The sequence below is a fragment of the Musa acuminata genome, chromosome BXJ2-7 (genome assembly GCF_036884655.1).
Source record: "Musa acuminata AAA Group cultivar baxijiao chromosome BXJ2-7, Cavendish_Baxijiao_AAA, whole genome shotgun sequence".
In the NCBI taxonomy this organism is placed as follows: Eukaryota; Viridiplantae; Streptophyta; class Magnoliopsida; order Zingiberales; family Musaceae; genus Musa; species Musa acuminata.
Genome location: NC_088344.1, coordinates 31,474,134 through 31,546,222, shown reverse-complemented (window position 1 = coordinate 31,546,222; position 72,089 = coordinate 31,474,134). Strand labels below are relative to the sequence as shown.

The window sequence follows — 72,089 nt, the reverse complement described above, 5'->3', positions numbered from 1 at the left end:
CTCAAGTGGTATAACATGATAAAGCAGTCTCCACACACACTCAGAAGAAAGTCTGCAGACTTGCGAACCACAACCTCATCACCTGGAGCAAGTGACAGCAACTCCATAGTCTCCACTTTTTATGTGGAAAAAAAACGAAAGCTGGCAGATGGCAAGAGCATGTCCCCTTGTGTTGGAATTTATAAGGAATTCCAACACAAGGGACTATGGATTCCCATGGCAACAGCATGTTCACTTTGTCGAGGCTATGCTCCTCCTTGTCATCCATCAATCGTTTGTCAAAGGGAATGCATTAGCACTTAAGAAAGAGTGTTGCGGCTGCTAGGCAAGGCTGTCGCATCAGCCTTCCCAAAATAAAGATGATTGTGAGCAGAAGTGTTAAGTTGTGTGGGGATGAAGCTGAACTCCACAACCTTCAGCCTCATACAAAGAGTAGCATTATTAAAGACTGCAGAATCCATATCTAGCTTAAGCCCTCCTGCGCTGTAAAAATTTAGGGTTTCAAGTTGCTATTCCTTCCGCTATTACAGTATTGTGTGCTTTAATTGCAGCATAGTCAACTGCTCTGACCGATCTGTTGGTAGGTGACTAACAAGTTAAGAGTATTCCAGATATTAAAAATATTTATTTTATTAAAAATTCTAGAAATAAAATATTCTTTTTGACAAAAGTTCAAAAAAAAAACTTCTTTCCAAAATCTATCCAATTATGCTTAAATGAAGAAAAATTGTGCAAAAACAACTGTTGGCGGATTTTTATTAATATATATTAGAAGAAAATTATTGGAATTCATATCTATGATGGGACCTCCAAATATTAAACACTGCTTATGGAATGTTCCGAACCCCACGGACATGATGGGACGTCTCCTGCCACAATCTATTTCATGGAGAGCTTTTCCATCAGTCGGCGGATGAGTCTGTCCTCGTGTTTCAAGCCTTCCGGCGAACATGTGGCTGTGCTTATTCCCTTCTCTGTGGTGGATGATCAGCTCCACGACTTCAATACGGGAAGTCATCTGGAACTGCAGCCTCACATGAGACGCATGAGCACCTAAGAAAGTGAGTCACAGCTGCTAGGCAGGGCTGTCGCAACAGCGTTCCAAAAGGAAGAGTACCTCGTGAGTTCTCTCCAAACAAATGCAAGATGGTGAGGAGAAATGTTAAAGTTGTTAGGGATGAAGCTGAACTTAAAACAACCTTCAGCTTCGTACAAAGGATAGCAATGTTAAAGACAACGCCATCTAGGAATCAGGGAGTGTATATATAGCTGTTTACGCAGTCGACCATGTTAGCAGAAGCATATTTAGGGCTTCAAGAATTGCTAATCCTTCCATTATTACATCATCTTATGCTTTAATTGTATACAATCAATTTCTCTCATCTATCGGCACTCTTTTTTTTTCAAACAAAAATATCATTCGGTATCGAAAATAAGAATAAACATATTATAAGAGTTTCAAGACATAATGAATTTAAAAGAAGAGGACCTGTGAGGATGGGGGAATAAGAAAATGATAAAAACAGAATATTATGATGTAATTAAAAAAAATTAATAAAAAATAAAATAATATTAAACAAAAGATATGATTAAGAACACTCATAAAATATTCCTATGTGCACACATCTTTGTTTCATAAACCATAGTCATATTTATATGACCTAATGATAACTATTTTGTTAGGATCAAGTTGGCACTAAGACGGGGGGGGGGGGGGGGGGGGGGCGGTTGTGGGGTGGGAGGGTGGGTAATTGATTCGATTCGAAACTTTCGACTTAATAAAAACGTATCGAAAAAGATATTGAAAGTGTGCTTGATTTAGAATATGAGTGATAAACAATTAAGGTAGAAAACAATAGTAATTAAGAGCAATAAGAAAGTGCACACCAATTTTATAGTGGTTCGGTTGTCGCAACCTATGTCCACTCCTGATTCCTCCTCCATTGAGGCCACCGTCATCCACTAATGGTCTTCCTTTAATTGGTGAATATCAACCACCCTCTTACAACTCTTTCTCCTTTTTATAGGTTTAGAAGACAACCTTTTTCAAACCTCACACCTCTCTTAGATTGATAACAAAGCTAAAGAAGGAAGAGGACACTTGGCACTTTTACAATACTTTCACACCCCAAAACGTCAAGACTTTTGTTCACACTTTCATGCTCTTTCTGTTAGAATTAATACAACACTAAGAGGAGTGGGGGGGGGGGGGGGGGGGGGGGGGGGGGGATGGTGAATTAATGCTTACGTAAAAATGTTGGTTTGAAAAACTCGTTCGATGAAAACCGATATTGAAAATATGTTTAAACTTGAAAGCATTTGTAAGCATAGTAAATAAGTGAGCAAGTAAATCAATTAGCAATTATAAATGAAAAGCATAAAGAAAATTGCAAACCAATTTATAGTGGTTCGATCGTCATGACCTACGTTCACTCCTAATTCATCTTCCGTCGAGGTTACCGGTATCCACTAACGGTTTTCCTTCAATGGGCAAAGACCAACTATCCTCTTACAACTTTTTCTCCTTTTCATGGGTCTAGGAGACAACCCTTACAAGCCTCGTACCTCTCTTGAATGATCACAATATTAGAAATGGAGGAGGAGGACACTTGGCACTTTTATAATACTTTCACACCTTAGAAATCTTTCCCCTTTCTGCTTAATTCTTGTTTCTCCATGTAGGAATAGTTGGGGTATTTATAGACCCTAAATGACTTCAAAAATGAAGCCAAAAAAGGTCTTATCCCATGTTTCCTAGGTCCTGGCAGTACCATCGCCTGTGTTGGGCGGTACCACCGCCTGCAGCACTAACACTAGGTGGTACCACTGCTTAGTCTATTGATACTACTGCCTGACACAGTTTGGGTGACTGTGTCTGGGCAGTACCACCACCCAGTTTGGTGATATCACCGTTTGACACAGTCTTAAAGATTGTGTTTGGGCGGTACCACTACTAGTCTGATGGTACCACTGTTAGACTTTGCTACAAGACACTGAATGAGCCTTTCTCTTGGCCTAAAACAGCCCTGATTCAGCCCCAATTGGCCCCTAATCAAGTTGACATGGTTATACCTAAAACCAACACAATTAGACCTCTAAATTACTTCGATCTAGATAAATTATTACAAGTAAGAATGCTAAGTTGTTCGGCATGTCATTGGTTCATCTAGTGCTTCGTCCGAACCTTCGGTACATTAACCTCTCTTGTGACGTATTGCCCAATTGGCATGTTAACCTCGCAACACTTGATTTCATTGGTGCAATGTCCAATCCTTCTAGCTCAATACTCAAACTTATGGCATGAAGCCTTCTACCGACACGTCGACCTTCCTCCGGTCTGACATCCAATCTTCTCACATGTTCCATTCCAGCCCAACTTGATTCTTCCTGCTTTAATCAAATTATCTCTCCATGATCGAAGCTAGTCCTACATCAGTCAAAATACATATTAGATTATAACTTTATCAATTGGTTTCATCATAAAAATTCGTGATTCAACACTTTCATGCAGAAAGGACAAGGGTATCTATAGGCCCTAATGACTTCAAAAATTGAGCTAAAAAGTGTCTCATCCCGGATTTCTAGGGTACTAGCGGTACCACCGCCTAGTCTAGGTGGTATGACCACCTAACAAAGCCTTAGAGACTGGGCTCAAGCGGTACCACCACTTGACGACATTAACTATCGGTGGTACCATCGCCCAAACCACTTGAGAGGCTGAGCCTCATGTAGTACCACCACCCAATCTAAGTGGTACCACTGTCCAGTCTGGGCAGTGCCACCGTCTGACATGGCTCCAAGTGGCTGAATGGGCCATCCAACCGGCCTAATTCAGCCCTGTTAAGGGCCTAGTTGGCTCATATTTGAGTTTGTAGGATTTCTCCCAAAACTAACTCAATTTTAAGTCCTAACTACGATAGTTAAGGCTAAAACAATTAAAATACAAACAACCTAATTTGTTTAGCATGTCAATTGTTCAGTCGAACTTTTGGTGAACTTCCGACGAACTTCTAGTAAACTTCTGGCAAGTTTTCACTGCATCATCTGATCCTTCGGTGTATCTCCCAATTCATCCGACCTGGTGCCCAATCATTGATTCCAACCCAACTTTGATGCTTCTTTAATCATTTTGTCTTTTTCATGATCGTAGTTAGTCCTGCATCATTTATCTCAACACATGGATTAGATCATTAATTCACCAATTGATTTCATCATCAAAATCTGAGATTTAATATATTTTACCTCATCATCTCACCCATGATTAGTTTAGGTATAAAACTATCCTCATCATAATAACTTTTTAGATTATCGACCACTTAGGTAGAACTATTTGAAACATAGTCAGAACTATTTAAAATATGACAACTAGTGAGATAACTACATATGAATCAATTCTCAACACTCTCCCTTGATTCATAATAATAGACACTGATTTGAGATATGAAATAAACATGCTTCTGAAATATAAGTGATGGTGAGAATTTCTGCAACTTGTTCATTTGTGCTACAATACTTCACTATTACGACTACTTACTACAAAATCCCGGATGAAATGATAATCTCTATATGCTTCATTCTTTCATGAAAGGTTCGATTCTTTGTTATTACAATTGTGGCTTTGTTGTCACAAAATATTTTAGTTGCATCTTTTTATTCTTGATGAAGTTCTCTAAGAAGCCTTCTAAGCCATATTTCTTAATAAGCTGCTGATGTTACAGCTATATATTCTGCTTCCGATGATGATAGTGTAGTTGTTACTTGCTTCTTTGAACTCTAAGATATGGCTGATGATCTGAGGCTAAAAATATTATCTAAAGTACTTTATTTTTCATCCAAAGCTCCTGCCCAATCATTATCATTGAAACCAAATAATTTAAATTTAAAATTATGATAATACCAAATGCCATAATCTATAATTTTAGCAATATAATGTAGAATTTTTTAATAGCTTTGAGATGATGTTTGCTTATATTATACATAAACCTAGATACTACATCAATAGAAAAGGTAATATCTAGTTGAGTATGAGTTAGATAAATCAAACATCCAACCAAACTTCTATAGTATCTTGCATTTATTAAATATGTATCATCTTTAAGTTCTAATTTCTCATTTATATTCATGGGAGTTACTGTAGCTTTCAATTAATCACGTTAGACTTTTTGAATATAACCATTGCATATTTTCTTTGTGAAATAAAAGAAATTATTTGATCCTCACTTCACCTTCAACCTAAGAAAATAGTGCAATAAACCTAGATTTGACATTTCAAACTTATTTATCATGTATTTTTTAAATTCTACCATACAAGAGTTAGATGAACCCATATATGTAATATCATTAACATAAAGGCAAAATATGAGAATATTATATTTACCCTCCTTCTTTAGACAAAGAGTATGTTCATTATTGCTCCTCTTAAACTAATTTTGATGAAAATAATAATCAATTATGTTGTACAATGCCCTTGGAGCTTGTTTATGCCAATAAAGAGTTTTCTTTAGCTTATACATCTTTTTTTTATATCCTTTAACTAAAATACCTTTAGGTTGAGTAACAAAAATCTTTTCTTATAAATCTTCATTTTAAAACATAGATTTTATATCAAATTAATAAATAGGTCAACTCAATAAGCATCTAAATCCAAGATAATTCTCATGGTTTCGAATCTAACAATTGGAATATCATCAAAATTAATACCTTATTGCTGTGAATATCCTTTTGCTAGAAGCAAAGCCTTGGGCTTTTGGATACTTCTATCTAGATTTTACTTTATTTTGAACACCCATTTTAATTCAATAGCATTCTTTTCTTTTAGTAGATTCGTTAGCTCCTAGGTTTCATTCTTTTTAATTGATTTAATTTTTTCCTTCATTGCCTTTCGTCATTCCTCTTTTTCAATTACTTCCTCAAAACTTATAGAATCTGAAATAAATAAAACAAATATTGAATCATAAATTTCTATCAATGGTCTAATTTTTCCTTGAGGGGTTTTATCTAAGGAATCATTTTATGAATCTGAATTGCTATTGGGTGAGGCTAACGATAAATTTATTGGAGCAAGCTCTGTCACTTGATTATATGGAGTGTCTAGTTTTGTTGGAGTTTGAATTTATTTTTCACCTTCAATGGTCTCCTAATTTTAACTTGCCCTTTCAGCAAACATAATATTTTTATTAATAATAACTTTACCATTAATAGGATTATACAATTGATATGCTTTTGATTGTAAGGAATAACCAATTAAGATATATTTTTAAAATTTTCATCAAGCTTATGATGGTTTTGTGAATTTGCTAAAGCATAAGCAATACAACTAAAAATTCTTAGATGACTTAAACTTGGCTTCATACCATACCAAGCTTCAAAGGGAGTTCGATTCATAATAGTCTTTATTGGTGAAATATTTAACAAATAAATAACTACTTTTACCTAAAACTGATTTAGAATATGCTTTCTTTTAAGAAAACTTATTATTATTTTCATGATAGTTTGATTCTTATATTCAGCTACACCATTTTTTTTCTGGTATATATGATGCTATAAATTCCCTACAAATATCATTTTCTTCAAAATAAATTAAACTCATGATAAATATGATTAGAGATGTTACTAATAGGTGTTTGTTTGCAGGTTGCAAATTTACCATCGATGCCTACTTCTTCTTTTGTGGAAGTTGCAGTTAGAGAGGGACTACGCAGGACATCATTCTAATTATTAATTGCAAGGCTATGAACTGGTAGAATAATAATTCATTAATCAAGTTGAACTGAAATATATTATAGAAAAAACAACAGAACAGGTTCACTTTGAATGAGCAAAATTTACTGGCCCTTTGGCATTTTCCTTTCTTCAATAAAGTCTAGAATTTTTCTTTCTTCAACAAATTAAATAGGGTTGCACTTATATGTGATCCTTTTTCAACTATAAAATATTATAATCAAGTTGATGGATTTGGTATTCAACTTCTCAATTAGTCTAACTACAAGATCTAGAAATCTTGTTTGGAGTCCTATCTCCTAGGAGAAGATCTATAGGATATGGTTGGTAGCAATACAACAACAACACTAGATATTGTGAATAGAGATGCCATGAAGAGATTGAGGACTTTAAATACAAAGACTGAATTTATGTTAAAAAGATCTATTTCTCATGATATGTTTAAACATATTATTCATTGCAAATCAGTTTCAGAGATTTAGATCACTCTTGATACATTGCTCAATAAAACAAATATGGCTGAAGTTTAGTATTTGTAGAATGATTTGACAAATACTATCTAAAGTGATCTCTCAATTTCTCAAAAAAATTTTAAGATTAAAAATTTATGTTCAAAGATATCACTCTTAGATGTAGATGAGTCTATTTTTGATACACGAATGAAACATTATATTATTCATGGTCTTCAAAAAAAAAATATTATTAATGCTACCTGCCAGGTTGGCATTGTGTTTCATCGCATTTTGATTGAATTGGTAAGGTGACTCCAGAGGGGTTTCGCTTATAGCTGTCGACGGGAAAGACCCATTATGGGTTGGTAAAAACTCAACAATGATGACTAATATGATTAGAGATGTTACTGATAGGTGTTTGTTTGCAGGTTGCAAATTTACCATCGATGCCTACTTCTTCTTTTGTGGAAGTTGCAGTTAGAGAGGGACTACGCAGGACATCATTCTACTTATTAATTGCAAGGCTTTGAACTGGTAGAATAATAATTCATTAATCAAGTTGAACTGAAATCTATTATAGAAAAAACAACAAACGAGCTCACTTTGATCGACATGCCCTGATCATGATGTCACTGCATGTCGTAGCATAGCAAGGCAGGGTGCTACTTTTGATCGACAACTACAATGATGTCACTATGATGGCATGTACTGGCCATGGTCGATATTGATGGGACGTTGGAGCCCCAAGGGGCATCTGTCGACATGGACATATGTGGCCAATGAGTCTCATGTAGTGATGATAGTCATGCACGAGGGAAAGGAACATCGATGAGGGATTGGTTGTGAACTATAGCTATATTGCATCGTCGAAAAGTGTTGGCCGCTGGTAAAGAGCGAATGACCATGCACATGGGCATCGCGAAGGGAATGTATAATGACAATGTGTAGGTGATCGACAGTCGCGCACTGCAATAGCTACAGGCGACGGACATGCCATGCATTATGGTGGCCACGTACCTTGAGCGATTATGGTTTCATCCATTAAAATTACAGTTTAACCTTTATAAATTCTTTTAATTTCAGCCTTAACAGCTTTGCCCTTTAAAATCAGATATTTTCACGACATATTCTGAAAAATTATAGTTTTGTCTTTCGAATCAAATATTTGTTACTTATATCCTAAATTATAAAATTGACTAATTTGACCTTCTTTAATCAAATTTGATTTTGACCATATTTTAACTACTTGACTAAAATTAGATTTGATCAATCTCATTTTGATCGAATTTAGAAAAAAATCAAATTTTGATTAATTTTTAACTTTAGTTAATTTTAATTTTGATTGCTGATATTTAATTTAATTTTGAGAACTATCCATTTAAATAGGATTGATTGGTCTAATTTAAGGTATCAGAAGTAAAAACTATAAATTATAATTTTTTATATTTTTTAATATAATTTATTCATAAAAGTTTTACTTGTTAAAAAATATAACAAGTGCTAATATAAAATTTTATTTACTACCCGTCCCACTTAATTTAAACCTATATAAAGATTATGATTTCAGTTCTGTTTGACTCCAAAAGAAAGATGGTACAATGACATCAGCCTAATATTTGTACTATAAAGAACAACAATTATATGTCATTAATTTTTATCCTTGAAAGACAACGAGGAATAATTACAAACCTGTCTCTATTCATCACTAGATTGGATCAAATGAAGTTTATCTAACCTTAACCTGTTTATTAAAAAGCTCCCACAAGTAAGATAGTAGTCAATTGGATCTTGATACCTTTATCTGGAATGAGAATGTATGTCCGATCACATCAATCTAATTTCTGAAGAAGAAAATAAAAAATATTAAAAACCTTCCCATCATCCACATTGCCTGCATGATTCATTTAATCTATGTCCACGTCAGTTGGATCAGATCTACATGGATGAATGTGATTCATGGTAGAAAAATAAACCATAATAACGTTACAAATATAATTTATCGTATCAATTTAGAAATATAACTAAAGCATGAGCCAATTGTATCATGTGTATTATATAGGGATGAATTAAAAAATAATATAATAATTTCATAAGTCTATAAAATATTGTTCTTGAAGGTCGAGCTAAACAAAATTGGACTTTGAAAATATTTTTTGTTACTTTAATACCATTTTAGAAAACGTAACAAATACTAATATAATATTTTATTTACTACACATCTAATTTAATTTAAATCTCATATATAAAGACTATGATTTTAGTTTTTTTTACTCCAAATAAAAATGATGTACAATGGCATCAATCTAATATTCTGTACTACAAAGCAAAACAATTATATTACTTCCCCATCATTAATTTTTTCTATGATTGTATCAGCTGCATCACGTAGATCTATATGTTAATTGAAAGTGATTCATTGTACTATTGTCCTTTGGATTGGTTGGAGACGTGTTGAGATTGTCAAGAAGGATATTAGCCAATCACATCAATCGAGTCTCCTTTCTCTAGTGATCACATCAGTCTAATTTCTAAAAAAAAAATAAAAAATATTATAAACCATCCCATCATCCACATTGCTTGCATAATTCAATTAGTCTATATCCACATCAGCTGGATCAGCTCCACATAGCTGAGTGTGACTCATTGGACGTGTTGTCCAATCTTGTCGTAGAAAAACGAATCATAATAACCTTATAAATATAATTTATGACAGCAATTTAGAAATGAAACTATAACATAGGCCACTTGTATCATGTGTATTATATAGGGATAAATTTAAAAGTAATATAATAAATTTATAGGATTATAAAATATTTTGCTAGAAAGTCGAGCTAAATATAATTGGAGTTAGATAACATTTTTTTGTTTATATATGATCAGAATATTGAAAAATATATTCGACTTTATTATTGAGAAGTTGTAGGTCTCTATTTTTTACAAGTCTCTCTCCTTCCCTTTCGCATTCCAACTCTTTCTCAAAGTGATTAATTGTACATGGGGCAGCAAGATTAGTAGTTTAGGTTCCAAGATACAAAAAGCTTTCTTTGTAAAAATTGTAAAATATAATTTGTATATTTTCACACCCGAAATACAAAGGACTCTTCTTATAATAATTAGGAACACATGTTATATATCATTATATGCATGCATGCATGCATATACATAGCCGTATACGTGAATATAAGTATATACATGACAAAAATATCAAAATCTAAGGTAACATATATTTTGGCCATATAATGATAACATGATCAAATCGGATAAGATTAACAAGTATCAAAGATATATTATCCTTGGTATAACCAAAATAGTTGGTCTATCCATGAACATGAACTTGGTACATTGATGTTTAATTGGTTATCCTTTCAAGTAATGGCAGGGAAATACAGTCGACTTAAGGCACTCTTGGTTCAGTTCCTTTCATGCGTTTTCAACCAAGTTTTGAAGCTTCTCGCATGCCACAGGCATGCTTGTTCCATACTCTTTCATATAGCTTTCCACCATGGAGGCAACATTCTCCGTAGATTGCTCACGCGGCAAATTTCATGAAACAAGATAAAAAATAGCAAGTCGTTTGACTTGTATTGATTCTTTTTTTTTTTATGACTATGTAAACTTAAACATTGGATATTTTTACAAGCATTGCAGGTTCGCCAATCTCACATGTGTAACGAATGAAGAATACTAAACTATCGTCGATGAGAAGCGGAAGATGAGATGTTTAAGAGTTCTTACGGGTGAAATGTCTTATTATTCCTCGTAAGTTCGTCATTATGTTTGTACTAGATTTAGAGAGATGAATTTTAGTTAGTTCAATAAATTTTGATCCTACAACCGAATGGGTTAACCCATTGAAAATGGTTTTCAAATGACCCTTCGTAGATTACCAAGGAAACCTGGAGATCAGTGTCTTCCTTAATTTTTCATGTGATGCTAATTACGTATCATTTTTTCCATTCCTTATTCTATTGATGAAGCAGAGCTGAGGGTTACTCGTTCTCTAAATAATTGGGAACTAATCATACATGGTTAGAACAGGATCAATAGGGAAGTTTCATTGTTTATCTTGCAAATCTTGCTTGCTCTACCGTGGACTCCAAGAATTCATGGTTCTTTTGTATAGTTTCATAATTTTTAAAAAAAATGTTTTTATGGTATTCATGTGAGAGAATGTAAGTTAAAGTTGCTCTCTCTCTCTCTCTCTCTCTCTCTCTCTCTCTCTCTCTCTCTCTCTCTCTCTCTCTCTACGTAAAGAAGCAAGCGGAAGAATGATATAGGATACAGGCATAGATCCAATCGATGAATTTGGATAGAAAATTTATTTTCCAAAGGATAAGAAAGATGCTTCCAAGGAGATTGAGTCAAAATCTTTCCTCCCAGTTAAATTTTAGGAGAATGGGAGGAATCTTTCTTTATTGAGAATGGTTTACGAAGGCTGATATGATTAGTAGAGAAAATACTTGGACATTAGGACAAGTATGCCATTAGAGAGGACAGACGTGTTAATAGCAGTCCAAAAGTTGGTGTACCAACAAGAAGCAAAAGAAGAGAGAATCTGTGTTTGACTTCATGCAAGTCATGGTTAATGATCCGGTGAATGGAGTTCCTCTCCTCCTTGAGGTTGAATGTTTTATGGTGGACAGAATTCCTCATCTCCTTGAGGTTGAATATTTTACGAAAATATTTGGAGTTGAGTAACGAAGTTCTGTTAAGAATTATGCCCTTATTACATAGTAAAGTGACTTTAGACCCTTCATGAGAGAGGAAAAGAGAGGCATCCTCGGCTTCAAGAGTAGTGATCTCTTGGGAGTTAGATTTTATAACGTTTTCCGCCTTGTTGTAATAATGATGTCAGCTATAGTTGCTCCACGATTATTTTGACACATGACAAAAAATTTTAATCTGACAGCACATGTTCTGATCAAAATATTATGGTTTGGCGACTAAAAAATAGAGTCATAACATTTTTTTGATGTCGGCGCTAAAATATTTCCATTCTTTGATCATCAAAACTATGTCTTTGATACGTGTAGATATAGTATTGCCAAGTTGGATTGAGTAAATGGTGCCAACAAAGTCCAAATTTTGTCTGTAAGACAAGGTAAAAACACAATTATCAGGACAAAACATACAAATCCAGCTACTGAAGGAAATGAACATGTTACCAGGGGAGACATAATATCCTTGTTGTCTCAGCAGTCCAAATCGGAGAGCAGGGTCGTAAAGACCATGGTCGTCAATATGGGCATCATAGATATGGTTTAACGCTTCACTTATTTCCTTCTCGAAGCAATAATCCAATCCAAGAAGCTGGATTGAATCGACCAAATTCATAGTTTGCAAGATGTCAGTAGGATCCTTGGACATGCTTCTTATCTGCTCCTTCAGTTCCGCAACTCTCTCTTTTATCGTTGTCTCACACTCCTCCTGCAATAGGCGAGAAAAGGGAGATTTTTCATGGTACTGAAACCGCAGGAAACCCCAACTATGTCGATGAAGGACCAGTTTAAGCATGAGTGCCATTTAGCTGGAGCTAAATTATCAACACCCCTCTTTCCAGGTGACCATCTTGCTGAAAACTGGAAACATCTTTGGCAAATAGGATGGCCGGGTTACATACCGATGTTGGAGTAACGGACTGACCATGTTGGATAAAGTAGTCGCCCCAAACGTTCGGACGATAGCTTACAGACTTGCGAACCATCAGCTCATCATCTGGAACAAGTGATTGCAGACTCAGACTCCCCATTCTTATTTTATGTCAAGACTAATTAAACATGCGAGGTGGCGGAGAGCCTGCTGCCTTGTGTTGGAATTTATGAGGGCACAACATCTTCGTCGGTCGAGGAGGAAGACAAATATGAGCCACGACTCTCCTCCACTTTGTGGAGATTACCTATTAAACCAAATTTCACACGACGCGAAAGAGTAAAGATATTATCATCATATATCTCTGCTCACAGTTCATACTATCAAAATTGAAGTCGGCTGTATCTGTTCTAACAAAAATAAATAGCAACTTCGTGGTTTTAGGGAAGCGACGCAAGGATTACAAATGTGTCAATTTGGTTTCCATAGCCACCGACGAAAGATATGAAGAAACGTTAGCGTTACAAATGCCAATTGGCTTTCATCTGTTGGGCTGATGGCCCATATTCAGCCCATGTGGGCTTTATCAGCCCACAGCCCACACCTCCTCTTAACCTAACCCTAATTAAGATTAGGGGGTGTGGTGGCTGCGTTTTAGAGGCAATTAAAGCTATAAAAAGGCAGCAACGAGGCAGATCTTTGCAGCCACGAGATTCCAAAGAGAAGAAGGAGAACAAGGCAGAAAAGGAAGAGAAAGAAAGGGAAGAAGACAAGGACAACGCAGAGAGACTATTCTCAATCATCTAGCAGTGTTCTCATCTCAGGTTAGATCAAATCTACAGTAGGCTCTTACTGTGATTACTTGGGAGTTTTAGATATTGTGGGCAGTGACGTGATCCTTGTATCCCAGTTATTCTCTTGTGGTTGTTGTTAGGGTTTTGGGTAAGAGATTGAGATTTGTACATTCATTGTTCTCATAGTGGATTATCTCTAATTTGTCCCGTGGTTTTTACCCTTCACATTGAAGGGGTTTTCCACGTATATCTTGGTGTTCTGTTTGATTGTGTTTCCATTTTATTCCGCTGCGTATTTTGGTCTTCTAGTATTTGTTCCTATACAAAGATTATTCCTGTTTATATCCCCATCAATTGGTATCAGAGCAGGGTTTTGGTGATTTAATTTTTGTATTTGAACATGGAGGCCAGTAATATTTCTCGCATGATTAGTTTGAATGGAAACAATTGGATGATATGGAAACCAAAAATGGAAGATCTCTTGTATTGCAAAGATTTGTATGGACCTTTGCAATGGGATAGTGCAAAACCTACAACTATGACAGATGATGAGTGGAAGAGGTTAGATTGAAAAACAATTGGGTTTATTAGACAATGGCTTGATGATAGTGTCTTTCACCATGTTTCTACTGAAATTTCTGCATATTCTCTTTGGAAAAAATTAGAAAGTCTCTATAAAAGAAAAACAGCTGGCAACAAAGCTTTTCTGATCAGAAAACTTATGAACCTAAAATATAGAGAGGGTGCTTCTATTGCTGAGCATTTGAATAAAATACAGAGTATTACTAACTAGTTATCCTCTATGAAAATGTCTCTTGATGATGAGTTGCAGGCATTGTTACTTCTCAGTTCATTACCAGAAAGTTGGGAGACACTGGTGGTTTCCCTTAGTAATTCTGCGCCAGATGGTATTGTCACTATGAGTCAAGTAACAAGCAGTTTATTGAATGAGGAGTTGAGAAGAAAAAGTTCGGCAACATCTCAGAATGATTCACAAGCACTTATCTCAGAGAACAGAGGAAGGTTAAAGTCCAGAAGCAGTTCACGTATGGGTATGAGCAAGTCAAGATCAAGAAAAGATATTGTTTGCTATAACTGTGGTGAGAAAGGACATTACAAGAACCAATGTAAGCAACCTAAGAAGAACAAGAAAAAGGGAAAAGAAGTGGAGTCTACAGAGTCAAAGGATAATACTACAGCTACAGTGCAGGGTGGTGATTATTTGATTTTGTCTCCTTCTGATGATATTTTTTCTTGTGTGTGTCAGGATCTTGAGTGGGTGATTGACACAGGTGCTTCTTATCATGCTACACCTCGGAGAGAGTGTTTTGCTACATACAGGTCTAGAAAATTTGGTGTTGTCAAGATGGGCAACTATGGCACAGCATACATCATTGGCATGGGTGATATCCATTTAAAGACCAACCTTGGCTGCAAGTTGGTCCTTAAGGATGTGAGGCATGTGGTTGACTTGAGGCTGAATTTAATTTCAGTTAGAAGACTAGATGATGAAGAGTATGAAAGCAGATTTCACAGAGGGCAATGGAAGCTCAGTAAGGGTTCTCTTGTTATAGCTAGTGGAAAGAAATATCATACTTTGTACAGGTTGCAGGCTAAAGCTTATGGTGAGCAGTTAAATGCTACAAAGAAAGACTTCAGTATGGAGTTATGGCATAGGCGATTGGGACACATGAGCGAGAAGGGGCTGCAAGCTCTTTCCAAGAGAGAGGTATTACCAGATCTCAGAGGTATACATCTGAACCCTTGTATTGATTGTTTGGCTGGTAAACAACATAGAGTTTCATTTGCTAGTGCTGCTTTGTCTAGAAAAATGCATGCCTTAGACCGTGTTTATACAGATGTATGTGGTCCTTTGAGGACAAAAACTCCTGGTGGATCTGTTGATGTTCTTGGTATAAGTGGTGCACTTTATTTTGTCACTTTTATAGATGATTTTTCCAGAAAAGTTTGGGCTTATGCTTTGAAGACCAAAGATCAGGTTATTAATGTCTTCAAAGAGTTTCATGCCAGGGTTGAAAGGGAGACAGAAAGGAAATTGAAATGCATAAGATCAGATAATGGTGGTGAGTATACGGGATTGTTTAATGACTATTGCAGGTCACATGGGATCCAACATGAGATGACAGTTCCTGGTACACCTCAATATAATGCAATTGCAGAGAGGATGAACCGCACCATCATGGAAAAGATCAGATGTATGCTTTCACATGCCAAGCTACCCAAAAGGTTTTGGGATGAGGCTTTGAGGACTGTAGTTGATGTGATCAACTTATCACCATGTACAGCCCTAGATGGTGATGTTGCAGAGCATGTATGGTCAGAGAAAGATATTTCCTACAGGCATTTGAGAGTATTTGGTTGTCGTGCATTTGCACATGTTCCAGATAATGAGAGGTCCAAGCTGGATGGTAAGTCTAAAGAATGTATTTTTCTTGGTTACTCACATGATCAGTTTGGTTACAGGCTTTGGGATCCAGAAAAGCAGAAGGTGTTCAGGAGCAGAGATGTGGTCTTCTTTGAGGATCAAACCTTTGAGGATTTGAAGAAGAAGGCACCAGCCAAGACTTCTGTAGAAGGATTAGCAGATTGTGACCCAGTTATTCCTCCAGTATATCAGGGTGATGGGGGAGATGTGCAGGAAAATAGTGTAGAGCCTGATGTTGATTTACCTGCAGGACATGTTGAGCAAGAAGAAGTATGAGAGCAAGTTCCCGCAGAACCTCAGTTGAGAAGATCTTCTAGACAACGTCAACCTTCTAGAAGATACTCTACAGATGAGTATGTGATGCTTACTGATGCAGGTGAACCAGAGAGTTACCAAGAAGCAATTGAGAGTGAGCAGAAAGAGAAGTGGTTAGTTGCTATGCAGGAAGAGATGGATGCTCTTCAGAAGAACCACACTTATGATTTGGTGCTGCTGCCAAATGGAATGAAGGCCTTGAAGAACAAGTGGGTTTTTAGGTTGAAGACTCAAGAATATTGTTCTCAACCAAAATACAAAGCTAGATTGGTTGTGAAAGACTTTGGTCAAAAGAAAGGAATTGACTTTGAAGAGATATTTTCTCCTGTTGTTAAAATGTCTTCTATTCGTGTTGCTCTTGGTATTGCTGCTAGCCAGGACTTGGAGGTTGAGCAGTTAGATGTGAAGACAGCTTTCCTTCATGGTGATTTGGAGGAGGAAATTTATATGGAGCAACCAAAAGGCTTCAAAGTCAAAGGTAAAGATAATTTTGTCTGCAAGTTGAAGAAGAGCTTGTATGGGCTAAAGCAAGCTCCAAGACAGTGGTATAGAAAGTTTGATTCATTTATGACAGAAAATGGATACAAAAGAACGGTTTCAGATCATTGTGTGTACATCAAATGGTTTGGTGAGGATTTTATTATTCTCTTAATTTATGTTGATGACATGCTTATTCTTGGGAAAGATATGTCTAAAATTGACAGGTTGAAGAAGGAATTGAGTGAGTCTTTTGCAATGAAGGACATGGGGCCAGCAAAGCAAATACTAGGCATGCAGATTTCTCGTGACAGGAAAAACAAGAAGATTTGGTTGTCATAGGAGAAATACATCGAGAAGGTATTGGAAAGATTCAGTATGAGCAATGCTAAGTCAGTTGGTTCTCCTTTTGTAGGTCACTTCAAGTTGTGCTCAAAACAGAGTCCGTCAAGTGATGAGGAGGAGAAAATGCAAAAGGTTCCTTATGCTTCAGCAGTTGGAAGTTTAATGTATGCAATGGTATGTACGAGGCCGGACATCACATTTGCAGTGGGTGTTACTAGCAGATTTCTTGCAAATCCAGGCAAAGATCACTGGGCAGTAGTGAAGTGGATTTTTAGATATCTCAGAGGGAGCTCTAAGGTTTGTTTAAGCTTTGGAGGTGGACCACTTGTGTTAACAGGTTACACAGATGCAGATATGGCAAGAGATATAGATACGAGGAAGTCTACTTCAGGTTATATACTTACTTTTGCAGGGGGAGCTGTGTCATGGCAATCCATGTTACAAAGGTGTATTGCTCTCTCCACCACAGAAGCAGAATATATTACTGCTACAGAGGTATGCAAAGAAATGTTATGGATGAAAGAATTCTTACAAGAATTAGGGCTGAAACAGGAAAATTATGTAGTGCATTGTGACAGCCAGAGTGCCATCCATTTGTGTAAGAACCCAATGTTTCATTCCAAGTCAAAGCATATAGATGTCAGATACCACTGGATTTGAAATGTATTTGAAGAGAAGCAGTTGCAGCTTCAGAAAATTCATACAGATGACAACGGAGCAGACATGTTGACGAAGACCTTACCAAAAGAAAGATAGGAGATATGCCGACAGTTGGCCGGTATGGCTTCACATTGAGGAGTCATGGGACAGCCTCCCTTATGGGCTGAAGGGGGAGGTTGTTGTGCTAATGGCCCATATTCAGCCCATGTGGGCTTTATCAGCCCACAGCCCACACCTCCTCTTAACCTAACCCTAATTAAGATTAGGGGGGTGTGGTGGCTGCGTTTTAGAGGCAGATTAAAGCTATAAAAAGGCAGCAACGAGGCAGATCTTTGCAGCCACGAGATTCCAAAGAGAAGAAGGAGAACAAGGCAGAAATTGAAGAGAAAGAAAGGGAAGAAGACAAGGACAACGCAGAGAGACTGTTCTCAATCATCTAGCAGTGTTCTCATCTCAGGTTAGATCAAATCTACAGTAGGCTCTTGCTGTGATTACTTGGGAGTTTTAGATATTGTGGGCAGTGACGTGATCCTTGTATCCCAGTTATTCTCTTGTGGTTGTTGCTAGGGTTTTGGGCAAGAGATTGAGATTTGTACATTCATTATTCTCATAGTGGATTATCTCTAATTTGCCCCGTGGTTTTTACCCTTCACATTGAAGGGGTTTTCCACGTATATCTTGGTGTTCTGTTTGATTGTGTTTCCATTTTATTCCGCTACGTATTTTGGTCTTCTAGTATTTGTTCCTATACAAAGGTTATTCCTGTTTATATCCCCATCATCATCATCATCGACGTAAGATATGAAGAGACGTAAGGATAAAAAATGTGTAGGTCTTTTTGTGTTTTGTTGCCTCGATCATCTTTTCTCATGTTGGCATTGATGTTATATAGGAGACGCATGTTACAAAAGATATGAAGAGACGTAAGCGTTACAAATGCCAATTGGTTTCCATGCATGGGCGCCATCGACATAAGATATGAAGAGACGCAAGGATTCCAAATGTGCAAGTCTTTTTGTGTTTTATTGCCTCTTGTGTCGCTCTCCGTTATTCATGTGTTTTATCTGCCACATCAATTGTTCCATATTCGGTTTGAGTGACTCATTGGCAACAAATCCGAATTGTGATGCCATGGTCCATTTGATGAGACTAGCACAAATCCGGCTTCGCCTGTGGCAGTAACTATGGGCATTTCAAAGGTTTAAGTTGGATGACAAAAGACTTGTACGCTCCTCAAGTCCTAATGTGGATTCGAATGTATGCTTCCTGATCAATCTGTACAAAGATGAAGATTAAGGTTGGATGGATTTCTCGACCTGATTGATGCTTTTGACACTCAAACCATTTACCTATAAGTATGGAGTAATCCTAGTGAATAGTCATTGACTTTGATTTCTTCTGATATGGAGGGCTTTTTATAATGGGTTTAACCCATGCTGAGCTGTCACACGTCGGAGTATGTATTGGAACAAATATTATCCCTATCACATAGCATGACCACAAGACGAGTGATTTGAACCATAAGATGCAGCTTTAGCGACTCTTAAATAGATAATGATATTTTGAATAATATTATTAGCAATCCTAGATACTTTCTGGGTCGATTATGGTTCTTCCAAGGGTATGCACATTCGGGATTGAGATAGGGATATTCTTTCTAGATATACTAGGTCTTGTGATTGATAACCTTTCTTATGAAATATACACTTCAAGCTCAACGGAGGCCAATATCTTTCCATCATTAATAGTATAGGAGATAAAATGGTTAGAACTAAATATGCTATGATTTATTCTTGGAATATTCAAAATTATTAAGGCAAAGCTAGAATCGAGTTTGTTTCTTCTTGCTCTTGAACATTTAAGAGGAGAGTGTTGAACTTGATAGGAAGAAGGGATAGAGTTATCTAATAGAGGAAAAGTAGGATAAGCTTCAATCTTCTATATTTCTCTCAAAAAAGCTCTTTACAAAAACTATATATATTTCATGACCTAACATATGGGGTTTATATAGTCCCAAAAATACATTACATTAATTATATTCAAAATGAATCATTCTCTTTCAAGAAACCTCTTAAGTACCAATAACTAATTTGACTTATCCTTCCATAGACATTTAATCTATTTTTTCTTCTTGATGTAATGAATCTTCCTCATGATGCAATGAACCTTTCTTTTGATAAAATTAATAACTTTATGATACTTGAACAAGTTTAATTTTAATATTCTCTCCCCTTAAACTTGTTCCATCTAACATGTCAAGTTTCTTTCAAAGTTGTTGAAATATTTCAAATTTGAGAGGTTTTATAAGCATATCGGTCACATGTTCACTTGTCATGATGTAGCTCCACTTCTTTGTTTTTGATATGATCTCTTATAAAATGAAATCTATATGCTTCGATCTTTCATGATAGACTGGATTCTTAGTTAAAGCAATAGCTGATTTGTTATCAATGTAAATCCTGGTTGACTTCTCCTATGGCATATGAAATTCTTGGAGTAATCTTCTTAGCTAGATTGCATGTCAAACACTAGAAGAAGTTTCTATATATTCTGCTTCACAACTTGATAGAGCAACGATTTATTGCTTTTTTGAAGACCAAGTGAATGTAGCTTCACCAAACTAAAATACAAATCTAGTTGTACTTTTTCGATCATCATAGCTTTTGGCCCAATCACTGTCACTATATCCAATGAGCTATAACCTTTTAAATGATGAATAGAACATTACATACTCAATTGTTTCTTTAATATATCACAAAATTCTTTTAACGACATTTAAATGAGATGTCTTAGGAACTTTCATATATCTACTTATTAAACCAACTCCAAAAAGTATATTAGGTCGAGTGCATATCAAATACTATAAACATCTAACTAGACTTTTATAATAAGTTGGATTATTGTATTTACCTTTACCTTCCTTGATTAACTTGGTGTCATATTCAATAGGTGTATCTGTAGGATGACAATCTTCCATAGAAAACTTCTTTAGAACCTCCTTTGCATAATTTTCTTGTGAGATAAAAATTTCTCTATTGTCTTGTATAACTTTAATACTGAAGAAATAAGTCATTAAGCTCAAGTTGATCATCTCAAACTCCTTTCTCATAGAGTACTTGAAGTCTTTAATCATGGAGCTACTATTGCCTATAAATATTAAATCATCTATATACAGACATAGAAACAAGTTATCTCTAGTAGAGTTAGATTTCGTATATAGAGCATGTTCACATGGACATTTAAAAAAATCATTTTGAATAAAATAAGTATCTATTTGAGAATTTCATGCTTGTGGGGCTTGTTTAAGCCCGTAAATGGCTCTCTTTAACGTGTATACTTTGTCTTCTTATTCATAAATAATAAAACTAGGGGGTCATTGAAAATATACCTCTTCTTCAAGAACTTCATTATGAAATACTGATTTGATATTTGTAAAATTTTTTATTTCATTTGAGCTACTAGAGAGATAAGTAATCTTACTATCTCCAATTGAGCAACTGGTGCAAATAAATCTTCATAGTCAACCCTATATTGTTGTTTGCATCCCTTTGCAACTAATCATGCCTTGTATTTCTTCATCTCTCCTTTTGCATTTCTTTTTGTTTTGAAGATCCACTTAACATCAATAGCCTGGTAGTCTTCTGAAAGTGTAGTAAGCTCCTATGTATTATTTTTTTTAATGGCACGAATCTCCTCATCCATAGCTTATCGCCATTTTTCTTCTCTATAAGCTTCTTCGAAGGTTAATGGATCATATCCTATAAAAAAATAAAATAAAGATAGTTCATCATTGTTAGTATCAATCATTCGAGTCACATCATATAGCTCCTGAATTGGTCTTATCCTTCTTATAATCGGACTTCTTGAATCATGTGACCTAGCTGATCTAGGTGATGATTCCGGCAAAGCCACTTTAGTGCTTGCTTGTATTATATCATCCTCTTCTGAAGTTATAGCTTTCTTATGTTACTCATCACTTTTCTAGTTCTAAATCTGTTATTTATCAAACTCAATATCTCTTGACATCACAACTTTATTTTGTTGGGAAATCTTGGAGACAAAATCACATGTGCAACAAAAGAATAAGAAAACAAAATCCCCAATTTCCCAAAAAGATGTTCGTCGTCGTGCGAAGAATGGCGTGTAAAATCCACGAAACTTAAAACTGCGTATAGAGTATATTATATTACCTAGGGAGATCGTATATCCTTGTGTCCTTGCAGATCTTTAGGAGAGGGTGAAGAAGGTCAAGCATCCTCCTCTCTAGTAGTGAGCCATATAGCAGGGCTGCGACGATACTTCTCAAAACTCTAGGCCTACTTTGAGGTGGAGAGGGGGAGGAGAATAGGAGAGGCAAGCAAAGGCTCAAGCCTTTGAGGCTCTGAATCCCTCCTATTTATAGAGGCCCGTTGTCAAAACCTAATGGATCCTCCCCTAGTGGGTATTAGATCTGCATCCAATTACCCAAGCCTTTTAGATTAGTGGATCTCTATCCAATAATTTATCATGGGCTCTTATTGGATCTCATCCATGGGATCTAATAATTCAGGGGCTTATTGGTATCCAATAAGACAAGGGCTCTAGCGGATATCTTATATCCGAACCTCTACTCATCGTAATGCCTGCCATATGTGTATGACCCTCTAGGCCCAATATCGAGCTAGCCGTGAGTCATATCTGTCAGAACTCCTTCTAACTTAGTGAATTATTATCTATGTAATAATTCACTCGACTCATCGACTACGGACGTACTAAGTCACTACGTTGTAGTCCCCATACAATACAGGGGAATCCAATCCATTGGACTTGTCTGTCCTCAATTACCGTGTACCTATAATCCCTCATCCATCTAATATCCCAGAGACAGTATATCGAGCATGGTGCTGTCAGACCCATACGGTTTCTACTCGAGTCTCGCTCTAATCAGATTCTCCTAGAGAACTCTCTCTCTCTCAACTCGAATGACCCTAGCCAGGGATTTGTCTGAGCAAGAACACATGGGATATTCCTCTCATGACACCGAGAGTGGATGATCCTCTATAGACACTCAATAGCCCTCGTATGGTTGACTGTCACTCCCAATGACCAGCTGTACTAGATCTGGGACAGCCAAACCTACAAGTCTGGTATCAAAGAGTGGAGCACTCATATAGGACATCCTTAATGTCTCAAGTCTAAGGACCAGATACACCATTAGGACTATGGAATTGTTGTCTAACAATAAGACATCATCAACCATCCAACATTCCATATGCGGATCAACCAGTGAACTCATTCTCCAATCAGCACTTGTACTGTATCCCTAGTGTCCCCACACGAGTAGCTATGAGACCAGCTACATCGATCATATGGATGGGTATACAGCACACCAGTCTGTCCGGTTATCACGATGTCCCTCTCGAGTAACCTATGATCGGGATTATTTATGATCTGTGTTTAAAGGTGAATCGATCTCATTATCATGATCTCATCACGATCCGATTCCCATTGCACAAATCCAAGGACATCACAATATATACATGCATATATGCAATAGTTAATGTAAAGTGATAAATGCCAAAATATAATAAGTAAAAAAGATTTTGTGTCAAGTCACACATACCATCACTCATGTGGTTGACTTGTTGGGTACTTATGACTAGCATATTTGTGATAGGATTATAGAGTTTGTAACCACTAGAATTCTATGGATAACCTAGAAAAATATATTTTTAACTTTTATCCTCTAATTTTGTTCTCTTTTCTTTTGGTGTCTTAGCAAATGCAATACTTTCAAAAATTCTATATGCATCGGACCATATTAAGGATAGTTCTATTTTTTTCTTTCTGAGACACCATTTTGTTGAGGTGCGTATAGCATGGTGAATTGATGTAAAATTTTATTATTTCCATAAAAATTTTAAAATTCATTTGATATATATTCATCACTCCTATTTGTTCTTAAATATTTAATCTTACAATAACTTTGTCTTTCAATCAAATCCTTAAATTCTTTGAATTTGCTTAAAACTTCTTTATTTTCTTTTAACATAAAAACTCAAGTTTTGCCACTATGATCATAATGAAGGTAAGAAAATATTTGCTTCCACTAAGTGATACTAGACTAATAGGGCTACAAATGTTTGAGTGCACCAGATCAAGTCGATGTCATGCTCTTTTTGTTCTTCTGACTTTGAAAGGCTTTCTTTCTTGCTTACCCATGACACATACTTCAGATAATTTTGATGGACAATCAATTCTTGATATTTTTATCACCATATTATACTTCTTTAGAAGTTTCAAACCCTCAAATTTTAAATTAGCATATCTAAGATGTCATAGTGTAGAAATATCCTCAATATCAATTTTCAAATAATTTGACTGATAAAAAATATATAAATGCAAAGGAAACATTCTATTCTTTACCATTTTCACATGTGATATGAATGTTTTACTCTTGTCATGAATTGAGAGAGCCATATCTTTCATCTCAATATCATAACTTTTTTCAAGTAATTGCCCCAAGCTTAGAATATTATTTTTCATATCAAGAACATAATAAACATCTAAAATGCATAATTCTTTGTTATTATTAAGTTCAAGGAGAATTTTACCTTTGCCTCTTACTAGTCATAGACCGATCCTCTTTCAAATTATCATAACTCATTAGCAAAACTTGATTTTCGTTCTTTTTTTCCTCAACGAAATTTGTCTTATCACCTTAATTGTTAAGATTATAATAATATTCATAAGAGTAATGTCCATACCTTTTGTAAACATAGCATTATATTTTAGGCCTTTTATAATTTCTACCACATCCACGGCCTCGACCGTGTCCTTGGCCATAACCTCGGCCTTTTTAGCTAAAATTTTCTCCACTATCTTCATTGTTTGGAGATTCTTGATTGGTATGATTTCTGACTCCTCTTCCTCTTTCTCTACGTCCTCTTCCTCATTGAGAATTTGATTCACCTTTGTTTTCATGAGTAATCTTAGTTTGTAGTGCTGCTCCATAGTTTTATCTTCTCCTCTTTTTGTAATCCTTTGTTCATGAACTTGAAGGGAACCAATAAGTTATTCTATCGACATTTTTTTCAAATCTTTAGATTCTTCAATTGCAATAGCAATAAAATCAAATTTTAGATCTAGAGATCTCATTATTTTTTCTATTACTCTATGACCACTTATTTGTTCACCATTTTGTCTCATTTGATGAATAATAGAAATGACTTTTGAGAAGTAATCAGAAATAGTTACAGAAGTACCTTGTTGTAATTTTTTAAAACTCAGCTCGTAAAACTTGCAGACGAAGTTACTTTACCTTATCAATACCACCAAATGCTTTTTGAAGCATTTCCCAAGCCTCCTTTGAAGTATTTGCTGGAGCAATGATCTCGAACATTGTATCATCACGTCCTTGGTAGATCGTGAACAAGGCAATTTTCTCATTCTTCCTTCTTTCTTTGAGTTGTTTTCTTCCTTCTACATTCGTTGTTCCTTCTTCTGCTGGATATGGTTCAACAAATCTATTTTCTACAAACTCACATACATCTTAGGAGCCTAGAAAAATCTTCATTTGGATGCACCATATGTCATATTTTTCTTTTGTCAATATGGGGATCTAGAGTTGAATGGTCCTTGAGGAAGAGACCATAGTTTAACTTATGCTCTGATACCAAATATTGAACTCGATAAGAGGAAGAGATAAAGTTATCAAATAGAGGAAGAGTAGAACATGTTTCAATCTTCTATATTTCTCTCAAAAAATCTCTTTACAGAAACTCTATATATTTCATGACCCAGCATATGAGGTTAAAATAGTTCCCAAAGATATATTACATTAATTATAATCAAAATGAATCATTTTCTTTCAAGAAACATTTCAAGTGCCAATAACCAATTTGACTTGTCCATAGACATTTAATTTATTTTTCCTCTTGATATAATGAATCTCCCTCATGATGCAATGAACCTTTCTTTTGATAAAATTAATCTCTTTATGATACTTGTGTAAGAAATCACTGAAACCAACTTGTGTTTCTAAATCATTATAATAGAAATATAATATAAACTGATGCGGAAACAAAATAGCGTACCTCCAGCCATTATCGCCAAGGATTTATGCAGAGGTTTCTTATTGAACTTTGGTACTTCTCGGCTCAGAACTCTCGCTTTAGATGGTGTAGGAAAGCCTTTCGCTTCAAAGAGATGATTGAGCCCAGGAACCAAAATTCTCATATATATATATATATATATATATATATGTTCTCCCATCAAGAACATTTATCATCACCAAATCATAACGTTCAAGAATTAATTCAAATTTGTAACGTTTGGACCATAATTAAGAATTTTAATGATATTAAATATTCAATTTAATAATAACGGTTTCATGCATAAAGAATAAAAATCTGAAATCATTTAAATCATAATAAATGAAGAAATTCATGATAATGAATTATGAATCATAATGAGAACAGTTATATTATTATTAAATTAAATATTTAATAATAAAAGTTACATTCTCCCACTTGGTCCTTACGTTTATCTTAATAATTTGAATTATTTTTTCTTGAACAACTTTCTTAAGAAATAAATACACGAATCATTGTGATAAGTCCTCTAAGAGTGAGTATTATCATCCATGTATCATGATGTATTTAGTTTCTTAATCTTTATATGGTAATATTACTTAATGAATAAACCTTATGTTTATTCTTGGTCCAGTAACAATATATTTTCTCAAAATAATGTGTACATGAATGAGAAAATTGCATAATATATAAGAGTTTCAATATCATTATAAAGTGGAACCAAGTCCCATTTTCTCTACATGATCCTTGAATTTCAGAGGTGGCATGCCTTTAGTCAAAGGATCAGCAATCATCAATTCAGTGCTAATATGCTCAATGACCACTTTCTTTTCCTTTACACGTTCTCTTATGACTAGATACTTAATGTCGATATGTTTACTTCGACTTCCACTTTTATTATTTTTAGCCATAAAGACAGTAGCTGAATTGTCACAGAAAATTCTTAATAGCTTAGAAATAGAATCCATGATTCTAAACCCAGAAATGAAACTCTTAATCCATACACCATGTGAAGTAGCCTCAAAATAGGAGACAAACTCAGCTTCCATGGTAGAAGTAGCAATCAAGATCTGCTTAGCGCTTCTCCAAGAAATAGCTCCACTAGCCATCATAAAAATATATCCTGATGTTGATTTACGAGAATCAACACAACCGGCGAAGTCTGAATCTGAGTAACCAATCACATCTAGATTGTCTGTATGTCTATACATAAGCATGTAATCTTTGGTTCCTTGTAGATACCTCATCACTTTCTTTGCAGCTCTCCAGTGGTCTATACCTGGATTACTCTGATATCGACCTAGCATCCCCACAATAAATGCAATATCAGGTCTAGTACAGACCTGTGCATACATAAGGCTTCCTACGACAAAAGCATATGAGATGTTTTTCATTGATTCCCTTTCAAAGTTGTTCTTTGGGCATTGGTTCAAATTGAACCTATCACCTTTCACAATGGAACACTTGGTGAACGATCCTTCATCCAAAATCTTTCTAAAAGTTTATCAATATAGATTTCTTGTGACAGACCTAAAATGCCTCGAGGTCTATCTCTATGGATCTTAATGCCAATGACTTAAGATGCTTCACCCATATCCTTCATGTCAAAATTTTTAGAAAGGAATTGTTTTACCTCATGCAGCAAACTCTTATCATTGGTTGCAAGCAAAATATCATCTACGTATAAAACAAAGAAACATATTTTACTCCCACTAACCTTCTGGTATATGCATTGATCCATGGGATTTTCAATAAATCCGAATGAAGAAATCACTTCATAAAATTTAAAATACCATTGGCGGGAGGCTTGTTTTAAGCCGTATATAGACTTCCTAAGCTTGCAAACCAACTGTTCACCAACACTAGAGGAGAAACCTTCAGGTTGTTTCATATAAACCTCTTCCTCTAGATCTCTATTTAGAAATGTCATTTTCACATCCATTTGTTGTAATTCAAGGTCAAAATGAGCAACTAATGCCAAAATTATACGTAGAGAATCTTTCTTAGATACAGAAGAAAATGTCTCCGTATAATCGATTCCCTCTTTTTGAGTAAATCCCTTTGCAACAAGTCTTGTCTTGTATCTCTCAATATTGCCTAACGAATCTTTCTTAGTTTTAAAGACTCATTTGCAACCAATAGTCTTTGCTTCATTAGGCAACTCTACAAGATCCCAAACTCCATTGCTCATCATGGAATTCATCTCTTCTTTCATGGCATCATGCCACAAATTTGACTCTTTGTAACTCATGGCTTGTGAAAATGTTTCAGGATAATTTTTGGCTCCAATATTATAATCAGATTCTTATAGATATACAACATAATCACTAGGAATTGCTGATCTTTTATTTCTAGTAGATCTTCTTAATGTTGTACCAATGGTTCCTTGAGGAACTTGTGGTTCAACTAGTTGTTCAAGAGCTTGTTGTAATTCATGAACTGCTTGATCTATTAGAATACTATCAACAACTTGTGGAATTTCAATAATTAGTTGTTCAGCACTAGTTTGTACTTGAGGAGTGCTATGAACTATAATCAATCTATCATTTGATGTGGAAGGTTGAGATTCTATATGATCATGTGCGGAAACTATGTTCTTGAAATGATCGCTCCCACTAATCACATCATCCTCAAGAAATTTAGCGTTTCTTGATTCCACAATCCTAGTTGTGTGAGATGGACAATAGAACCTGTAACCTTTGGACTTTTCGGCATATCCAATGAAATACCCACTAATAGTCCTCGGGTCCAGTTTCTTCTCTTGTGGATTATATATCCTGACTTCAGACGGACATCCCCAAATGCGCATATGTCACAAACTCGGTTTCCAACCTTTCCATAATTCAAATGGTGTCTTTTGGACAGCCTTGGTTAGAACTCGATTTAATATATACACAACCATCTTTAGTGCTTCAGTCCACAAGAACTTAAGAAGACTGGAGTTGCTAAGCATACTTCGCACCATGTCTAATAATGTTCGGTTTCTTCTTTCTGCAACACCATTCTGGTCTGGAGAACCAGGCATAGTGTATTGGGCAACAATCTCATGTTCTTGAAGAAACTTAGCAAAAGGACCAGGTGCTTGTCCATTTTCAATATATCTACCATAATATTCTCCACCCCTATCTGATCTCACAATTTTAATTTGTTTATCACATTGGTTCTCAACTTCAGCCTTAAAGACTTTGAAGGCATCCAATGCTTCATTTTTGTTATGAAGCAAATATATATACATATATCATGAGTAATCATCTATAAAGGAGATGAAGTATTTCTGATCATGTATGTCCATGTCTGGACAACATATATCAGTATGAATTATCTCTAATAAGTCTAAACTCCTATTAGCACCATTTTTAGACTTATTGGTCTGCTTTCCCTTTATACAGTCCACACAAGTCTTAAAATTAGTAAAATCAAGAGTACTAAGTACTTCATCTTTAACTAATCTCTTAATTCTCTCTATGGAGATATGTCCTAATCTCCGATGCCATAATATAGAGGAGTCCTCATTAATATTACACCTCTTAATGCCAGCATGAACATGCATTGAACTTTGAGTATTATCATTTTGTAATAAAATACGGTAAAGACCATCAGACAAAATATCATTCCCAACACAATCAAATTTATGTAATAAACGAAATGATATATCTTTAAAATTAAAGGAATACCCAAATGGTATGAGTTTGGAAACAGAAATTAAGTTTCGTGAGAAACTTGGTACATAAAAGGTTCTTTCTAATTTTAAAACAAAACCACTACTTAAAGTTAAAATGCATGTGCATACCCTGCAAAGAGTTTGCAATATGGATTGTTGATCCAGAGTCAATCTACCAGGTGTTAATATTAACATTGACCATATTAGATTCATAACATACATATGAGGTTGGTTTACCTTTCTTTTCAAGCCATTGTTGGAATTTCTTGCATTCCTTCTTTACGTGTCCCTTTCTTTTACAAAAGAAACACCTTACTTCTTTCTTGATATCAGCTTGGGGTGGTATTTTACATTTTCCCTACTGATGAGCTTTCTGATTGGCTTGATGTTTGTCAGTTTTGTTTTTCCCTCGAGTGGTTACTACTAATGCATTCTCACCCAATTCCATCATTAGCCTCTCTTCTTCTTGAACACACATGGTCATTAATTCATTGATTGACCATTTGTCCTCATGTGTATTGCATGAAATTTTAAAAGAGCTATATTGAGGTGGAAGGGTGTTCAGAATATAATACACCAAGAAGGATTCTGACATATTAACCTCAAGTTTCTTAAGTTGAGCCACAATATCTCGCATTTGCATTATGTGCTCACGCACAACCTTTATGTTGGTAAGTCTAAGAGATAAAAATTTCATAATAAGGGTACTTGCTAGTGCCTTATCCGAAGTGACGAATTGTTCATCAATAGCTTTTAGCAAGTCTCGAACATTTTCATGCTGGTCAACAGAACCACGTATGCCAGCAGTCATCTTAGTTTTGATAAATATCACGCTGAGCTGATTGGATCGCTCCCATCGCTCATATAATGTGATCTCAGTTGGAGTGCTGGTATTAGTGACTATAGGTGGTTCGTCTTTCCTGATAGCATAATCGATATCCATCCACCCTAAATGGAGGAGAACCCTCTCCTTCCATATCTTATAGTTATCACCATTAAGTTCAGGAATATTACATCGAATATCAGAGAAATTAACAGTTTGAGAAACTGCATAAAATCAAACATGCTTATGTCAAAATTTGAAGACATGCAAATAATATGAATCTCATGACATAAAAATTGCCTATGGGCTAAATTCTTAATTCAAATAGATTCATATAATCTTTATGATAAAACTATCAAATTATATTCCAATTCATAATCCCTGTCGGTAAATTATGAAAATAATCTAATATTTTATCCTGATTAATTATATTAAATATAATAAAAGATCCTGTGGGATAATAATTATTATATGAAATATAATCAGTTATGATGTCTAATTACTTATGTGATCCTTATTTTAACTTTATATATAATTTTAATTAATTAAGGATGCTGTGGCTAATTCTTAATTAATTAAGATTATTTGGATCACTAGACATTTTAAACATAAAAAATTTTGCTCATAAGCATAATTTAATATAACTAAATATGCATACATGAACATTTTACCAACTAAAATGTTGAAAATGATATTTCCTCATGATTTTTAATAAAATATATCAAGAAGTTTCCAAGAAGAAACCAAACTCAAATCATTTTTATGTCATAAAAAATGAAAACTCTTTCGTATCAAGGCAGAGGTCAAAAGGCTCTGATACCAAATGTAAGAAATCACTAAAACCAACTTGTGTTTCTAAATCATTATAATAGAAACATAATATAAACTGATGCGGAAACAAAATAGCGTACCTCCAGCCATTGTCACCAAGAATTTCTGCAGAGGTTTCTTCTTGAACTTTGGTACTTCTTAGCTCAGAACTCTCGCTTTAGATGGTGTAGGAAAGCATTTCGCTTCAAAGAGATGATTGAGCCCAGGGACCAAAATTCTCATATATATATAGATGTTCTCCCATCAAGAACATTTATCATCACCAAATCATAACGTTCAAGAATTAATTCAAATTTGTAACGTTTGGACCATAATTAAGAACTTTAATGATATTAAATATTTAATTTAATAATAACGGTTTCATGCATAAAGAATAAAAAACTAAAATCATTTAAATCATAATAAATGAAGAAATTCATGATAATAAATTATGAATCATAATGAGAACAGTTATATTATTATTAAATTAAATATTTAATAATAAAAGTTACAACTTGAACAAATTTAAATCCAAAAGAGAGTTCACTAATTTTTTTGGTGATACTTCTATATATCACATGATGTTTTCAAAGATAACTATATTTTAGATTATCGTATTCCATTTAAGCTGCTTTCAGCAATATACATGCTAGTGATAGATCTTTGGTGGTTCTAATCTCATTGTTAATCCATATATCACATGATCATTTTTAGTTTTAGAAGCTAAATAATTAGAGGGCTTGTTCTGCTAAGTCTGCCTATCATTTTCTTGCTTCTCAGTTGGGATGGTTGGATCCTAACGTGGACTAGTTGTATTGTTTGTGGAAGCTTCCCGTGTTGCCTTTGTTGGAAACTTTTGCACCGCCACCTCTCGTTGATCATCTCAACTAAGAGTGTGCAGTAATGCTACTACTTGTCCCTTTTGTCAATCTAAAGCGGAAACCATTAATCAATTCTTTCTGTGCGTCTTTCCTATTAAATTATGGCAACTCTTTAAATCTTAACTAGATATTCAATTTTTAATGAGCGGGTGCAGTGTCCCAATTCTGGTGGTCAAACCTTGTGGGTTCTAAATGATATTGGTCTTTGGTGAATATGTTGGGCTACGAATGATCTTGTTTTCAACCTCATTGCTTGTTCTGTTTACAAGATTTTTCATAAGATAGTAGAATTTGTTCTCTCTAATGACAAGGCCAAATCTTCTGATAGCATGGTGCATGAATTATGTCCAACATATGACATCACTAACTTATCCAAAATGTAGCTTGAATATATATGTTTCCGAATTGTAATCATCCCAAACTTAACTAAGAAGTATCTTGATATCTGATGTAGGCATCTATAAAACCCAACCTCACCATCCCTACACTCTATTTAGCATAGCAGCTTCAAGAGCCTTTCTTAAGTTGGCAAGACTGAAAAGAGTGAAAATTGCAAATAGCTAATATAATTTTGTAACATATACCAGCAACTTGCAAATTGCTTTGAACTACTGTTAAGCAAAGATTTCTGTTTTCCATAGATAATACTGGCTTGAGCTTCCCAGGGCTTACATATATTTCATTCATTTACAAAGGCTTACATATATTTCAGAATAAAGGATTCATAAAAGAAGCAAGCATAGTACAATACACATTCATTTACAAAGACTTACATATATTTCAGAATAAAGGATTCATAGAAGAAGCAAGCATAGTACAATACACGTTCACTTACAAAGGCTTACATATATTTCAGAATAAAGGATTCATAGAAGAAGCAAGCATAGTACAATACACATTCACTTACAAAGGCTTACATATATTTCAGAATAAAGGATTCATAGAAGAAGCAAGCATAGTACAGTACATGTTCATTTACAAAGGCTTACATATATTTCAGAATAAAGGGTTCATAGAAGAAACAATCATCGTCATACAATCAAAGTGGAACAGGATGTACAAGTAACAAAGAGATATATTCCTTCGTTTTCGTAGAGGAGTTGGTGTATCCATCGATGTACTTATATATATTTTCAGTCATTCGTGAAAAATTAACAATCCTTTGAAGTAAAGCAACGGGGAATGCAGTTTGATTAAGGCACTCTTCGTTTATATCCTTCCATGCATCGTCAACTAGAACTTGGAGCTTCTTACATGCCACATGCATATTTGTTCCGTATTCTTTCATGTAGCATTGGACTGTGGAGGCAACATGTTCCCTAGTTTGTTCCAACTATAAATTTCATGAAAAAAGAGGATTAATGATCTACAAACTGAATTCTAAGGGATCCTTTCAGGATTTACATGTTCATTATATTAAAACAAATTGATAGGCTATTATCAATAATAAGGTGTAGATGAAAGGAATTTGAGAATCTACTGATGTGGAAGCTTACGAACAGGAGTTTTGTTATTTATACTAGATTTCTTAATATAAAATCATTTAAGGAGCTCAGCAAAACTTTGATAATGCAATTGAATGACACAAAAAATGCTTTTGAGGAGATAAATAGAAGGAATATTGAAGACAACTTTGGAGATTACCTATTAAACCTCAATTATGGTCCATCTCATCTAATTGGAGAATGTATGTTATTTTCTTTTTCTTTTTTTTTGTGTTAGCATATTTCTACTAGGATAGAAATCAGTGCATAATTTACTATGAAAAATGTTTATATGATATAAAACACAGGAGATTATATTATGACCATACCTCATGTGAAGTAATGTCATTCATGATCGACAAATTATTGCAGAAGCTTGGACAATCTTTGGGAAACTAGTAATCCATTGAAATGCCTCCTTAGTTGCTATTTCTCTCATTCCAACGAAAGAAGCACATTCGAGCATAGGATATCCTGAACTGATGAGGGAAACATGTAGATGTTCTTCCAAAGTTGGTACGTAATGTTGATCTCTCCATTTGGATTCCTCAAAATAAGCTTCAGATAATTCTTTCGTCTGTACCCAAGTAAAACAAAACCATTCCTTAATGTTTGTAATGCATGAGTAGCGTCTACAAGTGGGACAATCTAAGTTCAATACTGTCGCATCTGAAATGCTTATTCTTTGTATTGGCCAATAGTGGATTCATTTATTGCTTATGTAATGCTAATTAATAAAAGTGAAAATAAGAAGAACCTTACAATCTCATCACTCACCGCTTCCTTCAGATAGGTTATGCGATATTTCTCATCGGAAGCCAATAAATCTTCAAACTCTTCAAAGTTGTGGATTAGCTTTAGATAATAATCCTTCATGTACTCTGGTAATTGATGAACAACCTTCGCATCCCACCTGCATATGTATTAGTTTCACCATCTTTAGAAAAATAGAACGTAAACATACATGTTATTTTGCTATACACAATAACTAAAACTATTATGCGATATTTTATTTTCTTATGTGATATTATCAGTGGCACCTTTTGTTATCATCTATTAAGCCATGATAGTAAAAGGTAATCTGTCCATCGATATAAGATTTACGGACCTTTGAATTGCCTCAGTTAGTCGTTGACTCTCCTCCAATGTGCTATAGACATCATATATGTCGTCCAGAATTGAAGTAAGGACAATCACCTTGGTCGCTATCACTCGTGCACGAGAATAGTAGGGTTCAAAGTATACCCCCAGCATCCAGAAATAGCATTCCACCAATCTATCTCGAGCAAAACTGAGATTTTTTGAGGAGACTAAATCATTCCACCACCTTCAAGTCGTTCACAAATCAAAACGGCATTACATATCAATTAAAAGTTTGATGGGAGGAGGAACCAAGCTCGGCAATTAGCCTTCACTTGTTTACATTTGCAACTTGATTGTATCTTTTTTTCTTTATGAAAATCCAGAAGAAATATAGCTCCAGGGAATTCAAAAGTGAGGAAGAGCTTACTTGGTAATGTTCTTAAGTTCCTCGCGATGAAGAGATTGCAGCAAATTGAAGTCCAACTTTGCAAGCTCCAGGATGGCATCATCTCGTGTGACATCCTCTTGGTATATAGATATGTATTCTCTTGCCAAGAGCCTTCTCATTCTCCTACAGAGAGGTGTCTCGAGGTCAAGAGACACTTGCGTTGTTAATGGTGGTTTAAGATCAGCTAATGCAGACACTAGGTAATTCCTCGTAAAAGAGATGGCTTCATCAAGAATGATCTCCCCATGAGTCCCAAGATAGGCTGCGTTGTACAAGCTTAACAGTCCTTTCACATCACTCCCCAAGGTAGACATGAAACTCCCTCCCTCATCTTTGAACTTGTTAAAGACAACTACAGAAATACATAAGATTTTCTGTTTTGAGAAAAAAACAAACAGTCATATTATCAAAATTAATTTACCGTTTTAAGTGATTACGTGATAATCAATACAATGACTTTTGTGTGTGATTTTTACGTCTATTTTACCGGAGAAAATATTTTTGGTACTGCCAACGTCTATGAGTGAATTAAAAAAAGATGATTAAAGAAGATCGTATTGTTTTGGAATTAATATATATATATATATATATATATGTATATATATATATATGTATTTATATATATGTATATACTTATATATACATATATATACATATATGTATGTATATGTATATATTTATATATATATATATGTATATATATATATATATATATAGATATATATATATATATATATATATATATATAGAGAGAGAGAGAGAGAGAGAGAGAGAGAGAGAGAGAGAGAGAGAGAGAGAGAGAGAACAAAGTACATCTTTATAATATAGTTGTTATAGGAGATCAAAACGTTTTGAGAAGTGTGATGTCACTCATGTACAGAGAAGAAATTATGCAGCAAAATGACCAGCTAATATTGTTAGAAGCCATCGGATTGATTGTTCAGTGACTTCTTTTTTGATGGGCTGATTAAGTTGTCTTCTTAAAACAAAACTCCTCCATCATTTCTAAAATACAAATTAAATTACTTTTGCAAACATAATTATAGATAAAACATACAAATACATCTACTCCAAGGAAACGTAAGAGCATATTACCAGGGGTCACATGATACCCTTGTTGTCTCAGCAGTCGAAACCGGAGAGCAGTCTCGTAGAGACCATGACAGTTCAAATCGGCATCATGGACTCGTTTTAATGATTCACTTATTTCTTTCTCGAAGTGATAACTCAATCCAAGAAGCTGGATAGAATCGACCAACTCCATAGTTTGCAAGATGTCGGTAGTGTCCTTGAACATGCTTCTTACCTGCTCCATCAGTTCTGCAGCTCTCTCTTGCATCCTTGCATCGCACTCCTGCATCCTCCATAGCAATTAATTGTTCAACCAACAAAACCGCAAGAAAGTAGGAAGCGCACATTTTTCATGTTAATGAAACATTAACACCATTCGTTCTCGGAGAGTTTCTTGCCTAAAACTTAGAACATATGTGAGATATATGTGTATATACATGCCTGTGTACTGGGGGAGGACTGGGCCTGTAAGATAAAGTAATCACCCCAAACGGTGGGATGGTAGCTTGCAGACTTGCGAATCACCACTTCATCACCTGGAACGCGTGGCTGCGAAATCACGTTCTCCATTCTGATCTAGATGCAAGTGATGAGAGGATGGCGAGAGCCTGCAGCCTCGTGTAGCAATTTATAGAGTCTTGAATCTGGTTTGGTTTCGTAAGTGTCACGTTTTATGAGAAAGAAGATAACGAATGGGCCATCAGGGACTGTACGCTCCTTTTTGATTGGCTTATGTTTTAGCTTATCCATCATCTTTAATTGACGTCCTATGATTAGTTTTGCTTCTAATAATATAGGTAAAAGACGAGATATAATTAGTTTTGCATCCATCACCCTTGCTCTCACTCTCGTAATAGAAACTATAAATCATGTATATAATCGTATATTAACTTAAGTTTTATAATAAACTCTAAACAGTGTGAAACTCATCATATCAGTCTACTCACTCTCAAACTGTAAATAATATTATATAAACTTTAGTTTAACTTTTAACATTTTTTCCATGTGTGTATTAATCGAACTCTTTTTCACTTTAAAGGGTTAAATTTCTTTCAAAACCTATCTACATATTCTTGTAGGAGTGATCCACTCATATGAGTTGGTTCATTTTGGGATGCTTCATCTTTATTCAATCATCAAACCTCCAATTTGATTAATCGACGAAATAATTCTCATTTTATAAAATAATAAATTAAAAAAATAACATGACATAACATAACGAAATATTAAAACACAAAAGGGTTCACGCTAGAGAAGGTGTTTGGGACCAATTTTGAGCATAAGACTGAGTGAGGAATTCCAAATCCTATCAAAGTAGATATTAAGATCAATAGTTTCATTTTGATTTGTTGTTAAGATTAAGATATAACCAAGGAATCTATAGATTTTGTTGTTCGGAGTAATCAAGTTTCAGTAATAGAATTCTCAAAAGATATGAAGAGACGTAAGGATTCCAAATGTGCAGGACTTTTTTTATCTGCCACATCAATTGTTCCATATTTGGTTTGAGTGACTCTTTGGAAACAAATCCAAATTGTGATGCCATGGTCCATTTGATGAGACTAGCACAAATCCGGCGCCCCTTGTGACAGTAACTGTGGGCACTTCAAAGGTCTAAGTTGACGAAGAGACTTGGATGCTCCTCAAGTCCTACTGTGGACTCGGATGCATGCTCCGTAATCAATCTGTATAAAGGTTAAGGTTGAATAGATTTCTCGGCCTGGTCACACTAACACAAGTCATTTATCTACAAGTATGGAGCAATCTTAGTGAATAATCATTGACTTCGATTTGATATGGAACAAATATTACCCCTATTACATAGCATGACCACAAGATGAGTGATTTGGACCACATGATGCAGCTTAAGCGACTCTTGGATGGATAATGATATTTTGAATAATATTATTAGCAATCCTAGATACTTTCTGGGTCAATTGTGATTCTTCCAAGGGTATGCACATTCTATCATGGGATTGGGATGGGGATATTCTTTCTAGATATGCTAGGTCTTGGGACTGATAACCTTTCTCATGAAATATACACTACAAGCTCAACAGAGTCCAATATCTTTCCATCATTGATAGTATATGAGATAAAATGGTTAGACCTAAATATGCTGTGATTTATCCTTGGAATATTCAAAATTATTAAGGCAAAGCTAGAATCGGGTTTGTTTCTTCAGGCTCTTGAATGTTTAAGAGGAGAGTTCACTAAATTTGTTGGTGATATTTCTATTATTGATGTTTTCAAAGACAACTATATTTAAGATTCTCGCAGTCCATTCAAGCATGCTTTCAGCAATATACATGCTAGTGATAGATCTTTGGTGGTTCTAATATCATTGTTAATCCATATATCACATGATCATTTTTAGTTTTAGAAGCTAGATAATAAGAGGGTTTGTTCTGCTAAGTCTGCCTATCATTTTCTTGCTTCTCAGTTGGGAAACTTTTGCACCGCCATCTCTCATTGTCGGATTGATCATCTCAACTAAGAGTGTGCAGTAATGCTACTACTTGTCCCTTTTGTCAATCTACAGCAGAAACCATTAATCACTTCTTCTGTGCGTCTTTCCTATTAAATTATGGCAACTCTTTAAATCTTCTACAGAGGTGTCTCGAGGTCGAGAGACACTTGCGTTGTTAATGGTCGTTTAAGATCGGCTGATGCAGACACTAGGTAATTCCTCGTAAAAGAGATGGCTTCATCAAGAATGATCTCCCCATGAGTCCCAAGATAGGCTGCGTTGTACAAGCTTAACAGTCCTTTCACATCACTCCCCAAGGTAGACATGAAACTCCCTCCCTCATCTTTGAACTTGTTAAAGACAACTACAGAAATACATCAGATTTTCTGTTTTGAGAAAAAAAACATACAGTCATATTATCAAATTTATTTACTGTTTTAAGTGATTACGCGATAATCAATACAATGACTTTTGTGTGTGACTTTTATGTCTATTTTACCGGAGAAAATATTTTTGGTACTGCCAACGTCTATGAGTGAATTAAAAAAAAGATGATTAAAGAAGATCGTATTGTTTTGAATTACACATACAAATACTGCTTGGGGACAAATAATATCCTTGCTGTTAATATCCGCATCATGGATTTGACTTAATGCGTCGCTTATTCCCGTTTGAAAGTGATAATCCAATCCAAGTAGTATGATTGAACATGCTCTTTACTTGCCCCCTCAGCTCTTCAGCTCTCTATTTCATCCTTGCATCACACCTCATCAATGAATATATATATATATATATATATATATATATATATATATATATGCGCATGTACACATGCATACACATACTCATAAAAACATAGCAAAAGTATTATCTAAGATATTCTATAGCCAGACATATATTTTGGCCATAGAATCGTAATATGATTAAATCAGAATATTATTAAGATATTAGCCATTCTACTTTAATACCATTTTAGAAAACATAACAAGTACTAATATAAAATTTTATATACCACACATCTCATTGAATTTAAATCTCAGATATAGAGATTTGGTTTTCTTTACTACAAAGAGAAAGGATGTACGATGGCATCTAATATTCTGTATTACAAAATAAAACAATTATATTAATTTCTCATAATTATTTTTTTCTATGATTGCATTAGTTGGATCATGTAGATCTACATGTTAATTGAAAGTGATTCATTGTACGATTGTCCTCTGGATTGGTTGGACAACGTGTTGGGATTGTCAAGGAAGATAGTAGCTAATTTGATCTTGATTTCTTTTATCTCTAATGACAATGCATGTATAATTACATCAATGTAATATCCTTTCTCTAACTATCACATCAATCTAATTTCTATAGAAGAAAATAAAAAAATATTATAAGCCTTCCCATCAGCCACATTGCTTGCATGATTCAATTAATCTATGTCCCCATCAGCTGATCAGCTCTACATAGCTGAGTGTGATTCATTGGACGTGTTGTCCAACATTTGTACTAGATTTCTTAATATAGTATGATTTAAGGAGTTCAGCAAAACTTTGATAATGCAATTGAGTGACACATGAAATGCTTTTGAGGTGATAAATAGAAGGAATATTGAAGACAACCTTTAGAGATTATCTATTAAATTTCATTTATGTTCCATCTCATATAATGGAAGAAGGTATGCTATTTTTTTTTATGTTATCATATTTCTACTATGAGAGAAATCAATGCAAAATTTAGTATGAAAAATGTTTATATGATAGAAAATACAGGAGATTATATTATGACCATACCTCATGTGATGTAATGTCATTCATGATATGACCAATTATTGCAGCAGCTTGGACAATCTTTGGGAAACTAGTAATCCACTCAAATGCCTCCTTAGTTGCTATTTCTCCCATTCCAACAAAAGAAGCACATTCGAGTATAGGATATGTTGAACTTATGAGGGAAATAGGTAGATATTTTTCCAAAGTTGGCACGCAATGTTGAGCACTCCATTTGGATTCCTCAAAATAAGCTTCAGATAAATCTTTCATCTGTACCCAAGTAAAACAAAACCATTCCTTAATGTTTGTAATTTATGAGTAGTGTCTATGAGTAGGACAATCTAAGTTCAATACTGTCGCATCTGAAAAGTGAAAATAAGAAAAATATTATAATCTCATCACTCATCGCTTCCTTTAGATAGGTTATGTGATATTTCTCACTAGAAGTCAATAAATCTTCAAACTCTTCAAAGGTGTGGATTAGATTTAGATAATAATCCTTCATGTACTCTAGTAATTGATGAACAACCTTCGCGTCCCACCTGTATTAGTTTCACCATCTTTAGAAAAACATAACATAAACATAGATGTTGTTATTTTGCTATACATGATGACTAAAATTATTATGCGATATTTTATTTTATTATGTGATATTATTAGTGGCACTTTTTGTTATCATATTTTGAGCCATGATAGTAAAAGGTAATCTGTCCATCGATATGAGATTTGCGAACCTTTGAATTGCCTTAGTGAGTTGTTGACTCTCCTCCAATGTGCTATAGACATCGTATATGTCATCCAGAATTGAAATAAGGGCAATCACCTTGGTCGTTATCACTGGTGCACGAGAATAGTAAAGTTCAAAGAATACCCCAGGATCCAGAAGTAGCATTCCACCAATCTATCTCGAGCAAAATTGAGATTTTTTGAGGGAGCTAAATCATTCCACCACCTTCAAGTCAATTCACAAATCAAAGTATACTCCCATGGCAACAGCATGCTCATTTTGTGGAGGCTATGCTCCTCCTCGTCATCCATCAATCATCTGTCAATTTCCTGTAATGAAAAATGGCTGCAATCTATAGGGTCAAGTTTTTTCATAGGGAGTCTCAGGTTGTATTCCTCGTGGTGGTCCATGAATAACATTTCAACCACTCTCTTGATGATAGTAGGCCCATCAATCTCCATGAAACTGTGACGGATACATGGGAGGGGATCGGATTGAGCGAGTTTATGGTTGTGTTCCTCCTACTGGTCCATTAATAATGATTTAACTTCCTATAAAGAAAGAAATCTATCACATTATATAACTCGATTGTGATTTAGCAATGGGATAAATTGAATTTTAATAAAAAAAAATATGCACTCAAATCTAATTTGAATATTCAAATAATAATTAGTTAGACTTAAATAAAAAAAAAGACTCTCATGGGATCATTTTCCTGACATAAATCTTAGACTCAAACTTAAATAAGCTTAAATTATACTTAACATATTTAAATAAAAGAAAACATGTTGGAATTTAACTTGAAGATCAGATTTGGATTTTACTTAATATAGAAAAATTGTACTCAAAACATGTTGGATTTTACTTGACTCAAATTCAAATAAATACATGTTTCCATCAACCAACGACGAGTTGTTTTCGGCGTCAGGTCTTTGTGAGTCTGTTTTTCTATTTGACGCCTTTCGGCGAACACGTGGCTGTGCTTATCTCTTCGCTGTGGTGGATAATCAGCTCCGGGAGTTCATTACGGTGGGTGACCTGTAACTGCAGCCTCAAATGGGACGTATATTTGGACTTAATGTCAGCTACAGCTACAGATACAGTTTTGATTTTGGTTTTCGAAAAAGGGAATGCATTAGCACTTAAGAAAGAGTGTTGCGGCTGCTAGGCAAGGCTGTCGCATCAGCCTTCCCAAACATAAAGATGATTGTGAGCAGTAGTGTTCAGTTGTGTGGGGATGAAGCTGAACTCCACAACCTTCAGCCTCATACGAAGAGTAGCATTATTAAAGACTGCAGAATCCATATCTTGCTTAAGCCCTCCTACAGTATTGTGTGCTTTAATTGCAGCACAGTCAACAGCTCTGACCGATCTGTTGGTAGGTGACTATCAACTTAAGAGTATTCCAGATATTAAACATATATATATTATTAAAAAATTCTAGAAATAAAAGATTCTTTTTGACAAAAGTTAAAAAAGAAAAACTTCTTTCCAAAATCTATCCAATTATGCTTAAATGGATAGGCAAAAACAACATGTTGGAGGATTTTCTTAATGTATATTAGAAGAAAATTATTGGAATTCATATCTATGATGGGATCTCCAAATATTAAAGACTGCTTATGGAATGTTCCGAACCCCACGGACATGATGGGACGTCTCGTGCCTCAATCTATTTCATGGAGAGCTTTTCCATCAGTCGGGCGATGAGTCTGTCCTCGTGTTTCAAGCCTTCCGGCGAACATGTGGCTGTGCTTATTCCCTTCTCTGTGGTGGATGATCAGCTCCACGACTTGGAAGTTATCTGGAACTGCAGCCTGACATGAGACGCATGTTATGTTTGGACTAGAAAAAGGAAACGCATTAGCACCTAAGAGAAAAGATATTACAGTTGTTAGAATTAAACTCGTTCAAGTATTTATTTCATCAAAATTGAGATTCATTGTATTCATTACATCAAGAAGAAAAATATATTAAATATCTATAAAAGAATTTTCTTGAGAGAAATATAGAAGATTGAAGTTTGTCCTACTCTTCCTCGATTTGATAACTCTATCCATTCTTCCTATCAAGATCAACATTTGGTATTAGAGTATAGGTTAAGCTATGACCTTTTCCTCAAGTACCATCTAACTCCAAATCCCCAGATTGACAAAAGAAAATTATGACATATAGTGCATCCAAATGAAGGTTCTTCTAGGCTCCCAAGATGTATGAGAGTTTATAAAATATAGATTTGCTAAACCAAATCTAGCAAAAGAAGGAGCAATAAATGCAGAAGAAAGAAAACAACTCAAAAAAGAAGGAAAAAGGAGAAAAAAGGTTTGCTCACAATTTACCAAGGGCTGGATGATACAATGTTCGAGATCATCGCTCCAACAAATACTTCAAAGAAATCTTGGGAAATGTTTCAAAAAGCATTCGGTGGTGTTGATAAGGTAAAGAAACTTCGTTTACAAGTTTTACACATCGAGTTTAAAAAATTACAACAAGGTACTTCTGAAACTATTTCTGATTATTTCTCAAAAATCTTTTCTATTGTTCATCAAATGAGATGAAATGGTAAACACGTAAATAATCAGAGAGTACTAGAAAAAATATTGAGATCTCTAGCTCCAAAATTTGATTTTATTGTTGTTGCGATTGAATAATCTATAGAATTGGAAAAATATCTTTAGAAGAACTTATGGATTCCCTTCAAGTTCATGAACAAAGGATTATAAAAGGAGAAGACAAAACTATGGAGCAAGCACTACAAACTAAGCTTACTCTTGAAAATAAAAGTGAATCAAATTCTCAGAGAGGAAGAGGACGAGGACAAAGAGGAAGAGGAGGCAGAAATCATACCAATCAAGAATCTCCAAACAATGAAAATGCTGGAGAAAATTCTAGCTAAAGAGGCCGAGGTTATGGTTGAGGATGTGGTCGAGGCCATGGACATGACAGAAACTCTAAAAGATCTGAAATACAATTCTATATTTACAAAAGGTATGAACATTACTCTTATAAATGTTATTATAATCTTAACAATCAAGGTGATAAGACAAATTTTGTTGAGAAATAAAAAAAGGATGAAAATCAAGTTTTGCTAATAAGTTATGATAATTTGAAAGATGATTAGTCTTTGACATGCTATCTAGATACAAGAGCCTTAAATCATATGTGTGGTATCAAAGAGCTATTTTCAAAAATGAATACAAGTTATTCCGGGAACATTACATTTGGTGATTTGTCTCAAAGACCAATAAGAGGCAAAAGTAAAATTCTCCTTGAACTTAATAATAGCAAAGACTTATATATTTCAGATATTTATTATATTCCTGATATGAAAAATAATATTCTAAGCTTATGACAATTATTTAAAAAAGGTTATGATATTAAGATGAAAGATATAGCTCTCTCAATTTATGACAAGAATAAAATATTGATATCACATGTGAAAATAACAAAGAATATAATGTTTCCTCTGTATTTAAGTATTTTTGATCAATCAAATTGTTTTAAAGCTGATATTGATAATATTTCTATATTTAGCATCTTAGATATGCTCACTTAAATTTTGAGGCTTCGAAACTTCTAGAGAAGTATAATATGATAACATGAATGCCAAAAATTGATTGCCCATCAAAATTATGTGAAGTATGTGTCATGGGTAAGCTAGAAAGAAAGCAATTTAAAGTCAAAATAACAAAAGAGCATGGCATCGACTTGATCTGGTACACTTCGATTTTTGTGGCCCTATCAATCTAGTATCACTTGGAGGAAGCAGGTATTTTCTTGCCTTCACTGATGATCATAGTGGTAAAACTTAGGTTTATATGTTAAAATAAAAGAAAGAAGTTTTAAGCAAATTCAAAAAATTTAAGGATTTGGTTGAAAGATAAAGTTATTACAAAATTAAATGTTTAAAAACAGATAGGGGTAGTGAATATATATCAAATGAATTTAAAATTTTTGTAGAAATAATGGAATTCTATATTAATTCACCATGCCATACACACCTCAATAGAATGGTGTCTTAGAAAGAAAAAATAGGACTATCCTTAATATGGTCTGATGCATGTTAAAGGAAAAAAAAATTCCTAAAATATTTTAGGAAGATGCTATTGCTTGTGTAGTTTATTTGCTTAATAGGTTTCTGACAAAACAAATTAATAATATTACACCAGAAGAAGCATGAAGCTTATAAAAACCAAGAGTTGATCGTTTGAGAATTTTTGGAAGTATTGCATTTGCTAAGATACCATAAGAAAAGAGAAAAAAATTAGAAGATAAAAGTCAAAAATATATTTTGTTAGGTTATCCAGAAAATTTCAGTTGTTACAAACTCTACGATCCTATCACTTGGGATACTGTAGCGCTCCCGGATGTGGCTGAGCAATTCCTCAATCACAACATAGTCAAAATCATGTAATGACTTTGAAACTTGAAGGGCTCGCCCGGTCCTCTCATTCAACGGGGAAATACTGGTCTCTAAAAAAACATTATGTTGTTCTAGTGGTCGATCGTCTATTAGTGCCAAATTTCCAAATGCAGCATTTTAGGAATACCAATCTTAGATATTTGCTCGTACATTAGATATTAGCACCATACGTATCACTGATTTTATTTTTATTCCAAGTACCAATTTGAATTAACTTTGAACTAAAGTAATGCTCAGAATAAGTGTTAATATTAAGAAATGCAGGCTTCAAGTAAAAGGTATATCAAACAACGACCCTTATGATTAAAGGGGGAAGGGTGGTACGAGGTTTTTGGTTAGAGATGCTAGTCACAGGTGCAGGTTGCTACTTCCCCCATTCCAACAAAAGAAGCACAAACAAGTAAAGGATAGGCTGAACTGATGAGCGAGATTTGCAAATGTTCTTCTAATTTTGGCACATAATGTTTGAAAGCCCATTTGTTTTCCTCGAGATAGGATCTTGATAAACCTTTCATCTATGATAAAGATGAGGAAACGGTGACGTTGCGTAAGAAATAAGAAGGCAAAAAACACTTAGAAGTATAGCACGACTTCGAATTAGTAGAGTAGATCAAAAAAAAGAAACGTGCAATCAGATTTTTCTTGTTTACCAAATATTAATTCATTACACTAATCTAAATTGAAATCCATTAAAATAAAAAAAATTACCTCTTCCTTAAGATAAAATAAATGATACTTCTCACTGGGTGCTAGTAAATTTTTGAATTCTTCAAAGGTATGGATTAGCTTCAGAAAATAGCCCTTCATATACTCTGGTAGCTGATGAACAGCCTTGGCATCCCACAATTAGCTTAGTTTTGCTTTATCCACAAAGAATCAAACTATTGTGGCATATTTGTCATGGCACCTGCTGTTCTAATCAATTGAGATAAGATATCTCATTCTCGACAATAATCAAACAAAAAAACGCTATCCAAAAGCAAGAGATTTCCAAACCTTTGAATTGCTTCAGTGAGTAGTTGACTCTCCTCCAATGTGCTATAGAGATCATAGATATCATCCAAGATGGAAGTCATGGTCATCACCTTGGTGGTAATCACTCGTGCACGAGAATAGTGAGGTTCAAAGTACACCGTAAGCATCCAATAATAACATTCCACCACTCGATCTCGTGCAAAACTTCGATTTTTGGAGAGGAATAAATCATTCCACCATCTTCAATACAATCCACAAACCACAATGTTATTGTCAATCCAAACATCGATAAAAAAAGATGGACACAATCAAACATTTCTACAATGACAGTGTTCTACGTATTCAAGTGTACTCCTCAACCTGAACTCTCAATCAATCTAACTGTAGGAAAGAACTTACATGGAGATGCTCTTATTCTCTCGTCGCGATGAAGACATTGCAGTAGATTGAAGTCAAGCTTTGCCAGCTCTAGTAAGGCATCATTTCGTGTCGCACACTCTTGGTAGATGGAGATGAAATTTCGTGCCAAGACCCTTTTCATTCTTCTACAGAGAGGACTCTCAAGGAACAGTCTCACTTGCGTTGCTAACGGTGGTGTGAGATCACTTAACATGGACGCAAGCTGGTCCCTTGTAAAAGAAATAGCTTCATCGAGTATGGTCTCCTCATGTATCCGTAGACAAGCCGCATTGTATAAGCTTAAAAGTCCCTTTGGATCATCCTTCACGGTGGACACTAAATTTCCTTCCTCATCTTTGAACTTGTTAAAAACATCTGTTGATTCATAAAGTTTTAAGAAAACACAAGAAGTGGTTTTATTTTATTTACGTTATTGTAACAATTTCACAAAAAATGACATTGAGTCTCTTGAAATCGAACATAGTAATTTCATCTCTATAATATGCCAAATATAGGTCAAATATAAATCATGATATACGCCAAAGATGGTTTCAAGAGGAACTTTCAGTGACAAATGTGTATTATCTGATTGCAGGTGTTGGGTCCAGCCCATATGTGGACTCGAACAAAATTGAGTCGTTTAAGCGAAAATAAAAAAAAATCAAATTATTAATTAAAAGATATGAGATAGGGCAAAACACTGAGCGTGAGGAAAGTTTTTTTCGTGCGTACAATGCGGCGGCGTGCAGAGAAACAGAGAGAGAAAGTAAGGTTTCTGAGTTTTCTACTTGACGATCGGTGGCCAAACATTGTCAGTTTTGACCCAAATTTTATATGAAGAATCCTTGCAGCAAACTCTACAATCCTAATTGTGTTGATCTACGGTTTATCCTCTTAAGGTACTTTCTTGCTATATCCACTCTGTGAGACCTAGAATTCTCTTTTGAGGAAATCCATCCTATAATATGAAAATATGCTATTCTTGAGCCAAGATCTATGATCTTGATGTTATTGTGATCCTTTGATTATTCTAGAGAAGACCTATTGTAAACCTGTTATCATTACTATTGATAGTGGAAGTTTGAGGTGGACTACGATCCCGTGGTTTTTCCCACATTGGGTTTTCCATGTTAAAAGATTTGGTCTCACTATGTGATTGATTATCTGCTCTATTATTTATGCTGTGCTGGTTGATATTTTTATTTAGATATCAAGTTGATATTTTGATGAGGAACCCATTTTGATACACAAAGAAGGAAAAGAATATTCCGCTTTAACATATTTTTTTCCAACAAGTGGTATCAGAGCAACAGGTTGTTTGGTGCTAGTTTTTCTTGTGTGATTGAAATGGAGTAGTCAGATGATATGATTAATTTGAACTCATCAAATTATTCCACTTGGAGATGTCTGATGGAAGATTCGCTATATTGTAAAGATTTTTATAAGCTATCAAGATTAAAGATAAACCCTCTACTATGGACGATGAAGAATGGGAAGTTCAACATAAAAAAGCCATTGCCTATATTAGAAGATGAATGGATATAAACTTGCATGAGCATATTTCTAATGAAACCAAAGCTGATGTTGTTTGGCAAAGGTTAGAAAACCTCTTTGCGAAAAAGACAATGGGAAATAGAATTTCTCTCCTTAGAAGGCTTGTAAATTTGGTGTATAAAGATGGTGGTAACATTGTTGAGCACATAAGCCTATTTCAGAGTCTTGCAAATAAGTTGGTTGCTATGAAAATGAATATAGATGATGAGATGCAAGGATTACTACTTCTCAACTCTTTACTAGAAAGTTGGGAAACATATGTGGTGAGAATTTGTAACTCCACGTCAGAGGGGACTCTAACTATAGATATGGTTAAAGATAGTTTGCTAAATGAAGATGCCAGAAGGAAATAACAGGGTGAATCTTCTTCTGGGGCATTTGTTACTGAAAAACAAGAAAGACGTGGAAGAAGTCATAGTAGAAATCCATATGGATATAGAGGAAGATCCAAGTCTAGAAGAGATATCAAATGTGTTCACTATAACAGGCCAGGTCACATGAAGAAAGAGTGTAGGTTTTGGAAGCGAGAACAGAATGAAATGAAGACAAATGAGAAAGAGACCAATACGATTGCTGCTGAAGGTAATATCACTATTGTCTGTAATGAAGGTTATGTTAGTCTTGTAGCTCAGGACAGTAATTGGGTAATTGACTCTGGTGCTTCATTTCATGTTACTTCTCATGGTGATTTCTTTAGATCTTATATTGCTGGTGATTTTGGTAATGTCAGAATGAGAAACAGTGGTATATCTAAGATTGTGGGTATTGGAGATATTTGCTTGGAGACCAATATTAGGAGCAAATTGAAACTCAAAGATGTAAGGCATGTTTCAGATATTCGTCTTAACTTGATATCTACAGGTAGACTTGATGATGAAGGTTTTGCATACTATTTTGGTGAAAGCAAATGGAAACTCACTAAAGGTTCTTTGATTGTGGCAAGAGGAAAGAAACTTAACTCCTTTTATGTCATGGAAGCTAAGCTACACAAAGGAGAGATTAATGCAATTCAAAAAGGTGAAAGTATAGATCTTTGGCATAAGAGGCTTGGACATATCAGCGAGAAGGGACTTCAAACTCTTGCTAGAAAGCAATTCTTACCAGAGTTGCAAGGTACATTTCTTAAATCTTGTGATCATTGCTTAGCTGGAAAAACATATAGAGTTACATTTCAGACATATCCATCATCTAGAAGATCAGGTGTTATTGATTTAGTTCATACTGATGTTTGTACTATGCAAACTAGAACTCTTGGAGGTGCTCTTTATTTTGTTACTTTTATTGATGACCATTCTAGAAAAGTGTTGGTTTTGTTTTGAAATCTAAAGACTAGGTACTCGATGTTTTCAAGGAGTTTCATATTAGTGTTGAAAGAGAAACTAGTAGAAAACTAAAGTGTATTTGATTAAATAATAGTCGCGAGTACAGGGGTCCTTTTGAGAATTATTATACGTTCCATGGTATCAGGTTTGAGAAAACAGTTTCTAAAACTCCTCAACAGAACGGTGTGGCAGAAAGGATGAACAGAACCATTGAAGAAAGGATTAGGTGTATGCTTTCCCATGCTAAGTTACCAAAGTCATTTTAGGGGGAGGCTATGAGAACTACAGTTGACCTCATAAATCTTTCTCCATTAGTTCCTCTGGAAAGTGATGTTCCAGAGAGAGTATGGAAAGGAAAAGATATATCTTATAATCATTTGAGAGTCTTTGGGTGTAAAGCATTTGTTCATATTCCCAAAGATGAGAGGTCCAAGCTTGATAATAAGGCAAAAGCATGTATCTTCTTGGGATATGGTCATGAAAAGTTTGTGTACAGATTATGGGATCCAGTGAACAAGAAGATTATTAGAAGCAAAGATGTTGTGTTTCTTGAAGACCAATTATTTGATGATGGTGATAATATTGAGAGGCCAGAAACCTCTGTTTATATTCCTTGGAGTTTGGGTCCAGTTCCTTCACCTATAGTTCATGATGATCATGGGGGAGATGAAAAATAAGATTGTGGTGAGAATACCAGTGATGATACACCTATAGTTGATGATGTTGAACCAACTGAACAAGTACCTCCATCACCAGTTGAGAATCCATTGAGAAGATTCACTGGAGAGCGACAACCATCTACCAGATATCCTTCACATGTGTATATTATGCTTACTGATGGGGGAGAGCCAAGAAGCTATTCTACATGAGAATAAGAGTGAGTGGGTTAAAGTCATGCAAGAAGAGATGAGATCCTTGCTTGAGAACCACACCTATGACTTGGTAAAATTGCCTAAAGAGAAAAAAGCTCTCAAGAATAAGTGGGTTTACAAATTGAAGACTGAAAATAATAGCTCATAACAAAGATACAAGGCACGACTAGTTGTGAAAGGATTTAGTCAGAATAAAGGTATTGACTTTGAAGAAATATTTTCTCCAATTGTGAAAATGTCCTCTATCCGAGTTGTTCTTAATTTAGCTGCCCGCTTGAATTTAGAAGTTGAGCAACTTGATGTGAAAATTGCATTTCTTCATGGTGACTTAGAAGAAGAAATTTACATGGAGCAACCAAAAGGTTTCAAAGTCAAAGGAAAAGAAAATATGGTATGTAAGCTTAGGAAAAGCTTATTTGGACTCAAACAGGCACCTAGATAGTGGTATAAGAAGTTTGATTCCTTTATGATGAGCTAAGGGTATGATAGAACCACATCTGATCATTGTGTGTTTATGAAGAAATTTTCAGCTGATGATTTTATTATTTTACTATTATATGTTGATGATATGCTGATTGTTGGTCATAATGTTAGAAAAATTGAAAAGCTTAAAAGAGAGCTAAGTAAGTCTTTTGCCATGAAAGACTTGTGATCGGTGAAATAAATACTTGGCATGAAGATTCTTTGTGATAGGAAGAAAAAGAAGATTTGGCTATCTCAAGAGACTTACATTGAAAAAGTTCTTGAAAGATTCAACATGAGTAAAGCCAAAGCAGTTTGTTCTCCACTTGCAGGTCATTTCAAACTTAGTTCGAAACAATGTCCTACAAGTGAGAAAGAAAAAGAAGAAATGTCTAGAGTGCCTTACTCATCTGCAGTAGGCAGTTTGATGTATGCTATGGTTTATACTAGGCTAGATATAGCTCATGCAGTTGGAGTTGTCAGTCGATTTCTCTCTAATCCTAGAAAGGAACATTGGGCAGTAGTGAAATGAATATTAAGATATCTAAGAGGTACTTCCAGGTTATGTTTATGTTTTGGCAATGATGAACCTGTGTTAGAAGGTTATACAGATGCAGACATGGAAGGTGATACTAATTCTAAGAAGTCAACTTTGGGAGTCTTGATGACATTTGCAGGAGGAGCAATCTCTTGGCAGTCTAAGTTACAGAAGTGTGTTGCTCTATCAACCACAGAAGTAGAATACATAGTAATTACTTAAGCCTACAAGGAAGCTTTATGGATGAAAAAGTTTCTACGGAATTGGGCTTGAAATAGGAAGGATATACTCTTTACCGTGATAGTCAGAGTGCCAATCACCTCTTCAAGAATTCAACATACCATTCTAGATCCAAGCATATTGATGTGAGATATCACTGAATTCGTGATGTGCTTGAGACGAAAGAATTACAATTGGAAAAAGTATATACCAATGATATTGATTCAGATATGTTGACAAAGTCTTTACCTAAGGAGAAGCTTGAAGCATGTAAGCGAAGAGCGGGCTTGGTACAGCCAACCATACGAGCTGGAGGGGGAGAATTGTTGGGTCTAGCCCATATGTGGGCTTGGACAAATTGGGCCGTTTGAGCCCAAATCAAAGAAATAAAATTATTAATTAAAAGATATGAGATAGGGCAAAACACATAGTGTGAGGAAAGTTTTTTTCTAACAAAATAAAGAGAGAAAGTAAGGTTTCTGAGTTTTCTGCTTGACGATCGGTGGCCAAACGTTGTCAGTTTTGGCCCAAATTTTATGTGGAGAATCCTTGCAGCAAACTCTACAATTCTAATGGTGTTGATCTACAGTTTATCCTCTGTAAGGTACTTTCCTACTATATCCATTCTGTGAGATCTAGAATTCTCTTTTGAGGAGATCCATCCTATACGATGAAGATATACTATTCTTGAGCCAAGATTTATGATCTTGATGTTATTGTGATCCTCTGATTATTCTAGAGAAGATCTATTATAAACCTGTTATCATTACTATTGATAGTGAAAGTTTGAGGTGGATTACGGTCCCGTGATTTTTTCCACATTGGATTTTCTATGTTAAAAGATTTGGTCTCACATGATTGATTATTTGCTCTATTGTTTATTCTGTGTTGGTTGATATTTTTATTTGATTGATATTTTTATTTAGATGTTAAGTTGGTATTTTGATGAGGAACCCAATACTTTTGCTTTAACATTTTTTTTCCCAACAGTAGGGTCATGAAAAGTACAGAGAAGACATTATGGACGATTACTATACTAGTCAGGCAGTAACAATTATGGACGATATATATATATATATATATATATATATAAAACAAAGTACATCTTTTTAATATAATTGAAAAATATGTGTAGGAGATCAAAACTTTTGAGAGTGTGAGGTCACTCATGTACAGAGAAGACATTATGTAGCAAATTGATCAGCTAATATTGTTAGAAGCCATCGGATTGATTGTTCAGTGACTTGTTTTTTGATGGGCTGATTAAGTTGTTTTTTAAAAACAAAAATCCTCCATCATATCTAAAATACAAATCGAATTACTTCTGCAAACATAATTTTTCTATGCCTGAATTAAACACGAGGCGAACACAAAATTATAGAGAAAACATACAAATACATCTACTCCAAGGAAACGTGAGAGCATATTACCAGGGGTCACATGATACCCTTGTTGTCTCAGCAGTCGAATTGCTACAGCTATAGTTTTGTTTTTTTTCTGAAAGAGGAAATGAATTAGCACTTAAAAAAAGAGAGTTACAGCTGCTAGGCAAGGCTGTCGCATCAGCCTTCCAAGAAAAGATGATTGTGAGCAGAAGTGTTGAGTTGTGTAGGGGATGAAGCTGAACTCAACAACCTTCAGCCTCATCCGAAGGATAGCAATATTGAAGACAGCTGAATCAGAGCATATCCATATCTTGCTTAAGCCCTCCTCCTCTGTAAAATTTAGGGCTTCAAGAATTGCTAATCCATGATCTATTATCATGGTGAAGGGTCTATGATCTATGATCATGGTGGCATTGATATTTTTGGGAATGAGGGTTTTCTCCCAATGGGGTGAAATGTAGCAATCATTGTGAAAGCTAGAGAGCAGTGTCGTAAGGGAATGAACATGTTACCAGGGGAGACATAATATATATCCTTGTTGTCTCAGCCGTCGAAATCGGAGAGCAGTGTCACAAAGACCATGGTCGTCAATATGGGCATCATGGATATGGTTTAACGCTTCACTTATTTCCTTCTCGAAGCGATAATCCAATCCAAGAAGCTGGATTGAATCGACCAAATTCATAGTTTGCAAGATGTCAGTAGGATCCTTGGACATGCTTCTTATCTGCTCCATCAGTTCCGCAACTCTCTCTTTTATCGTTGTATCACACTCTTCCTGCAATAGACGAGAAAAGGGAGATTTTTCATGGTACTGAAACCGCAGGAAACCCCAACTCTGTCGATGAAGGACCAGTTTAAGCATGAGTGCTATTTAGCTGGAGCTAAATTTTCAACACCCCTCTTTCCAGGTGACCTTCTTGCTGAAAACTGGAAACATCTTTGGCAGATAGGATGGCCGGGTTACATACCGATGTTGGAGTGATGGACTGGCCATGTTGGATAAAGTAGTCCGCCCCAAACGTTCGGACGATAGCTTACAGACTTGCGAACCATCAGCTCATCATCTGGAACAAGTGATTGCAGACTAAGACTCTCCATTCTTATTTTATGTGAAGACTAATTAAACATGCGAGGTGGCGGAGAGCCTGCTGCCTTGTGTTGGAATTTATGAGGACATAAAATCTTCGTCTGTCGAGGAGGAAGACAAATATGAGCCACGACTCTCATCTACTTTGTGGAGATTACCTACTAAACCAAATTTCACACGACGCGAAAGAGAAAAGATATTATCATCATATATCTCTACTCACAGTTCATACTATCAAAATTGAAGTCGGCTGTATCTGTTCTAACTAAAATAAATAGCAACTTCGTGGTGATAGGGAAGCGACGCAAGGATTACAAATGTGTCAATTTGGCCACCGACAAAAGATATGAAGAGACGTAAGCATTACAAATGCCAATTGGTTTCCATGCATGGGCGCCATCGACATAAGATATGGAGACGTAAGGATTCAGGTCTTTTTGTGTTTTATTGCCTCTTGTGTCGCTCTCCGTTATTCATGTTTCTTATCTGCCACATCAATTGTTCCATATTTGGTTTGAGTGACTCATTGGCAACAAATCCGAATTGTGATGCCATGGTCGCCTGTGGCAGTAACTGTGGGCACTTCAAAGGTCTAAGTTGGTTGACGAAGAGACTTGGACGCTCCTCAAACCCTAATGTGGACTCGGATGCATGTTCCATGATCAATCTGCACGAAGGTTGATGTTGGATGGATTTCTCAACCTGATTCCTCAGACACTCAAACCATTTGACATTTTATAATGAGTTTAACCCGGGCTGGGCTGTCACATGTCTGAGTATATATTGGAACAAATATTACCCCTATCACATAGCATGACCACAAGATGCAGCTTAAGCAACTCTTGGATGGATAATGATATTTTGAATAATATTATTAGCAATCCTAGATACTTTCTGGGTTGATTGTGGTTCTTCCAAGGGTATGCACATTCTTTCAAGGGATTAGTATAGGGATATTCTTTCTAGATATGCTACATCTTGGGACTGATAACCTTTATTATGAAATATACACTTCAAGCTCAACAGAGACCAATATCTTTCCATCATTGATAGTATATGAGATAAAATGGTTAGAACTAAATATGCCGTGATTTTTCCTTGGAATATTCAAAATTATTATGGCAAAGCTAGAATCGGGTTTGTTTCTTCTCGCTCTTGAAAGTTTAAGAGGAGAGTTCACTAAATTTTTTGGTGATATTTCTATTGTTGATGTTTTCAAAGATAACTATCTTTTAGATTCTCGTAGTCCATTCAAGCATGCTTTCAGCAATATACATGCTAGTGATAGATCTTTGGTGGTTCTAATCTCATTGTTAATCCATATATCACATGATCATTTTTAGTTTTAGAAGCTAGATAATAAGAGGGTTAGTTATGCTAAGTCTGCCTATCATTTTCTTGCTTCTCAGTTGGAATGGTTGATCCTAACGTGGACTAGTTGTGTTGTTTGTGGAAGCTTCCCGTGTTGCCTCAGGTTAAATTTTTTTGTTGGAAATTTTTGCACCGCCACCTCTCATTGATCATCTCAACTAAGAGCGTGCAGTAATGCTACTACTTGTCCCTTTTGTCAATCTAAAGCAGAAACCATTAATCCCTTCTTTCTGTGCGTCTTTCCTATTAAATTATGGCAACTCTTTAAATCTTAACTAGATATTCAATTTTTAATGAGGGGGCGCAGTGTCCCAATTCTGATGGCCAACCCTTGTGGGTTATAAATGATATTGGTCTTTGGTGAATATGGAGGGCTATGAATTATCTTGTTTTCGACCCCATTGCTTGTTCTGTTTACAAGATTTTCAAGAGATAGTAGCATTTGTTCTCGCTAATGACATGGCCAAATCTTCTGATAGTGTCCAACATATGATATCACTAACTTATCCAAAATGTAGCTTGAATATATATGTTTCCGAATTGTAATCATCCCAAACTTAACTAAGAAGTATCTTGATATCTGATGTAGGCATCTACAAAACCCAACCTCACCATCCCTACACTCTATTTAGCGTTACAGCTTCAAGAGCCTTTCTTAAGTTGGCAAGACTGAAAAGAGTGAAAATTGCAAATAGCTAATATAATTTTGTAACACATACCAGCAACTTGCAAATTGCTTTGAACTACTGTTAAGCAAAGATTTCTGTTTTCCATAGATAATACTGGCTTGAGCCTCCCAGGGCTAGTACAGTACATATTCATTTACAAAGGCTTACATATATTTCAGAATAAAGGATTCGTAGAAGAAGCAAGCATAGTACAATACACATTCATTTACAAAGGCTTACATATATTTCAGAATAAATGATTCATAGAAGAAGCAAGTATAGTACAATACACATTCATTTATAAAGGTTTACATATATTTCGGAATAAAGGATTCATAGAAGAAGCAAGCATAGTACAATACACGTTCATTTACAAAGGCTTACATATATTTCAGAATAAAGGATTCATAGAAGAAGCAAGCATCGTCATACAATCAAAGTGGAACAGGATGTACAAGTAACAAAGAGATATATTCCTTTGTCTTCGTAGAGGAGTTGGTGTATCCATCGATGTACTTATATATATTTTCCATCATTCGTGAAAAATTAACAATCCTTTGAAGTAAAGCAACAGGGAATGCAGTTTGATTGAGGCACTCTTCATTTATATCCTTCCATGCATCATCAACTAGAACTTGGAGCTTCTTACATGCCACATGCACATCTGTTCCATATTCTTTCATGTAGCATTGGACTGTGGAGGCAACATGTTCCCTAGTTTGTTCCAACTGTAAATTTCATGAAAAAAGAGGATTAATGATCTACAAACTAAATTCTAACGGATCCTTTCAGGATTTACATGTTCATTATATTAAAACAAATTGATAGACTATTATCAATAATAAGGTGTAGATGAAAGGAATTTGGGAATCTACAGATGTGGAAGCTTACGAACGGGGTTTTTTTGTTTGTACTAGATTTCTTAATATAAAATCATTTAAGGAGTTCAGCAAAACTTTGATAATGCAATTGAGTGAGATAAGAAATGCTTTTGAGGAGATAAATAGAAGGAATATTGAAGACAACTTTGGAGATTACCTATTAAACCTCAATTATGGTCCATCTCATCTAATCGGAGAATGTATGTTATTTTATTTTTCTTTTTTTTGTGTCATCATATTTCTACTATGACAGAAATCAGTGCAAAATTTACTATGAAAAATGTTTATATGATATAAAACACAGGAGATTATATTATGACCATACCTCATGTGAAGTAATGTCATTCATGATACGACAAATTATTGCAGAAGCTTGGACAATCTTTGGGAAACTAGTAATCCATTGAAATGCCTCCTTAGTTGCTATTTCTCCCATTCCAACGAAAGAAGCACATTGGAGGTAGGATATCCTGAACTGATGAGGGAAACATGTAGATGTTCTTCCAAAGTTGGTACGTAATGTTGATCTCTCCATTTGGATTCCTCAAAATAAGCTTCAGATAAATCTTTCATCTGTACACAAGTAAAACAAAACCATTCCTTAATGTTTGTAATGCATGAGTAACGTCTATAAGTGGGACAATCTAAGTTCAATACTGTCTCATCTCAAACGCTTATTCTTTATATTGGCCATTAGTGGATTCGTTTATTACTTATGTAATGCTAATTAATAAAAGTGAAAATAATAAGAACCTTATAATCTCATCACTCACCGCTTCCTTTAGATAGGTTATACGATATTTCTCACTGGAAGCCAATAAATCTTCAAACTCTTCAAAGGTGTGCATTAGCTTTAGATAATAATCTTTCATGTACTCTGGTAATTGATGAATAATCTTCACGTCCCACCTGCATATGTATTAGTTTCACCATCTTTAGAAAAATAGAACATAAACATACATATTGTTATTTTGCTATACACAATGACTAAAACTATTATGTGATATTTTATTTTCTTATGTGATATTATCAATGGCACTTTTTGTTATCATCTATTGAGCCATGATAGTAAAAGGTAATCTGTCCATCGATATAAGATTTACGAACCTTTGAATTGCCTCAGTTAGTCGTTGACTCTCCTCCAATGTGCTATAGACATCATATATGTCGTCTAGAATTGAAGTAAGGGCAATCACCTTGGTCGTTATCACTCGTGCACGAGAATAGTAGGGCTCAAAGTATACCCCCAGGATCCAGAAATAGCATTCCACCGATCTATCTCGAGCAAAACTGAGATTTTTTGAGGAGGCTAAATCATTCCACCACCTTCAAGTAGTTCACAAATCAAAATGATTACATATCAATTAATGTTTGATGGGAGGAGGAACCAAACTCAGCAATTAGCCTTCGCTTGTTTACATTTGCAACTTGATTGTATCTTTTTTTCTTTATAAAATTCCAGAAGAAATATAGCTCCAGGGAATTCAAAAGTGAGGAGGAGCTTACTTGGTGATGTTCTTAAGTTCCTCGCGATGAAGAGATTGCAACAAATTGAAGTCCAACTTTGCAAACTCCAGGATGGCATCAACTCGTGTGGCATCCTCTTGGTATATAGAGATGTAATCTCTTGCCAGGAGCCTTCTCATTCTTCTACAGAGAGGTGTCTCGAGGTCAAGAGACACTTGCGTTGTTAATGGTGGTTTAAGATCAGCTAATGCAGACACTAGGCTATTCCTCGTAAAAGAGATGGCTTCATCAAGAATGATCTCCCCATGAGTCCCAAGATAGGCTGCGTTGTACAAGCTTAACAGTCCTTTCACGTCACTCCCCAAGGTAGACATGAAACTCCCTCCCTCATCTTTGAACTTGTTAAAAACATCTACAGAAATACATAAGATTTTTTTGTTCTGAGGGAAAAACACATAAATCCATATTATCAAAATTAATTTACCGTTTTAAGTGATTACGTGATAATCAATACAATGACTTTTGTGTGTGATTTTTATGTCTATTTTACCGGAGAAAATATTTTTGGCACAGCCAACGTCTATGAGTGAATTAAAGAAAAGATGATTAAAGAAGATCGTATTGTTTTGGATCACACATACAAATACTGCTTTATTTGAAGGAATTATGCATATTACTTGGGGACACATAATGTCCGTGTTGTCAATATCAGCATCATGGATTTGACTTAATGCTTCGCTTATTCCCTTTTGAAAGTGATAATCCAATCCAAGAAGCTGGATTGAATCAATCAGGTCCATGGTTTGCAGCCGATCAGTAGTATCATTGAACATGCTCTTTACTTGCCCCCTCAGCTCTTCAGCTCTCTATTTCATCCTTGCATCACACCTCTGCATCATCAATGAATATATATATATATATATATATATATATATATATATATATATATATATATATATATATATATATATATATATATATATATATATATATATATATATATATATATATATATAGCAAAAGTATTATCTAAGATATTCTATAGCCAGACATATATTTTGGCCATAGAATCATAATATGATTAAATCAGAATATTATTAAGATATTAGCCATTCTACTTTAATACCATTTTAGAAAACATAACAAGTACTAATATACAATTTTATATACCACACATCTCATTGAATTTAAATATCATATATAGAGATTTGGTTTTCTTTACTACAAAGAGAAAGGATGTACAATGGCATCTAATATTCTGTATTACAAAGCAAAACAATTATATTAATTTCTCATAATTAATTTTTTCTGTGATTGCATTAGTTGGATCATGTAGATCTACATGTTAATTGAAAGTGATTCATTGTACGATTGTCCTTTGGATTGGTTGGACAACGTGTTGGGATTGTCAAGGAAGATAGTAGCCAATTTGATCTTGATTTCTTTTATCTCTAATGACAATGCATGTATAATTACATCAGTGTAATCTCCTTTCTCTAACTATCACATCAATCTAATTTCTATAGAAGAAAATAAAAAATATTATAAGCCTTCCCATCATCCACATTGCTTGCATGATTCAATTAATCTATGTCCCCATCAGCTGGATCAGCTCTACATAGCTGAGTGTGATTCATTGGACGTGCTGTTCAACATTTGTACTAGATTTCTTAATATAGTATCATTTAAGGAGTTCAGCAAAACTTTGATAATGCAATTGAGTGACACATGAAATGCTTTTGAGGTGATAAATAGAAGGAATATTGAAGACAACCTTTAGAGATTATCTATTAAATTTCATTTATATTCCATATCATATAATGGAAGAAGGTATGCTATTTCTACTATGAAAGAAATCAATGCAAAATTTACTATGAAAAATGTTTATATGATAGAAAATACAGGAGATTATATTATGACCATACCTCATGTGATGTAATGTCATTCATGATATGACCAATTATTGCAGCAGCTTGGACAATCTTTGGGAAACTAGTAATCCACTCAAATGCCTCCTTAGTTGCTATTTCTCCCATTCCAACAAAAGAAGCACATTCGAGTATAGGATATGTTGAACTTATGAGGGAAATAGGTAGATATTTTTCCAAAGTTGGCACGCAATGTTGAGCACTCCATTTGGATTCCTCAAAATAAGCTTCAGATAAATCTTTCATCTGTACCCAAGTAAAACAAAACCATTCCTTAATGTTTGTAATTTATGAGTAGTGTCTATGAGTAGGACAATCTAAGTTCAATACTGTCGCATCTGAAAAGTGAAAATAAGAAAAATATTATAATCTCATCACTCATCGCTTCCTTTAGATAGGTTATGTGATATTTCTCACTAGAAGTCAATAAATCTTCAAACTCTTCAAAGGTGTGGATTAGATTTAGATAATAATCCTTAATATACTCTGATAATTGATGAACAACCTTTGCGTCCCACCTGCATCTGTATTAGTTTCACCGTCTTTAGAAAAACATAACATAAACATAGATGTTGTTATTTTGCTATACACGACGAGTAAAACTATTATGCGATATTTTATTTTCTTATGTGATATTATAAGTGGCACCTTTTGTTATCATATGATGAGCCATGATAGTAAAAGTTAATCTGTCCATCGATATGAGATTTGCGAACCTTTGAATTACCTTAGTGAGTTGTTGACTCTCCTCCAATGTGCTATAGACATCGTATATGTCATCCAGAATTGAAATAAGGGCAATCACCTTGGTCGTTATCACTGGTGCACGAGAATAGTAAAGTTCAAAGAATACCCCAGGATCCAGAAGTAGCATTCCACCAATCTATCTCGAGCAAAATTGAGATTTTTTGAGGGAGCTAAATCATTCCACCACCTTCAAGTCAATTCACAAATCAAAGTATACTCCCATGGCAACAGCATGCTCATTTTGTGGAGGCTATGCTCCTCCTCGTCATCCATCAATCATCTGTCAATTTCCTGTAATGAAAAATGGCTGCAATCTATAGGGTCAAGTTTTTTCATAGGGAGTCTCAGGTTGTATTCCTCGTGGTGGTTCATGAATAACATTTCAACCACTCTCTTGATGATAGTAGCCCCATCAATCTCCATGAAACTGTGACGGATACATGGGAGGGGATCGGATTGAGCGAGTTTATGGTTGTGTTCCTCCTACTGGTCCATTAATAATGATTTAACTTCCTATAAAGAAAGAAATCTATCACATTATATAACTCGATTGTGATTTAGCAATGGGATAAATTGAATTTTAATAAAAAAAAATATGCACTCAAATCTAATTTGAATATTCAAATAATAATTAGTTAGACTTAAATAAAAAAAAAGACTCTCATGGGATCATTTTCCTGACATAAATCTTAGACTCAAACTTAAATAAGCTTAAATTATACTTAACATATTTAAATAAAAGAAAACATGTTGGAATTTAACTTGAAGATCAGATTTGGATTTTACTTAATATAGAAAAATTGTACTCAAAACATGTTGGATTTTACTTGACTCAAATTCAAATAAATACATGTTTCCATCAACCAACGACGAGTTGTTTTCGGCGTCAGGTCTTTGTGAGTCTGTTTTTCTATTTGACGCCATTCGGCGAACACGTGGCTGTGCTTATCTCTTCGCTGTGGTGGATAATCAGCTCCGGGAGTTCATTACGGTGGGTGACCTGTAACTGCAGCCTCAAATGGGACGTATATTTGGACTTAATGTCAGCTACAGATACAGTTTTGTTTTTGTTTTTCGAAAAAGGGAGTGCATTAGCACTTAAGAAAGAGTGTTGCGGCTGCTACGCAAGCTGTCGCATCAGCCTTCCCAAAAATAAAGATGATTGTGAGCAGTAGTGTTCAGTTGTGTGGGGATGAAGCTGAGCTCCACAACCTTTCAGCCTCATACAAAGAGTAGCATTATTAAAGACTGCAGAATCCATATCTTGCTTAAGCCCTCCTACAGTATTGTGTGCTTTAATTGCAGCACAGTCAACAGCTCTGACCGATCTGTTGGTAGGTGACTAACAAGTTAAGAGTATTCCAGATATTAAAAATATTTATTTTATTAAAAATTCTAGAAATAAAATATTCTTTTTGACAAAAGTTCAAAAAAAAAAACTTCTTTCCAAAATCTATCCAATTATGCTTAAATGAATAGGCAAAAACAACATGTTGGTGGATTTTTCTTAATATATATTCGAAGAAAATTATTGGAATTCATATCTATGATGGGACCTCCAAATATTAAAGACTGCTTATGGAATGTTCCGAACCCCACGTACATGATGGGGCATCTCGTGCCACAATCTATTTCATGGAGAGCTATGAATCTATTGTGTTTGACTTCATTGACTCATAGTTAATGATACGTGGATAGAGTTCCTCCTCTCCTTTAGGTTAAAAATTTTATGAAAAAATTTAGAGTTAAGTAACAGAGCTGTCTGTTAAGGATTATGCCCTTATTACATAGTAAAGTGAGTCCCTTCCTGAGAGGGAAAGAGAGGCATCCTTGGCTTCAACAGTAGTGATCTCTTCCGAATTGGATTTTATAAGGATTTCTGCCTTGTTGTAATAATGATGTCAGCTATATTTGCTCCATGATTATTTTGATACATGATAAAAATATTTAATCCGACAACTCATGTTCTGATCAAAATATTATGGTTTGGTGACTAAAAAATAGCATCGTAACATTTTTGTGATGTCATTGCTAAAATATTTCCATTCTTTGATCATAAATTTCAAAAATATTAAATCATTTTAGTATATATTAGACTATAATGTATTTCTTGATATTTGGTGGTAGAATTGAGAATGAAAAGGATTGAGAATGTGTAGGTCTTCCTTCTTGTACTCAAAATATGTTGGATTTTATTTGACTCAAATTCAAATAAATACATGTTTCCATCAACCGATGATGAGTTGTTTTGGACGTCAATTTGTGAGTCTGTTTTCGCGTTTGATGCCTTTCGACAAACACATGGTGTTTGATGCCTTTCGACGAACACGTGACTGTGCTTATCTCTTCTCGATGGTGAATGATTAGCGTCTGATGACCGACCCAAAAAAGATTAGAACCGGGTGGGTTGCCCAATATTATCCCTCCGACGCTCATGTTAGGGTTGCAGTAGAAAATGGAGTCATGGATAAACAGTAACTATAGGCACTTCATGTAATCACATCAAATATTTAAGTTATGAATTGATTTTCTTTCCTTACTTGCTATTATAATGTAAGGAAATCTTAATCTACTTCCTTGGAAAATAACTATTAAGTATTCCAAATATGATGATATCATATTTGTTAGTATATTAAATGGAAATAATTTATATTAAATAAATACAAAAATTAAAATAAATTTTCCTTAATAGAGGCTCACCTCTTCCTATTTAAAGGGAGGGATTTCTCTCGTTCGTTCCTCACCTAGTCGAGCCTGGCAACGGGAAGAACCAGTTTAAGCATGAGTGCTATTTAGCTGGAGCTAAATTATCAACACCCCTCTTTACAGGTGACCTTCTTGCTGAAAACTGGAAACATTTTTGGCAAATAGGATGGCCGGGTTACATACTGATGTTGGAGTGACGGACTGGCCATGTTGGATAAAGCAGTCGGCCCCAACCCTCGGACGATAGCTTACAGACTTGCGAACCATCAGCTCATCATCTGGAACAAGTGATTGCAGACTCAGACTCTCCATTCTTATTTTATGTGAAGACTAATTAAACATGCGAGGTGGCGACGGAGAGCCTGCTGGTTTGTGTTGGAATTTATGAGGACACAACATCTTCGTCTGTTCAGGAGGAAGACAAATACGAGCCACGACTCTCCTCCACTTTGTGGAGATTACCTATTAAACCTAGTTTCACACGACGCAAAAGAGAAAAGATATTATCATCATATATCTCTGCTCACAGTTCATACTATCAAAATTGAAGTCGGCTGTATCTGTTCTAACAAAAATAAATATCAACTTCATGGTGATAGGGAAGCGACGCAAGAATTACAATTGTGTCAATTTGGTTTCCATAGCCACCGACAAAAGATATGAAGAAACGTTAGCGTTACAAATGCCAATTGGCTTTCATCATCGACGTAAGATATGAAGAGACGTAAGGATAAAAAATGTGCAGGTCTTTTTGTGTTTTGTTGCCTCGGTCTATAATCTTTGATCATGGTGGCATTGATGTTGTAAAGGAGACGCATGTTACAAAAGATATGAAGAGACGTAAGCGTTACAAATGCCAATCGGTTTCCATGCATGGGCGCCATCGACATAAGATAGGAAGAGACGTAAGGATTCAGGTCTTTTTGTGTTTTATTGCCTCTTGTGTCGCTCTCTGTTATTCATGTTTTTTATCTGCCATATCAATTGTTCCATATTTGGTTTGAGTGACTCAATGGCAACAAATCCGAATTGCGATGCCATGGTCCATTTGATGAGACTAGCACAAATCCGGCTTCGCCTGTGGCAGTAACTGTGGGCATTTCAAAGGTCTAAGTTGGTTGACGAAAAACTTGGACGCTCCTCAAGTCCTAATGTGGATTCGAATGTATGCTTCCTGATCAATCTGTACGAAGATGAAGATTAAGGTTGGATGGATTTCTCGACCTGATACTTTTGACACTCAAACCATTTACCTATAAGTAGGGAGTAATCCTAGTGAATAGTCATTGACTTTAATTTCTTCTGATATGGAGGGCTTTTTATAATGGGTTTAACCGATGCTGAGCTGTCACATGTCTGAGTATGTATTGGAACAAATATTATCCCTATCACATAGCATGACCACAAGACGAGTGATTTGAACCATAAGATGCAGCTTTAGCGTCTCTTAAATGGATAATGATATTTTGAATAATATTATTAGCAATCCTAGATACGTTCTGGGTCGATTATGGTTCTTCCAAGGGCATGCACATTCTATCATGGGATTGAGATAAGGATATTCTTTCTAGATATACTAGGTCTTGTGACTGATAACCTTTCTTATTAAATATATACTTCAAGCTCAACAGAGGCTAATATCTTTCCATCATTGATAGTATAGGAGATAAAATGGTTAGACCTAAATATACTGTGATTTATTCTTGGAATATTCAAAATTATTAAGGCAAAGCTGGAATCGGGTTTGTTTCTTCTTGCTCTTGAACGTTACGTTTAAGAGGAGAGTGTTGAACTTGATAGGATAAAGGGTTAGAGTTATCTAATAGAGAAAAAGTAGGAAAGCTTCAATCTTCTATATTTCTCTCAAAAAAAATCTTTACAGAAACTATATATATTTCATGACCTAACATATGGGGTTTATATAGTCCCAAAAATATATTACATTAATTGTATTCAAAATGAATTATTCTCTTTTAAGAATTTTTTCAAGTACCAATAACCAATTTGACTTATCCTTCCATAAATATTTAATCTATTTTTTCCTCTTGATGTAATGAATCTCTCTTATGATGCAATGAACCTTTCTTTTGATAAAATTAATATCTTTATGATACTTGAATAAGTTTAATTCCAACATTCTCTCCCCTTAAACTTATTTTATCTAACATGCCAAATTTCTTTCTAAGTTATTGAAATATTTTAAATTTAAGAGGTTTTATAAGTATATCGGTCACTTGTTCACTTGTCTTGACATGATGTAGCTCCACTTCTTTATTTTTGATATGATCTCTTATAAAATGAAATCTTGTGTCGATATGCTTCGATCTTTTATGATAGATTGGATTCTTAGCTAAAGCAATAGCTAATTTGTTATCAACGTAAATCCTAGTTGACTTCTCGTATGACATATGAAATTCTTGGAGTAATCTTTTTAGCTAGATTGCATGATAAATACTAGAAGAAGTTGTTTTATATTTTGCTTCACAATTTGATAGAGCAACAATCTGTTCCTTTTTTGAAGACCAAGTGAATGAAGCTTCACCAAACTAAAATGCAAATCCAATTGTACTTTTTTTATCATTATAACTTATGGCCCAATCACTGTCACTATATCCGATGAGCTCCAACCTTTTAGATGATGAATAGAACATTCCATACTCAATTGTTTCTTTAATATATCATAAAATTCTTTTAACGATATTTAAATGAGATGTCTTAGAAACATTCATATATTTACTTATTAAACTAACTCCAAATAGTATATTAGGTCAAGTGCATGTCAAATATCTTAAACATCTAACTAGACCTTTATAATAAGTTAGATTAACATATTTACCTTTACCTTCCTTGATTAACTTGGTGTCATATTCAATAGGTGTATCTGTAGGATGACAATCTTCCATAGAAAATTTCTTTAGAACCTCATTTGTATAATTTTCTTATGAGATAAAAATTCCCCTATTGTCTTGTATAACTTTAAAATCGAGGAAATAAGTCATTAAGCCTAAGTTGGTTATATCCATTAGAGTTAGATTTCGTATATATAGCATATTCATGTGGACATTTAAAAAAATTATTTTGAATAAAATAAGCATCTATTCGAGAATTCCATGCTCGTGGGGCTTGTTTAAGCCCATAAAAAGCTCTCTTTAACTTATATATTTTATCTTCTTATTCATAAATAATAAAACTAGGGGTTGTTGAATATATTCTTTTTCTTCAAGAACTTCATTAAAAAATACTTATTTTGCTAGTCATAGGTGCCCAGCAAGCCAATCACGTGAGTGATGGCACGTGTGACTTGACACGGAATCTTTTTGCTTATTATATTTTGGTATTTATCAATTTATATTGATTATTGCATATATGCATGTATATATTGTGATGTCCTTGGATTCGTGCAATGGGAATCGGATCGTGATGAGATCACAATAATAAGACCGATTCACCTTTAAACACATATCCTAAATAATCCCGATCATATCTTTCTTGAGAGGAACATCAACCGGATAGACTGATGTGTTGTATACCCGTCCATATAATGGATGCAGCTGGTCTCATAGCTGCTCGTGTGAGGACACTAAGGATATAGTACAGGTGCTCATTGGAGAATGAGTTCATTAATTGATCCACTTTTGGAATGCTAGATGGTTGATGATGCCATATTGTCAGACAGCAATTCTATAATCCTAGTGGTGTATTTAGTCCTTAGACTTGAGACATCAATGATGTCTTGTATGAGTGCTCCACTCTTTGATATCAGACTTATAGGTTTGGATGTCCCAGATCTAGTACAGTTGGTAATTGGGAGTGACAGTCGACCTTACGAGGGCTATTGAGTGTTGATAGAGGATCATCCACTCTCGACGTCATGAGAGAAATATCCCATGTGTTCTTGCTCAGACAAATCCCTAGCCAGGGTCATTCAGGTTGAGAGAGAAAGAGTTCTCTAGGAGAATCCAATTAGAGCGAGACTCAAGTAGAAACCGTATGGGTGTGGCAGCACCATGCTCGATATACGGTCTCTGAGATATTAGATAGATGAGGGACTATAGGTACACGGTAACTAAGGACAGACAGGTCTAATGGATTGGATTCCCCTGTATCGTTTGGGGACTACGGCGTAGTAGCCTAGTACGTCCGTAGTCGATGAGCCAAGTGAATTATTATAGAGATAATAATTCACTAAGTTAGAAGGAGTTCTGACAGGTATGACTCATGGTCAGCTCGATATTGGGCCTAGAGGGTCACACACATTTGGTAGGCATTGCGATGAGTAGAGGTTCGGATATGAGATATCCGCTAGAGTCCCTATCTTATTGGATATCTAATAAGCCCCTGAATTATTAGATCCCATGGACGAGATCCAATAAGAGCCCATGAGAGATTATTGGATAGAGATCCACTAATCTAACAGGCTTGGGTAATTGGATGCAGATCGAATACCCACTAGGGGAGGATCCATTAGGTTTTGATAGGGGGCCTCTATAAATAAGAGGGATTCAGAGTCTCATAGGTTAGAGCCTTTGCTTGCCTCTCCTATTCTCTTCCCCCTCTCCACCTTAGAGCAGGCCTAGAGTTTTGAGGAACGTCGTCGCAGCCCTGCTGTGTGAATCACCGCTAGAGAGGAGGACGCTTGACCTCCTTCACCCTCTCCTAAAGATCTACAAGGAAACAGAGATATACAATCTCCCTAGGTAACACAATCTACTCTATATGCAGTTTTAAGTTTCGTGGATTTTGCGTATCAATCTTTGCACGACGACGAACATCTCTTTGAGAATAGGGGATTTTGTTTTTCTTGTTCTTTCGCTATACATGTGATGTCGCCCCCAAGTAATCTTACTATTTCCAATCAAGCAACTGGTGCAAATACTTCTTTATGCTCAATCCTATATTGTTGTTTATATCCCTTTGCAACCAATCGGACCATGTATTTCTCCACCTCTCCTTTTGTATTTCTTTTTTTTTTTAAGATCCACTTAACATAGATAGCTTGGTAGTCTTCCGGAAGTGTAGTAAGCTCCTATGTATTATTTTTGTTAATGGAACGAATCTCCTCATTCATAACTTGTCGCTATTTTTCTTCTCTATAAGCTTCTTTGAAAGTTAATGGATCATATCCTACAAAAAGATAAAATAAAGATAGTTCATCATTGTTAGTATCAATTATTCGAGTCACATCATATAGCTCCTAAATTGGTCTTATCTTTCTTATAATCGGACTTCTTGAATCATGTGACCTAGCTGATCTAGGTGATGATTCTGGTCACTTCAATGCTTGCTTGTATTATATCATCTTCTTCTAAAGCTATAGCTTTCTTATATTTCTCATCACATTTCTAGTTTTAAATCTGTTGTTCTTGATATATGATGTAGGAATCTACAATACTCTTGATATCGGATATAGGCATCTACAAAACCCAACCTCACCATCCCTACACTCTATTTAGCATAGCAGCTTCAAGAGCCTTTCTCAAGTTGGCAAGACTGAAAAGAGTGAAAATTGCAAATAGCTAATATAATTTTGTAACACATACCAGCAACTTGCAAATTGCTTTGAACTACTGTTAAGCAAGGATTTCTGTTTTCCATAGATAATACTGGCTTGAGCTTCCCAGGGCTAGTACAGTACACGTTCATTTACAAAGGTTTACATATATTTCGGAATAAAGGATTCGTAGAAGAAGCAAGCATAGTACAATACACATTCATTTACAAAGGTTTACATATATTTCAGAATAAAGGATTCATAGAAGAAGCATGCATCGTCATACAATCAAAGTGGAACAGGATGTACAAGTAACAAAGAGATATGTTCCTTTGTCTTCGTAGAGGAGTTGGTGTATCCATCGATGTACTTATATATATTTTCCATCATTCGTGAAAAATTAACAATCCTTTGAAGTAAAGCAACAGGGAATGCAGTTTGATTGAGGCACTCTTCATTTATATCCTTCCATGCATCATCAACTAGAACTTGGAGCTTCTTACATGCCACATGCACATCTGTTCCATATTCTTTCATGTAGCATTGGACTGTGGAGGCAACATGTTCCCTAGTTTGTTCCAACTGTAAATTTCATGAAAAAAGAGGATTAATGATCTACAAATTGAATTCTAACGGATCCTTTCAGGATTTACATGTTCATTATATTAAAACAAATTGATAGACTATTATCAATAATAAGGTGTAGATGAAAGGAATTTGGGAATCTACAGATGTGGAAGCTTACAAATGGGAGTTTTTTTGTTTGTACTAGATTTCTTAATATAAAATCATTTAAGGAGTTCAGCAAAACTTTGATAATGCAATTGAGTGACACAATAAATGCTTTTGAGGGGATAAATAGAAGGAATATTGAAGACAACTTTGGAGATTTCCTATTAAACCTCAATTATGGTCCATCTCATCTAATTGGAGAATGTATGTTATTTTCTTTTTCTTTTTTTTTGTGTTAGCATATTTCTACTAGGATAGAAATCAGTGCATAATTTACTATGAAAAATGTTTATATGATATAAAACACAGGAGATTATATTATGACCATACCTCATGTGAAGTAATGTCATTCATGATACGACAAATTATTGCAGAAGCTTGGACAATCTTTGGGAAACTAGTAATCCATTGAAATGCCTCCTTAGTTGCTATTTCTCTCATTCCAACGAAAGAAGCACATTCGAGCATAGGATATCCTGAACTGATGAGGGAAACATGTAGATGTTCTTCCAAAGTTGGTACGTAATGTTGATCTCTCCATTTGGATTCCTCAAAATAAGCTTCAGATAATTCTTTCGTCTGTACCCAAGTAAAACAAAACCATTCCTTAATGTTTGTAATGCATGAGTAGCGTCTACAAGTGGGACAATCTAAGTTCAATACTGTCGCATCTGAAATGCTTATTCTTTGTATTGGCCAATAGTGGATTCATTTATTGCTTATGTAATGCTAATTAATAAAAGTGAAAATAAGAAGAACCTTACAATCTCATCACTCACCGCTTCCTTCAGATAGGTTATGCGATATTTCTCATCGGAAGCCAATAAATCTTCAAACTCTTCAAAGTTGTGGATTAGCTTTAGATAATAATCCTTCATGTACTCTGGTAATTGATGAACAACCTTCGCATCCCACCTGCATATGTATTAGTTTCACCATCTTTAGAAAAATAGAACGTAAACATACATGTTATTTTGCTATACACAATAACTAAAACTATTATGCGATATTTTATTTTCTTATGTGATATTATCAGTGGCACCTTTTGTTATCATCTATTAAGCCATGATAGTAAAAGGTAATCTGTCCATCGATATAAGATTTACGGACCTTTGAATTGCCTCAGTTAGTCGTTGACTCTCCTCCAATGTGCTATAGACATCATATATGTCGTCCAGAATTGAAGTAAGGACAATCACCTTGGTCGCTATCACTCGTGCACGAGAATAGTAGGGTTCAAAGTATACCCCCAGCATCCAGAAATAGCATTCCACCAATCTATCTCGAGCAAAACTGAGATTTTTTGAGGAGACTAAATCATTCCACCACCTTCAAGTCGTTCACAAATCAAAACGGCATTACATATCAATTAAAAGTTTGATGGGAGGAGGAACCAAGCTCGGCAATTAGCCTTCACTTGTTTACATTTGCAACTTGATTGTATCTTTTTTTCTTTATGAAAATCCAGAAGAAATATAGCTCCAGGGAATTCAAAAGTGAGGAAGAGCTTACTTGGTAATGTTCTTAAGTTCCTCGCGATGAAGAGATTGCAGCAAATTGAAGTCCAACTTTGCAAGCTCCAGGATGGCATCATCTCGTGTGGCATCCTCTTGGTATATAGATATGTATTCTCTTGCCAAGAGCCTTCTCATTCTTCTACAGAGAGGTGTCTCGAGGTCAAGAGACACTTGCGTTGTTAATGGTGGTTTAAGATCAGCTAATGCAGACACTAGGTAATTCCTCGTAAAAGAGATGGCTTCATCAA

At 35.0% G+C, this 72,089-nt stretch overlaps 3 protein-coding genes and 2 pseudogenes across 4 annotated transcripts in view; all 5 read right to left on the bottom strand.

Moving 5' to 3' along the window:
• Positions 1 to 12,127: 12,127 nt before the first annotated feature.
• LOC135617581 (alpha-humulene synthase-like) lies at positions 12,128 to 31,870 on the bottom strand. Of its 2 annotated transcripts, XM_065117957.1 has the most exons (4): positions 31,266 to 31,870; positions 12,793 to 13,068; positions 12,338 to 12,599; positions 12,128 to 12,261 (listed from the first exon to the last, which is right to left on the bottom strand). In XM_065117957.1, exons 2-4 carry the CDS (start codon positions 12,919 to 12,921, stop codon positions 12,185 to 12,187), a joined length of 468 nt encoding a protein of 155 aa, XP_064974029.1. In that variant the 5' UTR covers positions 12,922 to 13,068; positions 31,266 to 31,870; the 3' UTR covers positions 12,128 to 12,184. The 2 variants fall into 2 exon arrangements, 1 of the variants encoding a protein (XP_064974029.1); XR_010488788.1 differs by lacking the exon at positions 31,266 to 31,870 and adding an exon at positions 25,099 to 25,847 and having other exon boundaries at positions 12,190 to 13,068.
• A 1,044-nt stretch (positions 31,871 to 32,914) lies between these two features.
• Positions 32,915 to 36,398, bottom strand: LOC135617580 (alpha-humulene synthase-like; annotated as a pseudogene).
• A 2,340-nt stretch (positions 36,399 to 38,738) lies between these two features.
• On the bottom strand, positions 38,739 to 54,344 carry LOC103973930 ((+)-germacrene D synthase-like). Its single transcript, XM_065115584.1, has 7 exons — positions 54,285 to 54,344; positions 53,823 to 54,021; positions 47,083 to 47,266; positions 46,514 to 46,732; positions 42,292 to 42,466; positions 40,389 to 40,637; positions 38,739 to 38,951 (listed from the first exon to the last, which is right to left on the bottom strand). Exons 1-7 carry the CDS (start codon positions 54,342 to 54,344, stop codon positions 38,739 to 38,741), a joined length of 1,299 nt encoding a protein of 432 aa, XP_064971656.1.
• A 2,351-nt stretch (positions 54,345 to 56,695) lies between these two features.
• LOC135616303 (alpha-humulene synthase-like) lies at positions 56,696 to 59,590 on the bottom strand (annotated as a pseudogene).
• A 10,290-nt stretch (positions 59,591 to 69,880) lies between these two features.
• The window catches only part of LOC103992318 (alpha-humulene synthase-like), a 3,865-nt gene continuing 1,656 nt past the window's right edge, over positions 69,881 to 72,089 (bottom strand). The window contains exons 2-6 of the mRNA XM_065115583.1: positions 71,837 to 72,089; positions 71,435 to 71,653; positions 71,104 to 71,239; positions 70,655 to 70,903; positions 69,881 to 70,174 (exon numbers count right to left, since the gene is read on the bottom strand). The exon at positions 71,837 to 72,089 is cut by the window's right edge and continues 142 nt beyond it. Coding sequence (XP_064971655.1) covers positions 69,881 to 70,174; positions 70,655 to 70,903; positions 71,104 to 71,239; positions 71,435 to 71,653; positions 71,837 to 72,089 — 1,151 coding nt within the window. The remainder of the gene's footprint in view (positions 70,175 to 70,654; positions 70,904 to 71,103; positions 71,240 to 71,434; positions 71,654 to 71,836) is intronic.

Excerpts from the sequence above, each read along its gene's own strand:
- LOC135617581 (XM_065117957.1), bottom strand. The coding sequence starts at position 12,921 with ATGGGGAGTCTGAGTCTGCAATCACTTGTTCCAGATGATGAGCTGATG. Across the intron at positions 12,600-12,792 it reads AGTCCGTTACTCCAACATCG|GAGGAGTGTGAGACAACGAT; the intron begins GTATGTAACCCG and ends CGCCTATTGCAG. Across the intron at positions 12,262-12,337 it reads AGGATATTATGTCTCCCCTG|ACAAAATTTGGACTTTGTTG; the intron begins GTAACATGTTCA and ends CTTGTCTTACAG.
- LOC103973930 (XM_065115584.1), bottom strand. The coding sequence starts at position 54,344 with ATGGAGAGTCTTAGTCTGCAATCACTTGTTCCAGATGATGAGCTGATG. Across the intron at positions 54,022-54,284 it reads AGCTGATGGTTCGCAAGTCT|GAAGAGTGTGATACAACGAT; the intron begins GTAAGCTATCGT and ends CGTCTATTGCAG. Across the intron at positions 46,733-47,082 it reads TTAAGTGATCTCACACCACC|ATGGTGGAATGATTTATTCC; the intron begins GTTAGCAACGCA and ends ATTGTATTGAAG.